Raw genomic sequence first — 72,089 nt, 5'->3', positions numbered from 1 at the left:
ATTGAAATATATTTCATTCGTGAACACCAGCTATTATATTTTCACTCGTGGCTACGCCACTCGTGAAAATATTGCATCTGGTGTTCACTCAGTGAAATTATATTTCAATCTTACATGCAAAACAAACAAATATCCTCTATTTAATTAAATTATTTATGATAAAGGTACATTATTCCTAAGAGACAAGTTATTGTTTTTTTCTTTAGAATGTGATAATATGAGTTTAATAACGTTTAAATAATGGTTTGATGGCAGTGCTAGGGGGCGTGGACGGTAGTTTGCACGTGACAGTACCGTCCATGAACAGGCTCAATCAAACCGAGCCTGCAACATTTTCAATTTTGCCGCGTTGGGCTCTCTTTAGGGATTCTTATTTCACTCTATTATTGCGACCAGCATGGATCTAGACCAGGCTGCGTATCCGCGAAGTCTGATCAGAATCCATGCTGTTTGCTCTCAATTTCTGTACTTGTTATAGGGTTTGTAAGCGAACAGCATGGATCCTGATCAGACTGCGCAGACTGGTCGCAAACCCAGTATATTGGTTTTGTCATGGCGCGGCTCAATTATTATTTTGTCATAAAAGTAGCTAAATGTATACACAGTAGTTCATGTGTTTTGACTACAATACAAAATACTAAACCACTGTAACTGGAGTGATTGCTAAGGAGCAAACAAAAAGACGTTTTAGAACATTTTAACATCATTTTCTTAAATTTTTTTTTAAAATAAATCAATGAACTTAGATATAGGGGGAAAAAAGCTTTCAAAACCAGCTTAGACAGTATTTGTAGTATACGTAAATTCTTAAGCTGTAAACAAACAAACAAACAATAACTTACCATGACCAGAAACAATATACAGTTTTAATTGTCTTTTCTAATTATATTGGTTAGTCTGTACACAAATAGTTGTGTTTTTGTTGTTGTTTTTGTTTTGTTTTTCTGTTGTTGTTTTTTTTTTTTTTCTAAACACAAGAACCAAAAACCCATCTTTTAATTCAACTTTTCTTTACAATTTTTCATTCTGTATAAAGCTTTACTTCACTTCATTTGGACTAAATATACTGTAGAATTCTTATTTTGATTTTATATTTATCAAATATCGAGCACTCTATAGGGGGTTGGAAAAAAGGCAATTTTTTTTTACAAATATATTTTTGGGCACGGAATACTCCCTTTTTTTCTCTGTTTTATATACACTTTTTGGTACATCATGAGTTTCGTTTTGGGGCCCCGAGAAATCGTGTGATATGAAGCAACATGAAAAAAATTGTAGAAACACTCGAAAATATCAGCAAACAAGGTATTATTTTTTTTGTGTCTCTCCCCCGGTACTTATATTTTCTTTAAGACTGGTGTACGTAGCCCTTACAAAAAAATTCACGTCTTTTTCTTTTAGCTAAATATAGAATGGAAGTAAACTTATTGTTCATTATTCAATTACTGCAACTGGAATGTGTCACAATTAAAACCACATCCTATCAAGATATAATGTTGATCGGTATAAATAACTTAAGCGAGTAAGACTAATTTGACAGAACGTAATATGTCAGAAAAAATATTTATCTCTGAAAAAGTGTTACGACTGTTAAATGTTAAAAATAGAATATACTTTTATGTATAATACACATAATGTAGGACTACTGACGAATAATTCTTTTCAAATACAATTAAGAAATGCCTCAACAGATATATATTAAATTAAAGCTAGATATTATTTTCAAATTACTTTATAGTGTGTGAAGAAACTATAAACTAAATTAGCAGAGTCATTACATTATCAGGATTTGAAGGCAAATTGATTCAAACGTTTTTTTTAAATCTACTTCTTTACTGACACAGACAAAGAAACAACAAATTCAAATATAATATGCGTTTGTATCCGGTATTCTTGACAAGATAATAAAGTGATTCTTGTGTAAGCATTAATAATATAGTATGTTGTTTTTTTCTCCAGATGTTCAAACACTTATTTCTATGACTGATTTAAAAGGGCTGATTGTTTGCAAATATGTTACTTTATAATGACTTAAATATGTCTTTTCAATCGTTATTCAAATTATCACTTAACTTAAAAAAATGATTTTATTGTATTTTGAATGCGATTATGAAACATTAGTCTTTTAAAATATGAACTTGTCTTGTAAAACATTATAAGCTCATATCTTTCAAATACCTCGAACGTATCTAAAGTCCTTTCATATGTAATTCAAATGAGCGTTCACCATAAGTGCTATCAACTTGAGAAAATACGATCCGGCCAAAGCTTGAAATAGCCTATTACAAACAGAAACACACAAGTCTAATAGGTTATCACTTAGGCAATTTACCACAAAAATGATTGATGGCATTTTGGAGGCGGACGTTTTTTGTGAAAGAAAAGGGGTTTTTTTTTTAGAAATTCAACTATAAAATTTTGTTTATGGGTTTGGAAACTGACGGGGCCTAAAAAACAAACTGTTCCATATACGTCATGACGATCAAACATAGTTATATTTCAATCAAAGTGATCATGACAGGGGATGATTGATTGACTGACGTTTATAAACATATTAAACAATAATGGTTGATTTTAATAGTTGGAAAAAATTTTTCTAGTGTTGCCGTCAAAGTGATTTCTTATTCAATATTAACAATCAACAAGAAGCAATATATTCATAAAATATTTGATATGAAAAATTCAAGAGCAAACCGAAAATACAATTCATTTTACCCATTGATAAACAACATAAAATTTATGAATTAGAACAAGCTTGAAAATCGTAAATGTCATTTTCATAGCACATTATTCTTTTATTAACATCATATTTGTCTGAAACAACGATATAAGTTACAAATTTATAATTTATAGCTTTTTTATAATTTTAGTAGTAGAACATTTTTGTATTCGTTTAATTTGATTATACAAATATCATTTCACAAAGTATGTTATTTGAATATTGAAACATGTAAAATGCATTAAGATATAACGCATTCTGATCTTTTCAGTAAATGTGCTATTTCAATAACAAATAATTTTAAAGTACATGAAAACTTTACAAAACGATTTCTGAAAAGCGAAGCATAAAATTTATATACTTAAGGACCTTGTCATTTTAAGCTGTTTCAAAAATAATAATATCAAATATCACAAGGTATCATTTTTTATTATTCTCAATATTTTATACTTATGAGGATATGGATGTGATATCAACATTTGTAATTATTTTGCATTACATATATTAATATAAGTTCATGTTTATATTTTATCAAATATTTTTATTTCCAAGAAAATAATGACCCATTCAAATAACTGGGCGTCAATATCAAAGTGGAGGCAAATATTCAAAATATAATTTAAACACAATGGTACAGCTTATGTGATCTAATTTCCGTTGGATTTGACAGAAATGTAAAATAAATTTCCGCTACATATTGACAAGGATTGCAATTTAAATGCAAATACTTACAAGCTAATTTAGCAATCACGTTTTTGATATTAATTCCAAAGTTTAAAACTTTGACAGATAATTATATTATCACCATACAATTGATTGATAAGACGTATGAATTGACATTTATAACAGGATGGCATGCAGATATAACATACAAGTATGTGTTCCTTGATCCTTGACATTAATGCCGCATACTCTAATAGAAATATTCAATACCTAAACACCTTAGAGACACTGTCTCGTATATCCAGAAAAATAAACGTATCTACAATCAATATATTTTTATTATGGTATCGGATAATCATCTTAAAATATGTCTCTTTAGCCTAGTTTCTTATGATTATACCGATTGTAATGCATTTTAGATATATACGTAATTTAATAAATCAGACATTCAAAGAGCGATTTCTCTTTTAAGAACCTTGGTTCAAAACATAACGTCCAAAGGAGCATAAACATCATAAATATTCCTTCCATCTCATTCAATTGTTGTTGCAAGATAAAATTAACTTTCAAATGTTTCTTTAACGGGACGAATGTATACTTGTTAGAAGGTATAATTTACTACGTGTCGCCATATAAAATGCGTCAAGTTAAATTCTAATGAAACGCTAGTTAGCTTTCAGTAAAAATATGGTTCATTGATCGATCATATATTGTTTATCTGTTTAATATGATATAAGCAATACTAAAAACCTTCATAAATTCAACTTGTTAAGGTGTTTTTGTGTAGTCTATCTACATTGAACTATAATGATAACAAGGGTCTCTGGTGTTGTTTGATTCAAAACATGCTCAGTGTATGCTACATAGAATGCAGTGCTGTTGTCAAACATTTACATTGTGAAAGCTTTGATGGTTGGTTGGGAATTGTTATAATTACCAAGATGTATCAATATATGTCAAACATTGTATGTCCAAGAACTTAGAAATAGGAGCAACCTTCTTTGTTGCAAACAAGAATTGCTCATGAATGCTCGTCTGTCACTTCTAAAGTAAAAACTGTTACCTTTTAGTAATAACTGTGAAATACAATGTCAGCTACATCTTTCGTTATAAAGAATGACAATAATGCAATAATAATTTGTTGTGAAATTATAATCGGAAGTAATATGTGCACTGTCAAGTTTTCAAGATACTTGTCAAGCATGTGCAGTGAGGGAATGAAAGATAATCCATGATTTGATTTCCTGCGGCAAATCACTAAATCATCAAAATGGCTTGATACTGACTCGATCAAATTTTAAAAAACACAAGTGTACAAATACAGTATAACATTTGTGTAATATGCTGACAAGCATGTCACAAACCAGTATAACTTGACTTTGTAGTATTATTTAAAATATTTAATCATTTTTCTTTCGACATTTTTAGAATTATTGTCTAATAATTATTATACTACTACAATGTTCACTAAATTTGTTCAATACTGCTTTGAGTTAGCTCACAGAAATACTTAAAAATGTAGTGTCTTGGTTCCTTTTGTCTTTGCATCTGCACTGATGAAGCCACACTACCACATGTAAATTAATATAAGTATCTGCTGTACCTTTTGTTATTTGGATTGGCAAAATGTGTTAGCTTGGTTAAAGAATGTTCACCACAAATATTTGCTGAGTAAGCTGATTTGATAACAAGATTCTGCCTCACATCACATTCACAAAAAGGTTATAGTTGCATATATATGATTCATATATATCATATATATCATAAACAAGATGTATATGTTTTGATTTTAGCTTCAGTTCTCTGGTGAGCTACAGTTCTTCCTGAAGATATCCATCCTCGGTAACCCAGGCTATTTACCTACGGAATGTGTACCGTGGGTTCCGTCGATGATGATATCCGAATCACATTAAATGCCCAGATTTATTTCCGTTTATCTATTGGGGCCCGTTATTAAATTTTCTAAAATTAAACCTGCAAAAAGTATATATTCTAATTCCGTTTTCGAACATTTATTATTGTATTTATCTCAATTTCAATTAATCATTTATAAAGTAGTTCAAGCAGTAGACACTTGCTACAAAATAGCCCTGTTAAAAGACTGCTACCTATCAATATTTGTGAGTTTATTTTAATATCTAACTTCAGCTAAAACAGGATATGAAATTGGTATAAGAGAAAACAAAAAGTTTACAATAAAGCAAATAATTAATACCTTTACTCGACAGTTTCTATTTTTATTTATAACGCTTGTCTTGGCAAGCAATAGTTTGTTGGTTATTTTTTCTAAATTGGATACGCAATGTTGCTCATAACGATTATAAATGACATACAATAACATTCTTGACGAATTTATACGACATTGTTTATCAAGTCCGTTTCTTGATTATCTCTAAGATAAACAAATACCTGGAAGTACAAAACATTGTATAATACCTGTCATATCTTATAAGTTGACATTGTTGGTATGACATTTACAAGTGCTTTATGTATGACATTCAGAAGTAAGTGGTTTTAAACAGTAATACAATTTTCAAACTGATTAGGACGAAACGTGACATTAAATGAATGTTTTTCGTAAAAAATAGTATTTTACAGTCCACTTATACTAGGAAATACCATGAGTTGTATTGACTGATAAAACTAGAACGACATGTTAAACAATTTATACGAAAGGGATGAATATTTTAATTACACTTTTATTTTATATAAAACATAATATTATAAATGTATTTTACACCTATAATTAACCAATTTCTACAGAGTTGTAACTAATGCTTAGATAATAGTTCATTGTGATTAAACACAGGTGTGTCTACAAAGTAACACATTTTCTGCTCGTCGAGTTGTGATTTATTATTAATATACAAGATAATATCTTTTATTTTATCTAATATCATCGTATTTGCATACCTGCGCAACTACAACATTGAGTTTTGAATAAAAAACCGCCTTTGATACTTTCTATTTTGAATTACTAGTATTTTGTCAATCATTATTTCCATATTACAACATGTTTTGGCATATAAAACGTCATACATTTTACACTTATACATATCAAAAAGTTAATGCACGTACTCACACTGTGACAAATCTTTGTTCAAATTGCACATATAAATCTAGCTAAAATTAAGAGATTTGTACATAAACTTGTATTTTGATATAACAGTTTCGTACCAAATATAATTATTTCAATTTACTATGATCAATTACTTAGAACTATAATAATCAATTAACACTTTTTTAAAATAAACAGACTTTTAATACTAAAAGAAATGCTATTGTTTTTTTTTTTAATTTGTTGAAAACGCAAAACATAAAAACAACCAGTTTATATTCAAATCTCGATTTTAAATACTTATTTTAGAACATTTGAAAATAATCTTAAGTTTGTTGAGAATCTTAAATAATGATAAAGCAAAGTCATAAAACATTATCAAGAAATTGTAAGCAAAACCGATTTCCAACGTTTGAAGAAATGGTTTTATCTTGTGAAAGTTATTGCGTGTAGCTAAATTAAATAATATTCAAATTGTAAAGCAATATATTAAAATACAGTTATCCTGATAACCAAACAAGTGGTTAACAAGCAAAAATTCTATTGTAACGATTATAAAATTGATGTATTGATGAACTTTTACAGTAAAAGTTATTATTGTGTGTTTGTTTTTTATAAGATTAGTGCATAATGCACTTTTTGAATAAAATAAAAAAGGTTCTATAACAATATTGACTACAATGGTCTATTTTGTGTACTAGCAATATCTTTATCACAATTTATATTTGCGCATTAAAAATGACTCTAAGATATTAAAATTTCTCAAAACATTGTGTCGAGAAAGATTTTCAAAACTCTGTACTTTTTCCTAATCAGTTTACATATTTAAATATACACATGACAAATACAAATACAAATTAATAGAGAACTTTCCAGATAAAAACAAGTTTACAAAATTGGCCTTATTATGCAAAGAGCGAGTTAACTTTAATACATATAATTACAGAAATTTAAAAATGATAATGTAACAACACAGTAAATTTAATAATTTTACGAAAAATGACACACTTATTTTACGTACAAAACTAGGTATAAAAGGATCAACGTTCACAATGGCATAGTCGTATATATTGCTATACTAAAATACATCATTTGTAATATCTTAAGCAGAAAATTGGATTATTGACAAAATTGTGTATTCAATTTGGAACTTGTACATACTAAATTAGGGTATTGGAAACATGTTCTGAACCTTAATAACTACCAGTGATACAATACAAAAAACGTGTCTGTGGCCAACTTTCTCGTTAAATAATCCAATGATCTATCAGTTTACTTTAATTACATGATTCTTTTCTAATTAAAGTCTGATAATTTTTTCATCATTGAATTTTACATTATTACTGAACAGGCGTAAATGTAAAGAAAAAACAGCAAACTAGTCAGCTTAGAATAATCTAAAATATAAAAAGTCGAAATGTGTAGTTTTGCAATACGTTTCAAAAAATATAATTTGCAAGAAAGGGTTTATTAAACAATTGTAAGATGGTTTTGAACACTGAAGCAATTAAAACTTTTTCTTTCTTTTTAGCACATTAGTATTTAATATAACTTCTGCTTCGAAACAGAAATCATAAGTAGAAACCACTTCAGAACAGTTAATTTACTAACGTTTGTTTACTTTAAAGCATATCGCGCACATGTATTTTTAATGTATCCAATAGGTAGCAGAAGGATTTGCAGATGTGAACTGAATAAAGTTTAAATGCTATCAACTTCTGAAAACCCTGACCTGGCAAAGTGTTGAGGGCTATTTAGAACATGAACATTCTACAACACTTTAGATAATGACTTAAGCCATTAGGGAACAGAAGAACAAACAAAAAAGATTTATAAGTTTTAAATCGTTATTTCTTATTGATATACGTCTGTAAATTTCGACATTATAAGCCCATGGAACGGTTTCGTACATTTCACTGATAAATAGAAATGTACTTATATGTACAATAGAGTACACGTTATATTATAACTGTGATAGTGATTATGTGAGTGACAAATGCAATCGACGTTATAGCAAAGTCAATGCATTATCATTATAAATCATCTGTCGGTAAAACTGATAGGAAAAAGATGAAAAAAAATTCATAATTGGCAAAGCAGTGTAATTATTTTAACCACATTCGTTTACTTTCGTAACTTTTTGACACTATTTGATATTGAAATTATTAACATAATTTTATCTTCAGATCTTTTTGTCCAAAATTTAACACTTAACCAGTTAAATTTCATAAATTGTTTTGTCCAGATTCATTTTTTTGGATCATGGGTAGTTAATGTAAGTCAGCCAACAATATACAAGTAGAGCCTGGTTAGGGTAAACAAAAGTTCAAACTAGTCCACCACTTCCTGTTGCAAAGACTACAGTTCCTGCAAGGTCTTGTTCTTACCGTGGCATTTTTTGCAAGACGTATAAAAGATGGGTAAATAAATTAAAGTACATTCTTAGGACTATCATACTTTTCACAAAATCTAAATGCACATAAATGTCTTAAAATCACTTGTTTATGTTGGTTATACATAAATATTTTTAAATCTGTAACCAGACGGCAGAAATCAATTAAGACAATGCACATTTAGTTCCAAAAAATAGTTTGTAATATATGTTACCTTAGATTGAAAAAAGTATTTCATTATAAATTTCATCGTGGTGTATCGATAATAGGGCGTCATCATATATCGTTTATTTTTTACATTTCTTCCTAAATAATTCGCTAACTGTTTTTATAACCAGTTACATCAACCAAGAAAAACCTAAATAATTAGTAGATGTTTAGACCTGACTTCTGTATATTGAAGTCCAAACATGTATGAGTACTCTAACAAACAGAAAACGTATGACTGTAATGGATATATTAGTCCGTTTGTAGGGAACTAAACTCTAACTTCAGGTTGAGGAATGACGTTCTTTAATGGTCAGACTATATTTCGTCACTTACACTTTCAGCTATTGAACAGGAATCAACAATTTTGTCATATATATTTTATACGTGTATAAGTAACAAACATATCAGCACGAAACTTGGTATTGTTTTATCATTAATAAAATGTTCACGTTTCTCTGAAATTTCGACAGCTAACTCTCGGGTGTATGATTAATAAAATTATAATTTCGGCCTAAAAAATACCGGGACATCAGTTTACCTTTAAACAGCATCCTAATTTGCTCGCTGATAAATTCAAATACAGGCATTAATTAGTTAATCATCAGAAATATTTAGTTTTTTTTTCCATTTGTTCCGTAATTTTCTTAATCATTTTAACGATCTAAATATTTCCTTTGATAAATTATCTGCTAATTATATTTATATTTTTGTAAGTAAATGAGGCTTTCCCAATGGTTTGTAAGTTTAAGCTTTTATTTTCAATTTATTTTTTATTTAATTATTAACCTGTCCGTGCTCTGTCTTTGCCTTGTCCTGTTTTTGTTTGGGGTCCGCCTGGGCTCCTTGCCATTGGTTCTTGTTGCTGGGTCATATGGGGGTTGCGTTCATTGAACGCCGCCTTTCCTTGTTGATCTTGTTTATCATATTTCAATATTTTATAAAATTGCAGAATTGTGTAACATGTTAAAATAATTCATTAAATCGACTCAAGTACCATCTATGATAACTTTATAATTTACAACTATGAAGTCTTTACATCATGTAAGTCTTTAAAATTAACTTACTTAGCGCAACCTTATCATGTGTGAAAGTCATGGAATTATTAATTATTAATAGGATAATAACATGTATATAATTAAAGTTCCCTTTTTATGATTCTTTGTCATCTGCTAAGGCACAACTACGGTGGTACAAACGTGACATGTGTGTGTTTTATTTATCTCGTACGAAAAAGATACTATGTAGTGGCCACGAGTTACTAAGTCGTGCCCACGAGATAGCTAAGTCGTAGCCACGAAATACTATGTCGAGGCAACGAGTTACTAAGTCGTGGCCACGAGTTACTAAGTCGTAACCACGAGATAGCTAAGTCGTGGTCACGAATTACTATGTCGTGGCCATGAGTTACTAAGTCGTGGCCATGATGTTGCTAAGTCGTGGCCACGAGATAGATAACCAATCAGATAACACCATTTATAGAATTTCCCTAATTAACTAGACATGTGCTATAGTACAAGGATGACACTACTTCACTAGCCTGTAAAAGTGCCATTTATACAACTATTGACTGGTCAATAATTTTACATTTAGCGTCACTGTGACCCTGATTTTTGACCCAATGACCTCGATGTCATCTACTGATCAGGTGCAATGATCTTTCTGGGTTATATAAACCGTGGCTTATCCCTTCTAAATTATTCATCAGACAAGGATTTTACCTTATATGATATCTACTTCCATGGGCAATGTCCTTTCCAAATAAAATAAAACAGGACTTATTCTTTCTCATGTTACCGTACAAACAAGGTGAACAGGCCGTAGTACGTACAAACTGACAAATTTGATCACGAAATTGTCCCAACAAAGAGCTCTAGTCAAAATTAATGTCTGATGGGCCTTGGAATGTGACTTTCTAGTATAATCATAAAGACAAGTTCAAAGCGAATATCTTCAGTATTTTCAAAGATTAATGTTGCATGTAAACGTAAGTTGTTAAGTTTAAAATAGTAATATATATAGTGTATTCTGATTGGTTAGTTATCTCGTGGCCACGACCTAGCTAACCCGTGGCTACGACATAATATCTCGTGGTCACGACTTACCTACCTTACTTGCCACGAGATAAATACAAATACACACATTTCACATTTGTGCCACCGTGCAGAACAGAAATTCTCTAAAGAGCTGCAACATTTTTTTAAAATTTATTCCATTAAAATTAAGGTACATACTTTTTTATTTGACAAAAATGAACAAGACATGTGTTATTTTTCTACAGGATACCTTAATTAAGATATAATATATCTATTATGCAAGCATTAATCGTAAACCTATGGTTAACTATTCTTTTTTATGTGTTATGTTGAAATCCTTTCGTTTTGTTGCTGAGGTTTTCCAGATTTCAAACGAACAATGCTTTGAAGTAACTAGATACATTAATTTTATGGTAATTTTTAAGCATGAAGATCTCTTAAGCTAATGAAAAGGAATTTGCACTAACAATGCATAATGGTATCAAAAATTTCTTTACACATAATAATCATCTTCAGCTCATTTACATGTTATACATTCCATCAAAGGTTCATTGATACCATAGCTCAGTCATATACCCCATAAAAAGGTGTTTCTGAGTGGTTTAACAAAAAAAATTTTTGAGAGCAGACATTAACTAAATCTAGCTAATTGTTTAGCAAATTTATATAAATCCCCTTACATGCAGAAAATAATTTATCTAATAGATTTTGGTTTTTCGTACTTTGTGCATATGTTTGTTTGTTGGTTGTTGTTGTTTTATGACACAATTGAAATTAAAACAAAATATACAACAAGTAATAAACAGCTAAGGTAACTGCATTAAACTCATACAATTTAAGTCGCCAATAGATGAGCATCGTTTCACTTTAATATTTAAGAAATTAATTTTTAAGTTTCTTACAGTATTATTAATTATGTAGTGCTTATGATTCCAAACTTAATTCAATCTGCAAATCTGAAAATAAATTTAACAAATTATTACTCATTATCAATTCTGACATGTGTGTGTATTAACAATAAAGTAGAAGAAGTTATAAAAAAAATATCAGGTTTACCAAAACAGATTTTAATTTGTTACTTCATAAGTTTTAGAAATTTTTAGTTTAGTCTGTCAGTTTTTAGGAATCCTGCCTGTTCAAAGTGAAATTTTAATTAGGAGCAATGAGATATTTTAATGTTTCCCTTTTGTTGTTATATCAGATGATCTATTGTAATTGTATTCCTAAAATAATTGCAGTTTTTAGGTGTGTTGATGCTTGTAAAAGTGTCTTATTGTGACAAAGAAAGCTCAGTTTCTAAATTATGACATGATAACCTAGAGTTTCAATTATAAAGACATAAAACAATTAACTTGTCATTCATTAAACGATAATACGATTTCTCGTATATATGAATATAATAATAATAATTGTTTCTGTGTGTTTTTGTGTTTCAATGTATATAATATTATTAGATGTTCACAAAAAATGTATTATTTTTTCTCCGCTCATGAACAGATATTTTGTCAATGTTTGGTTTCTTTTATTGATGCTATACGTTTCTATTTTCAAATAATGAACAAAATAAGTTTAATGACTTAAAGCAGGGGCATATACGTTCATTTGCTCTTTTTAGCATATCGACTATGTGACATAAAGACAACAGTTGTTGAGTTACTTTAAGAATTTCAAGGACGATAATTATGTAAACATTAAATGTGTACTTTTTTTTAAATGATCCTACCCACCGAAAAGAATTCAATTGATAACTATTTAAATACAGTAGCACTTATATAAGCGTCTTTATGCATAGTAAAACAACTATTTGAAATAATATTATGATCAAAACAATACACAGCAAACAAAGGCTTAGAATATTATTTATTATTAGGTTTTGCAATAATAATATATGATTATACTCGTAAGCTCCGATGAATAAAACTTGAACCTAGTTATCAAGAAATATTTTGAATACGATATATAATACATGTACATTATATACAAATACAAATTATCAATTAGCAATAGTAAACAACAGGGTAGAAATAAAGAAAAACAACAAATGAAAGTATTCAACAAGAGAAAACCTTTTAACAAAATATGCACACCCGGATTCGGATTTAATGTAACTGTCTAGTGTCTTATTTGGTAACAACTAAAACAAATCATTCACTATATTGACAATTAAGTACGTTTGTTAGCACAAATCTTTAATGCTCAAACCCATCAAATGGTACACCATAAACACTAACTGCTTCACCTTCAAAAACACAAAACATCTATATTTGAAGAATTGAGTTAGTCAAACAGTGAAAATGCCTAAACGGTAAGGTCTTCGTATCTTATTCTCGTACTTGATTTCCCACTTGTAAGTGTAAAATAAGACTTGTTCTGTGGGTTTAAGCATTTTCGTTGGTCAAATAATGATAAAAATACCTTTTTCTCCAACGTTTATTGCAAAAACATGTAGTGTATTCATGTTCTGTTACACAAAAGTGCATACCGCTGACATTTATTAATGCTGAAAAAAGGTTAAAAATATATTGTATCTCCATTATATCTCTATTATATTTCCACTTATTCATTTTTCGATTATTGATTAACAACAAACTTTACAAACAACAATGCAAAATAGAAATAAAACACAAATATAGTAGAATATGCATAATTCCTTAAAATATCATCTGAAACAATTTAAGGCAAATCTATAAAGCTGTGAAAAAGTAACCAACAATCAAACTCCGCAGCAAATGAAAATGGAAAAAGCTAAAACCTGTATAAATCAGTTGAAATACAAAGTAATACAACAATTACAACCACGATCTTACTATTATCCTTTTTTGGGGGGAGGAGGGGTGAAGAAACGGCGCATTCAACATTTGGTCAATATTTGTTAAGAAGGAGGTGTAATTATTTAAAATATATGTAACAGTGGAAGTAACAAATAGTATAAGGATCCCTAAAAAAAGCCCAACGCGGCAAAATTGAAAATGTTGCAGGCTCGGTTTGATTGAGCCTGTTCATGGACGGTATTGTCAAGTGCAAACTACCGTCCACGCCCCCTAGCACCGGCTTAAGCAGAATTCAACATTTAACATGAACTGGTAAAATTTAGAATTTTGAAACATCCGCAGATGTGTTCATATGGCGGTTATCATGGAATCTTCAATTTGACACGTTAGTGCCATTCCATGAAAAGCGGCATATGGTCCCCAAGTAAAAAAGCCCATACATAGCCCATAAATATTATATTATTTGAACCTCGACCGAGATCAAAAACAAAATGAGTGAATGGTATATTTTGTGCCCGATTTATGTAACCTATTGTTTATTACTATTGATTAATCATTACAAGCATTTTTGTCATTTTGTCTGCTATATTGATCAAAATACTGTAATCGCTGTCACTCATTGAGATGAATTCGAAATAGCCTTTTTCATAACAAAAGATACTAATTACCCATAAAAACTCTCTATGAAACAGAATTTATTAGATGTATCGAAATAGGAAAAAACGAATGTCCCTCACTTTAAAGGTAACATTTATACGAACGTATTGTTAACTCTCAAGAAAAATGATAATAATTCTTGTTTATTTGTCTTAAGCTTGGCTATACTGGACTGGATGGCAAAGTTATTGTACAATAATTATGAATATACGGACGTTATGATCAAAACATTCTTTAAAGGAAAGAAAAAATAATATTACGAGATAAGCTTTGATTGTCAAATGTTCATATCTTTAAAATATTCTATGTAACATTGGCAAAATATGTTAGAAATGTATAAGAAATTAAAAGTGCATGTTACTGAATAAACTGATATTGACTTAACAAAAGGTATATCAAATAAGATTTATGTTAGCATATTAGGTGTTTTTTTTCAGTTTTGTTGATATCTTGTTCTGTGAAGTCGACCTGACGTAACCCTTCGTACAGACTCATTTATAAAGCATTTTTGAATGAAAACAAGATGTATAAAACATCTTAAATATATTTTCAAATTCTTTGTGCTAATGTTTTCATCATATATTCTGCGCAGAAAGTGTTTGTTAAATGCTATAACCATTTAACTGAAATCAGTATATATTGGTAGCAAGTCATTTTCCTTGAATTTTACAATGACGATAATCAGTTCCAAGCTGCTGTTTTATGCTAGCTCATTGAACTTTGAGTACAAACATATGTTTACTATCATCTATTTTAGAGACTACCGCAAAGGTTATTTACTTTTATAACTGCATTCTCATTGCTTATCTTTCCGGTGGTTAGCACAAAAAAAACTATTTTTGTCAGTATTGTTGTTGGAATAATAACGTTTGTTTATTTAAAAATTATAATCTATGAAATGTTTGTTTTGTTTCGGAAATCTGCCTAACAAAACAAGCAATATTCACAATTAATAACCAACATGAAGAAAGAAAATATATAGGAACGACTGACACACTGGAAATGAACAATGCCTAAAATAACAGATGTGTATATAGACGTGTGGTTAGAGAAGGAGAAAAGCAAAATACGAGTATATCAGTTGGAGCTACTGGAAAAGCATAAATTTGTTTCAAATGCCTGTCAAGAAAATATTAACATTACTTTTTTTTAAAAAATAAATCGTTTGTATAATGAAAAGCCCTGCTTCAATTAGTGTGAGTTTTAATCTTAATCTCTTGTAATTAATGTTTGAAATTAACTTCCTGTCTATTATAAACAGTTATGTATTTAAAATACAGTAATAAAAGATATGAAAAAAACATGAAAATTACATAATCATCATTGACGATGAATGCCTAATGTTTTTGTTCTAAAAAGTTAAAACATACATTTTCGAGTTAACACTGGCCTTGTAGTATATTTCATTTTTCAAGAAACATTTTCAAGTGAATAACAACAATTTTCAGACGCCTAATAACGATTTCTTTCACTTATAGAAATCGTCTATTTGATGAAAATGAATGGATATTTTTGGCATAGATTGTATTTGTTGTGCGGTTACATCTGTACAATTCTAACATTCTCCGCGTAGATTCTAATTAATCTATTTACTTGCTAACATGCATATCGTGTATTTTTGTCTAATGCTGGGATGAATTATCCGACGAGTAGCTTGGCAGATAACTTGTTTGATAAACTGTATGCATCATTACAAAATGCACTTTTTACTCATGTTTCCCTTTTTACATTCAATAAAAGAATGGTGATCTTTCTTTTAATTAGCAGGTTCTTGTTTATCGGGATAAGGATGCTACTCAATTAGCAAGCAGTTGAGGGTTATTTGTTCTATCCTGGTGCGCGTTTATGTCTGAAAAATTACGTACCAAAATCAAAGGAAGGTATACAAAAATATAAATCTGAATTGTTTAAGTGCCAATATAACGTGATTGAATACATTGACGTTATTACGCTTTAAATTTGTGTTTACTTTTTGTGACATCTAGAGTATCGTTGTAGGAAGTACGAGTAAGTTGACCTAAGGCAGTTTACTTTTTAACTGGTTTTTTCTAACGCATTATCTGACTGCATTTCTTCAATTTTGGTTCTTCTAACATACTTTCTTGTTCACAACAGACATAAATATGCTTGTCATGTTTGGAGACTTGAACTGAACAAAAATAATGTAAATCGTATTTCCTATTTATTATTGATAAGATTTTAATGTATTTACTTTTGAGTTGATCGGCTCCGAAATTTAATACATGTTAATTGTATGAGCTTGGATTATTTGCAGCCAAGTCTTATATGATTTTGAAAAAGAAGCCTGCATAACCGCAGAATGACACGATCTAGTTTGCGAGTTGACAATGATGTGGTTAAGGTCGTTGACTTCAAACCACTTCCCCCTTACCGCTGTGGGTTCGTTCCCGACAGGGACTTTGGATTCTTTCATGTGAGGCAGCTATCCAGCTAGCTTACGGAACGTCGGCGGTTCTACTCAGGTGCCCGTTCGTGCCTAAAATAATGCACTGAAGGGCACCTGAGGTCTTCCTCCACCAGTAAAGCTGGAACGTCGCGATATGACCTATACTGTGACGTAAAACCAAAAAACAAAACAAAGACAACAATGTACATTTACATACATCAGCATAAGATATTTCAGATGTCTTGCTTTGTTGCATTACATATGTTATTTACATTTTCTTGTCACACTATAAAACGATTACTACAAGTAATAAAATTATCATGTCATAACTCTTCCTCTTTAGTTTCAACAACTGCGCATATCTAAACAGACATTCGTCTAGTGTATGCAATGCACACAGCTGACCGACCATTTGTTCGATGCAATTTTACGCGAGCTTAAAACTTCACTTGTTTTCTTTTCGTGTCAATAAATTTATCTACATTAAAAAGGAGCAAATAAATACTTAATGTGGAAGGCAATGAATGGTCCAAAGTTTAACTTGTTTGGTTGTCTGATTTAAAAATCTTACTATTTTATACATGGAATATTCATGATCATGAACATGTTTCACACGCCCTTAGCACCAACGTATAGCGGTATTCAATCCTGAAAACTAAAAATATCGGAATCAATAATTCCGAAGGAGAAGGATAATATCACCTAAACTGAGATGAAGGGCGGGCAACTTTTTCACAAATACTTAATGTAGATACATAATCTTATATTGTTTATTGTTTTTATATTGTTTTTAGCCTATTACTCAAACTATAGAAACGTTCCATTGAGAAACGTTCCCTTTTATATTTATCAATTCCAAAAGAATGGTATGCTACAGCATGGAAATGGCCTGTTCGTGACCATATACCGTTTACCCTGGGGCTAGGAGGCTTAAAGGTTGTTTCATTATCCCTCATACAGACTCAAATAGACCTCGTCTGCATTTTTTTCTTTCTTCCTTCCGTGTGATCAACCATTTTAGCAGATTTTTGACGATGTTACAGAGACTGTTTGCATCTTGACAAATGCTTTTTTCTTTTGTCTCGTCGAATTCGTCGTCATAAAAATATATTTAAAAAAACATGTTGATTTTGTAATTTTCTGTATTAACAATTGTATTTAAATGAACAAGAAGTGTAGCTTTTAAACTGTTTTCAACTTGATGAATTAAATGTTTAATAAATATAAATCATGCGTAAATAAAAACAAAACGAAGTATGCATTACTTACGTAGTTTTTCATTTCCGTGTTGTGGAAATATGATAAATAATTATCACCGTGCCAAATCATCATTGGCAACATCGTTGTGTAACGTGTAAAATGATGTTCATATAATTATTTAAAACATGGTACCTCTACTGAGGAAAAGTTAATAGGTAACATAAAATGAAAACATCTATATGTTTGCGATTCAATGTTAATGAACTAATTTATGTTTGAACTTTTATTGATATAAGAACGCCAACATCTTTATCAGTCTGTATATTAGTTGCTAACTTCTCGGCTACCCTTTAAAAGTATGAGATTACAGAAGAATGAAAAATATTGGTGAAAAGGCAGCGGTGGAAAAGGACTAAACTGCAATTATGAATTCTAACCTGTAATCACATTATTTAACATTGATTAGCAAATGTTTGACATCTGACTTCTACAAAGCTTGAATGTTTTACACAGATTTCACTTTTTATAAAATGTGCTCTAACTGTACTTCCGTTTTGTTTATTCAACAAAAATCAATTTACCTTGTAACTGTTGTCAACATATCCATCAACAATCTGATATATGCAAAAGGCAATCTGTGCTTAAGGTTATAAAAAACCATTCAATTATACAGCATGTGGTTAGAGTTTAAGACTTATAAGCAAATGTTTTCGACTATGAATGATTTTGCTATGAGACTTGATACTGAACAAATATATTTGCTTATTCAGTATAATATTAAGTGAGGTGCTAGGGGACGTGAGGGATGTTGCACTTATTCATTATCCCTCATGTACAGACTCCATCAAACCGAATCTTCAGTTTTCATGTAATTTTGTTGTGATTAATGCTTCCGAGGAATCACTTTGTTTCCAGATTTTGATACTTCACAACAGCAGGTATCAAGTGCTGTGTGGCAGCTGTAAAAAGTTGCCCCATACTTCACTTCAGTGAGTACCGCTCAAGTCGATGCTAGGGGGCGTGAGGGATGTTGCACTTATTCATTATCCCTCATGAACAGACATAATCAAACCGAATCTGAAATGTTCATGTTATTTTGTTTTGATAAATGCTTCCGAGGGATTACTTTGTTTGCTAACTTCACCTCGATTTAAGTAATGTTATATCTATAAAGTAATATCTCTTTTTAGGAATATGTAAAGTTTAACCTGTCACTATTAAATTTAAAAGGTTTTGGCTGGTTTTCAGTGAAGAAGTTATTAAACGTAATGTTTATCTTTATTACATTAATTAAAAGAAAACTTTGCCCGATATTAAAAACATAAATAGTTCTGCATGAATTCAAACAGATTATAACGTAGTATGCTCAATAAACACAGGGACGGAAGGATACTGTTTGCGTCCAAAAATTAATTCAAACACACACCTTTTTTCTAATGATGCATACCAAAAATAAATGATACATTTTATTCTTCCGATAATGTTAACCACATGTTAAATCCAGTACAGGGTAGGCGAATAAGGCAAATACTTTTCATTTCTAAATTATATCAGTTTAGGGTAGGAAATAGGTTTGGTTTTTAAAGAAGAACAAAGTTATCTTGATAATTTGTATTATTCTGTATTATTCTGTTTATGCGACAATCTCATAACACTAAATTTCCAAGTTTTGGTACTTTGCTAAATAAACAACTTAACCCCTAATATGTACATTGTATGTTTGAGTATATTCGTACGCATAAAGAGAGAAATTTCGGTTTTGTATTATTTCGGTTATATCTTTGTGATACATGTTTACGAATGATTCAAATTAGTTTCAAAAATTAACACACACTCAATACTTTTTATCCTCCGCTGCCATCCCTCCGTCCGAATTTCGTTTCCGCGCAAGTTTACCTGGGGACCATACGCCGCTCTTCATGGAATGACACTACTGTGTCACATTGAAGGTTCCATGATAACCGCCGTATGAACACATCTGCGGATGTTTCTAAATTCAAAATTTCACCATTTTCGTGTTTAAATGTTGAATTCTGCTTAAGCCGGTGCTAGGGGGCGTGGACGGTAACTTGTACTTTCCATTACCGTCCATGAACAGGCTCAATCAAACCGAGCCTGCAACATTTTACAATTATGTCGTGTTGGGCTTTCTTTAGGGATTCTGTTTTTCAATATTTATCTGCATGTACTGGCTGGAGTTTAAAGAAACTTTATTGGAACCTTCAATACCAAGACGAAATGAGCATATCGTTGCCATGTTCCGGTCCGACCCTTCAGCACAGAGTTATGGCCCTTGGTTATGCATATAGGGCAAAAATCGTTTCCACACTACTTCTCTGCACCTACTGGCGGGAATTCAACAAAATTTATGGGAACCCTCAATACCAAGAGGAGAAGCGCATATCGTCGCCTTGTTCCGGTCCGACTCTTTAAACCAGAGATATGTCCCTTGTTTTGTTATGCAGCATGTATAAAGAGAAATAATCGTTTTCGCGCTACTGCTCTGTAACTACTGGCAGGTGTTCGATTAAACTTTATTGGAACCATCAATACCAAGATACGATGCGCATATTGTTGCCTTATTCCGGTTCGACTTTTCGTCACAGAGTTATGGCTCTTGATTAGTTATGCGGTATGCATTTGGACGCTACTTCTCTGCAATTACTTGCAGGAATTGAATTCAACGACACTGTATTGGAACCACCAATACCAAAATGAGATAGGCATATCGTTGAATTCCGGTAAAATAGAGAACCCTTCAACACAGAGTTATGGCCCTTGAATAGTTATGCAGTATACATATAGAACGATAATCGTTTCCGCGCTACTTCTCTGCAACTACTGGCTTGAATTCATTGAAACTTTATTGAAATCATAAATACCAAGAGGTAATACGCGTATCGTTCCCTTGTTCCGGTCCGACCCTTCAACACAGAGTTATGACCTTTGATTAGTTATGCAGTATGCATATGGAGCAATAATCCCGCTATTTCTCTGCAACTACTGGCAGGAATTTAATGCAACTTTATGGGAACCATCAGTACTTAGAGAAGGTGCTAATTTTGTTGCTTTGCTTAAGTCAGGCCCTTCATCCCTAAATTAGTTAATGCCGTAAGCATAATATATAGAGCAGGAATCGTTTCCACTGGAAGGAATTCAATGAAACTTTATGGGAACCATGAATGCCAAGAAGAGATGGGCATATTGTTGCCTTGTTTCGGTCAGACCCTTCAACACATAGTTATGGCCCTTGATTAGTTACACAGTATGCATATAGAGCAAAATCGTCTCAGTGATATTTCTCTGCTACTATTGGCAGACATTCAACGTTACTTTATTGGAACCTTCAATACCTAGACGGGATGCGCATATCATAACCTTGGTCGCGTCAGACACTTCAAGACAGAATTGATTAGTTATGCAATATGCCTATAGAGCATTTATCGTTTCCGCTCTATTTCTCTGCAACTACTGGCTGGATTTCAACGAAACTTTATGCAAACCATCAATAGTAAGAGGAGATGTGCATATCATTGCCTTGTTACTGTCAGACCCGTTAACACAGAGTTATGGCACTTGATTAGTTATGTAGTATGCATATAGGGCAATATTGCTATTTCTTTGCAAGTGCTTGATCGATTTTAACAAAACTGTTTGGGAAAAATCAATACAAAAAAGCAATTTGAATATCATTGACATGTCCAGATATTAATATTTAAGACGTAGTTAAGGCCTCTGTTATTGTCCATGTACAAAGAATATTACTGTTTATGTTCTGATAAATTTATAGATAAAGCCTTATGTCTTCAGTTGATGTGTTAGTAATAACCAGTTCTCGGCGGGGGTATAAATTCAACAAATTTGCTTGTTTGTCCTGTTTCGTCATTGCCATGTTTTAGTTTATGGTGGATACTCGATTAATCTGTATGAATAAGAGATAAAGGGTTCGATTAATCAATATTTGATAAGTTATTTAATTCAGATTATTTTTTTATAATTATGAAATAACTTCATTTGATAATAATTATATGTTGTATTCCTCACGTATGCTTTGATAAGGTACTTGTATACAGTTATCACCAAGCATCTGAACGACGGCTGATTTTATATCTCTATTTAATCTGTAGTCCGTGAAATATACCTACATGTTTCATCATTTTTGGATTAAATATGGAATTAATTACGACGTTCTTTTTGTTAAAACGAATATTTAAACAATATCCAATAAAAATTTGACCAATTGAAGTAGAGTTTTAAATTAATGAAATTTCATTCAGCTGTATACAAAACAGTTGGGTAAAACTACCACAGTGCACAAATCAAATTATGAATTATATAATAATTTTCGATTTAATGAAGCTAATAAATTGAAACATTAATTCACCTGTTTTATAGTAATCAAGACTACACACAACTGGACAAAAACAAGAGAACTGGTCAATATGAGTTTGAATCAGACACAACCGAGAGACGCAACAGTAAGAAGTAAGTTTTTTATTCTTTAATCATTAAAACTATTTTATTATACTCTTTATCTCTTGAAATTAGCAGCCAGATTGAAAATATCACAGGAATATTCATGTTGTGTACAAACAAAATTAATTATCTTATAATTAGAACAACCGCATGTTTCAACATGTGTAAAAAATATTTTCCTAATTAATGTTCATTTTTGAATTCTTGCTTCCATCATGCCCATAACCTTTAGAAACCAAAAATTGTTCATTATTCTTGACTGCTTATTAGTTTTCAAAGTGCACATTGTACTTATAAGGGTCTAAAATCATCCGGTATTTTTACTTATTCGTCTTCTCTTATAAGATATTAACTTGGAAAAATATATTCGTTTCAACGAATGCAGGTCACATTTTAATACTTATTTACTAGGCGATGTTATAGTTTTGAAATACAACTTTTAATGTAAAAATCATTTTAAATAAACTCAATGTAACAAGGCAGTACTCTCACAACTATGAACTTTTAAATTGTTTTAATGTACCTGCTTCAAACAGTCGAGTATTTTTCCATTAATTCCAAGTGTTTACTAAATACATTGTAATAACCTTGAATATAATGCATCAAAGTGTATCGTTTTATCCCCTTATAGAACAGGAGTTTGACAAACGCTGAGCATATGTTGTAAGATTCTTCAGAATTAGTTTCTCATTGATGATTAATAACTTGAGAAACATATTTTCAAGTGCAATAGTGTTTTGTTGCAAATCTATGAGTGCATTGGCTTTTAATTCATTATTTGCGTCTTGACTTTAAATCAATTCTTTGTTTCAGAAACATTTCTTTGTATCTGAAAAAAGTAACGAGTTATTAAGCGATAATTTGTCTATTAATAAATAATCTTATTTTTAAATATACTTTGAATGTTTTGTCTATTCAGTTCCTGCTTGAAATAATCCACAAAGGTGCATCTGAATGCTTCCTCTATGAATAATGTGGAAAGTCGCTGGTGACGTTAACAGAAACGGATTGACTTACAACGCCAACAACAGGAACACAGAATTAAGAATAAATATTTTCTTTTAATTAAAGAATTTCAATGTTTCATATATCCCAATAACTGAGAACGACTATTATGCTTTATAAGATGAAGAAGGTTATAAATTCTTGAAGAGTGCATTAAATTTTAACGCAGATATGTTGCTAACTCATTGATTTTAATCACAGCAAGTGCATGACTCACATGAATTGATTTGATGTCAGAAAAGGCAATTTATGTTCGGTGAAACGCCTTGCGAAATGACAAATAAATTGATTGTATAAATAATGCTTTGATGCCCCCTGTATTTCTCTTCAAATAACGCCCGTATTATTATGTGAGTATAAAAGAAACAGTTTTTGTTTCTCAGTCTTCCTATAATTATGATTTTTCTAGTATTTTAGGACACATGTATATAAATAATTATACAAATGTATTTAATTAAATATGTCTTGGAATCCGTAAATCATGCCTAAATGTTATTCCTTTATACATGTACAACAAGTTCTTATTTCTAAGGAAAGAGCCTTCCTGATTCTTATAGTAAAAAAAACTCAGAGTATACAACAATGAATTTATTTTATATCACAAGGAACATATCAAAATTACATATCATGAGGTATCATATGTTCTCATCACGGAAGCATTTCTGGAAAACGATGAATTAAAACAGTCCTCAAAATTATTGGCCTCATAGCTTCTTTGACTTTGATAGTTTAATCTCTGTGCAGGTCTCTTTGTGTTAAAGTTCAATTTGTATTTCTCTGCCGGGTACTTAAGTTTTACGGCTCCGTGTCTTGCTGTTCCCGCTCTTGTTCGAATAGGAATACACCGGAATATAAGTTGTTTTAAATCCGCCTGAAAGATAACAATAGACCATGACTGCAGACAAGTTAGTTTAAGCAAAATGTATTCAGTTTAAAAATTGTTTAGCATTTTTTAGAATACAGTAATTGTATATACAAAAACGATGTACATTTTCATTTTCTTGTTAAATTTTATCAATCAATCAATCAATTAATTGTAATACATCCCAAGACTAAACATTGTTTTTATTTACATATTTATAAGATTACACATGGTAAACATAAGTTAATAAAAACAACAACTTACTCTAAAACTGTCGTTGAGTGTTCCATAAACGATTGGATTGACAAAGCTGTTAGACATTGCTATCCAGTGACATATAAAGTAGGTAAGGCTAAGAGAGTCGTGGTCCAGTTTTTCTGTAAAGTTTAGCACCAGAAAGAATGTATGAAGTGGAAGCCAGCAGAGAACGAATAACACAACAATTGTGATCAACATCTTTACGATCTGAAATTATAAAATCATACTTGTAATCACAAGATAGCAAGTAGCAAAGAAAATCTCAACTTCAAATGAACCTCAAAATGTTTCCGTTAAACAAAGTTATTATCAATTCTAAAATTCGGTCATAAGGTCATTAAAGCTCACATTGTATACTATTCTAATTGACTCTCGTTATATATTTTGAGTGCAGTTTCACCGAACGAATTTGTATCATACATGTATATAAGAACATTATTTTTGTTTTGTTTGATATTTGTCTATTTATAATTACTTATAGCTTTTCTCTTCATTTGTTATAGCAAACAGTAGTATGTATTCATATTGAGTCAAAGTTATATTTTTTTGGTGTAGTGCATATATATTTAAGCAAGCTTAATGCTACAAAGAAAAACAAAGTAAGAGATATTCAATTTATCATTTTGTTAAAACCCAACATAAATTAAATCTTTATTGAATTTATTTGAAAAATTTACGTGAATATTAGTTGCTGTACTGATATAGGTTCTCACTTCAAACTGTTTTATTCTGATATTGGAATCAAAAATTAATTTATAGTCTCCTTGGAGAATAGTCAAAATGAGAAATGCCAAGCTTAAAATATAGTTATTGGCTGCATCATATTAAGTTAAAAATTATCTAGTTTATAATTCCTGAATAGAAGTCATTTTCGTAACACATTATATAACTTTTGTTCTTGACATGATTGACATATATAAATTTCAGGGATAAATTGGATAGATATTCAAAGCATTTTATAATTTACTTAAGAAACAAGTTATCAAATTGCAACTAATGCTAATTAGATATAAAAAGTCATGTCAATAATTGATAGTTTTTCGTGTTTTTTTTTTATTTTTTACTATTTAATTTGATACATCTGTTTATCTTGAGGTCTTTACCATTTTATATAGTATTTTAACGATTTTTGACAAAACTTATAAATGCATTGACAGGATGATTAAATTTGAGTTGCTGCCAAGTGCGATAATGAGATAGAATAAAATCAACAAATGAATACGATTATAAAAAAAATTAAAAGAAATTCCTGATACCAAACAGTGAGAACAAGTGATAAAAGATTAAATCAACAAAAATGATAATAGGAGAGTTAAAATGAGCATTAAAATCGCATAAAATGCATTAAAAATGGGCAGAATTTACGTGTTTTATATATTTGCGCAAAATGTTCAAGTAAACATCTGTAGAATCGACAAATTGGTATAATACAGGAAGCCTGTGGTTGCAAATAGGGATAACAAAACCATTTCTTTTACTTGAATTTTGTTAATTAATATTTAAAAGCAAAAACGTGTGTTTATGATTTCAAGTAAGGCCATGACCTTGAGCAAATTATGCTAGTGATAACTTTCATTATAGCTGAAGTATGTGCAAATTAAGGATCCTGTAACACATTTTTTCATGGTTTTATTTCATAAATATGGTGCTCAAATTAAGATTTGTCAATATTGTAAGTTCAAATAAGCATTATTTATAAAGATATTACCCAATTTAGCATTTCATGTAAATAAAGGGAGGTAATAAGAAATTTATTTTCTATAAATTCTAAGTCAAATTTTCCAATAAGATATGAATGCATATAAATTATTGATTAAATAAAATGTGCACAAATATTTGCAGTACACATTTTACATATTCTTCGATGTTTGAAAATTGTTATATTTGCATTATTATATACATATATAATTTTTTGCAAGTGTGGTATACACACAGTAACAATATCAATCACATAACATACTGGATCTTTAAAAATCAATGGTATCGTTCTTTTCCACAGCTACATTTTACTAAAATCTCTACCTTCTTTAGCCAAAACTCTTCTCTGACCTCACTGTTACACGACATTATATATCATTATTGAACTGTTATTTAGCAATAGAACTAAGTGTTTTAACAGAATGACATCAGTCCCTTAAGAATACTTAAGAGCATGTAGTAATATTAACGCAATAATAGAAAGACAACAAAGAATCTTTTAGTACCAAATGTCACGATGAGGCATTCTATCAGTATTTTTATCCATGAAGACAATTTCTTATATAAAAAAGCAAGTCATACTAAGACACAAAGTCCAAAAATGATTTAATATACAAATTCGAAAATTGCCCTATCTTAATACAAACTTAAAACGATAAAATTCTTTTTTACACATGATAACATTTAACCGGATATCACAGATCTATCAATGCATGCGAAATGGGTATAATTTGTCTAACGGTCAAAATGATGTAGAGATAAAGTGTGAAATGTCTGACGTCTCCATCTTTTAAGACTAATGTAACCTATAGGTAATTTTAGCTTAATTGACTGTTAAAAATATAAAACAGGACATAGAACAAAATTCTACATTTTGCTATACCCTTACCAAAGGAACTTTGGAACAGGACCGCCTATTCCGGCGCATAAATCCTAATCCGTACCGGCTTTACATATTGTTTGTCAGACCTTTGAATATCTTTTCATATTATGCGAGTGGGTGGTCTTTAATTAAATAATATAATTTAATATAATCTGCTAATTAAAAAATCAGTCAAATTTACGGCATATTGAAAAAAGAAAAGGAGTGACATCCGCCATTTACCACAACTTTCGGCGTAAGTTATCCCCCTTGATATGCTTGATTTTTGTTTTAATTTTTCTAGTACTCATTTTATGTCACTCAATGCATGGAAAACTTTCACATTTCCTTGTAATAAATACCAGATGAGTGCCTAAAATATTTATCTATGGATCATGTTTTAATATTATTTTTTTCAGTTACGCAATATCAGTTGGACCATGTTACTGTTATAGTCTAAAGTGTCTGTTTTCTCCATGTGAACAAATCAAAACACGAATACGCCCGTTATATGGCCGCCTATACACGTCATCACGTGTAAACAATAAACCGTGAATGTTATATCCAGACGATACCTGATTGTTAACAACGATAACGGGAACAAAATTCTTTAAAAAATAGTAATCAATTGTAGCCAAAGGTGCAAAACTCATGCCGAACGTTGTGGCAAATGGCGGAGGTCACTCCTTGTCTTTTTTTATAATACCTTAAAGTTTGACCAGTTTTAAAAGTAACAGATTGGGTTCAATTGATAATATATTTTTGAGGCCATATACTCGGATAATACTGTGATATTTAGATGTAGCTGAAACGTTTTTAAAAACCGTTACACGATCGAAAATATGCGCCGCAATCTGCGGTCCCGTTCTCGAGTTCCTATGACCCTTACTTGTCCTTTGGATCTGAGGTAAACATTTATTCTTTATGGAATATAAGATTCAATTGTACCTTAGTTAATTTGTCTTTTGCTCACGTAACTATCTTTGTTCATTAGTATTTTAGACCCGTGTTTCAAAAGAACTCACCGTTAAATTATATTACAAAAATAACCATTCGTTTCCCGTATGTAAAACAATACAATAATTTCTTAAAAGCATTGGTAATACTGAAGGTTTTTACAACTGTTACAATTTTATCCTGCCATACAATTATTATTTAATTAGCGGGTGATTGCCGAAATATCGAATTGAGTCAAAGGTATATTTTCGTACAGGATTCCTCATTAAAAGTGTTAGATGAATTAACAGAGTTTCGTATATCAAAGACAAAAAATTGGATCAGTATCAAAACTAACTGTGTATCAAATTTAAAACTTGTTCATGATAAACTAAGCATTAGCAAATGTACTTGTTAATGTATTTACTGTGCTTCACATATTGGATTTTGTTCAGTGATGCAACCGAAAAAAACAAACAGTATGTTTCAACTTGTTAAACATTTTTGTCTATGAATGTTTTTCATCAATATATTGGTTTTAAGCTTAATGTTTGCCGAAGTTATGTATTTGATATTCTAACGAAATGATGTTTACCTTGCGTTTGGCATGTTATCAACCGAAGACAATTGTTTGTACTTTTGCTCAACATAATTGATTTCTTTTAACTTAGATAAATATGTTCTTTATTTTACTGGTATCAAACGATAATTTTATACCGGCAATCAAGTAATTGTGTCGAACGAAACATTCTTTGTATTTATTGCTGAACATTGCAAGCTTTCAATATTAATAATAGTAAAAAATAAGTTCAATTTAAATGCAGAAGACATCATATAAATGTTAATTATTGTATTGACACTATCTTAGGCAATAACTATATACAAGATTGATAAGTTTTGGATAATATTTTTTTTGCAATCATTTATTTGGTTCATTTTGTATTTGCAAATCATGAAAGGGTTAGAACACTTAACATTTAACCATGTGAATGATCGAATACGGTGGTAGAATTAACTGATAAAATAAGGAGGCCTTTAAAATATGTAAAAAATGCAAATAATAATACATGATAATTAAAAAATGACAATATATATGTTAGCAGTTTTAAGTAAATATGATTGATAAATCATTTGAAATAAATGGAAAAACATAATAATTTACAATGTATATATAAATATATATAATATATTATAATACATTTCAGGCATTTTTTTCAGATTCTCATAAGAATGTTATTTTATTATCAATATGTTTCTAATTTTATTTAAAATTCTGCCGTTAAGGAATCGTTGATTTTGAACTCATCGGTCAGGTTGCTCATGTTAGGTATAAAAGCCTATGATTTTTGCCAGCAAAACAAGAACAGATACGAATTACCTTTATTTGATACATATATATTAGTAAGTACAGTAAGTAAGTAAATTTTATTATAGTGACATTGTGCTAATAGCACAATATAATAAACATACATGTAACAAATTACAACACTCGGCCACGTTGGGCCTATAAGTCACTTTAAACTATATACAAATATATATATAAATATGTACCCTACTTGACAATACATTGCACTTAAAGTACATTGGTCTTCTATTGGAACATATTTCATATGTATTTAACATATTGATGCAAGCAATAAAAAATAATCACTTGTATGATATTTAGATATTTTTGAAAGTAATATGATGAGAAATAATATTTTGATCTAGTATAATTTATCATTTGCTATAAAACATAAATATGAAATATCGGATTATGTATCTCAAACTAACCAACACCATTCATATACAGACATTTCTTGGTTTGTTATCATGTAAGCTACTCAATACTTTCAACATCAACAGTTTGTGGTATTACATACCTTCCATTATGGACAAGTTCACTTGAATCTGATTGTCTAATTCCTCATGCGTTAAATTAATGTAAGTATCATAAAATGCATTAGTGTTACAAGTACGAAGTACGTATGACACCTGTCATTTTGATTTTATATTTGCATTTCATTATACATTCACAGTATGTTCTTATTAACCTTGGCGTTTGAAAACATCATTTTTTTCATTTTCAGCAGATGTCTCAAGAAATGGATAACAGTTTTGTTTCTATTTTAGACCAGTTATTATATATCAAGTGCATTGTTGGAATTTTAGTTAATTCAAATTATACGCGTGACTTAAAAAGAACATGGTAATTTGTCAGTAATAGAAACGAGAATGGTATTTTACCAGTTTTCATAGACATTTAATAAAAGAAGTCGCACCAGATTATTTCACCATTTAACAATAATACATACCGTTGTTTACCTTTGATAATTATCAAGTTACTAGATTTCTTCCAATTTTAAGCATCATTAATTCAAATGAATCGAAATTTTATTACGCTTCTTTTATTTTACATGTTATAATAAGTATTTAATATCCTAATTGCTCATGAATTATGGTAAACTAATCTGCAGATCATTTGAAAAGGTTTGAAATTAAAAAAAAGATCATTTTTACTAAATTGACCGTATGTCCTGTATTATCGTGCTTGTAAACAGTAAGTATCAACTAGAAATTCTGGAGAAATGTGCAAAATTTGTAGGAAATGTGCAAAATTTGTAGGAAATAATCAAATATATGCAAACTTGACTTATGTTGATTTAGAAGATGTTAATTACATGAATTTGCAAATGCTTTCCAAAACTATCATAAATGAGAAATAAAATTTGTAAACAAATCAGCATTCCTTGTAAAAGTGGTTTCTTTATCTTTCTAGAGCACGTTACTTTGGCCTAAAGTCGATTGCTGTCTTTTTGATATCAATGAACAAAATGTAATTTCGAATCAATAGAATACAGAAATTAATGAATTAATTAATAAAGGTAATCGCGCACATCATTTCATTAAGCCATTCATAAACTAAACTTCATTCCGAGGGATCACTCATTTTCTAGTATTTGTATGTTTTCGATTGTTTAAGACAATATTACTATTTTTAGTACAAAATATATAAAGCCTGTATGTAAGAGAAAACTTTCATATCAATTTTTCTTTACAAAGTTGATTTGAAAGTATGGCAGTGGATTTGAACTTTATAACTAAATAAGAAGAAACATACTTTTTCCTAATTTCTCAGGAGAATTTGTGATGTGCGTTACTATCAGATTAATATGAACGATGTGTATATAAACCTAACAATATAATGCAAGCAGTCAGAACTTAAATGCATGTGTTTTATCTATATTTTTATTTTACATTTACTGACGATGAATGATGAAAACAGTTAATTACATTTCTTTTTTACCAATCTTTAGAACCGAAAAAAGAAAAAAAGCTTATTATCTACAAATACATGTACAATATTCTTTTAATTGCCGTCGAGTCTGTTTTGTTGAGGTAATTTTTGTCAGTACAAATATTCTTATATTTGAACTATGAGACTGTTACAAAAGATTTAGACCTTCTACCAGACGGTCTTTTGTACAGTTGTCTTAAATAGAATTAAAATGCTTTAATTAATATTTCTGCAGTTGCTGTCTAAAGTTTAAACTTAGATTTTACAATTGTTTCCTGTTACTCTACATTCCCTTCTTATGTGTACAAATAATGATAAAATCACGTCATTAACAAACACATAAAATGAGCACTCACTTCTTCCAATCTGACACATGTATTGATTATAGCACAAGTATGTTTTTTTAACCTTTATTGGCCACTGATTATACATGTTAGTTCAGAGCTATGAGTTTTAATGGGTTTTACATTTCTACTTAAGAGGTTTTTTGAAAAATCAGTTTTTGTTTGTTGTCTTTGTTTTCTTTAAAGTTTTGTCTTTTCATTGATGTTCTTCCATAATACATATGTTAGTATGTATTCAAGACTAAACATCGTATTTCAAAACATTCTTTAATATTGATAAATTTCAGTTATCTGTAAGTTTCAAAGTTTTAAATAGAGTTGATACTGCACTTAAGATTCAAATGAAACTTCAAAATTTCACCATTTCCATACTAAAATGTAAAATTCAGCCTTAGTCTGTGCTAGAGGACACATGAACGGTAGCTTGCACATTCCAGTACTGTAAATGAAAAGGATTAATCAAACCAAGCCTATAATATTTTTAATTTTGCTGTTTACTGCGTTCTTAAGGTATTTTATTTGTCTCTATTTCAAAACGAAATATCGGCATATATAAGATAAATAACCACAAACTAACTAACGTGACTTTTTGCAAATTCAATCTAATTGTTGTCATATTAGACAGGAATCTGACAGAAATCTGACAGATCTGATGTCTGCTTATTTATAATCAATACACTATCAGTAAAAATACTGTTACAGTATCTAACAGAAGGTTTTGGGATCAGATTATATAGTTTTTTTTACCTTCAAATGATTTTACCCCACATAGACTTCTATTTTTGTGAATTGATCAATAGTACTCGTGATGCAATATCTCGTTTTGTTTTACTTAAAGGTTCATTGAATCTAAAACTGCTATAATTTTTATTTTTGCAAAATATGTTGTTGCAAAAAAAAGTTAAATGTTTACAAAGGGTTACTTATTAGCCATATAGCTGAACAAATGTTTGCTTAATTTGCATTTTTAGAAAATAAAGTAATATGTTCTTTTGTACTGGAGTCAAAATACCACTTTGTTTACATTTTTATATCTTTATAACGAACTATTTTACGTTCAGCGCTATTTTCTTCATGTGATAAAAAGAAGCATTTAAAAATCTAAAGTGTTATAATCAATTATTACAACATCGTTTAACATGACTGTGTCAATTCTATTTAAATAAAAATGTATTTATTTCTGAGGCTTAATGCGCCTTTGAAATATCATAGTAGAATAGATAATTATTTACAAAACTGAAACTTCCACACAAACATTGAACATTTTGTTTTGATGAAAAAATGTACTATTTTATGAATTAGAATTTAATGAGATAATGGCAATTCATATGATTGCCTCGGTAAAATCAAAGTTCTAATGAGATAATAATGATTTGATTTCCATCATTAGTTATACCTCAATGGTAACAGGAGATATAGAGATCAATCTTATTTGTAGGTACATGTACATGTAAATATTTTGTTATTTGCCACACCTGTATCTTTTGGATAGGCACATAACTCGACAAGTTTTCCGGTGATGCATCTTTATCAGTCTAAAAGATCTACCGCAAGCCGTAAAAGTTTTCCCTGCTTATATTTTGAGGATCACATTAATATCTTAATATGTATTTACAACAAGAAGTGTAAAGTCAAAAAGACTTGTCAATTGTTTAAATTGCAATGTGCTTTTTCTGTACGTTAGACGTTTCCTTTTAAAGAACAAATTCATTTCCAATTACCGTTCAGCCATCTGCTGTCAATTTGCCTTAGGCGATTTACCATGTTATAATCTTTGACGGAAACAGATCATAAATGTAAATTCTAACAGGATATATAATTTTAAAGACTTGAAATATACCATAATACTGTTTCGTGTTTAATTTCAAGCAGTATTCATATTTACACTGAACAATAATGTTTTTTTAACATATGCCTATTTAGTAAGTTATGTTTAAAAACATTTCTGTTTAAATGTACTTACTTTTCTTGAATAGAATGTCACTCATTTCCAAAATAATTTTTATATTACAAAAATGATCAATATAAGAGTGCTCGAATATGTCACAGTATGATACTTTTACCAGAGTATGTCCTGGTTTTACAAGCATTACATAATACGTTCTAACTGTAAACTATTTATAAAACTATGTATAATTTCTAGATTGCGTTCGGTATGCTGACAATAATGCATATAAATGACACAAGATAAATTTCGCAGCGGGAAGATGCCTTATTGCGGAGGTAAATTGGCTATTTTTTAACATAAGGAAATACCTGAAAGTGTGAGGCATTGTATAATGGCATCTACTTAGGAATGGATAATGAAATCTACTATTATTAATACGTTTTGTTCATTTTCAAGATTCGAAAAAATGAACGTACAAATCATAAATGATGATGCGGTTAACGGGACACAGATTTCGGTAGGGGCAATAAATCACATTGAAGCATTTAATCGGTTCAAATGGGGGAAACAGCATTTTTATTATTCCTCTAATCGTAACAACACTTTCTCATTATAGTAGCATCAAACATAATGTTTTGCTTTAAATGTAATTACGTTGTTTTTTTTTGAAACACGGCCTTTTAATATCAATTACAAATATTCCTTCATTGACAAAACTCGATTAAGAAATTCAAATCAAGTTAATGTGTCCATAAAAAAGTAATAAATTTTTATGGTGCGCATTTTATAATAAATCATGAAGAAGCCTCTGGGACAGCAATGTTAAACATAACAAATATGTTTTTTAAACGCTTTTGTGACATAGTTTCTGCAATGCATTTGTTTTATCATATGACATTACTTTCCAATTGTTAGATTCTGCCTCATGCATTATCTCAACCGGGGCAAACATAACAAAGCTAAATATTTCTATTTTGTTAAATAGCAGTACTGTATTTAACAGCATAATAATCTTGTTGAATCTTAGACGAAACATGAAAATGTTTCGTCTAAGATTATTCTATTATTTTATGAACAATAGTGTTAAACGCATTAAACGAACAATAAATTGTTAGCGAAAACTATACATATTGTCAAAGTTGTTTTTTTGTTGTTGTTTCTTTTTTTGTAAACTAAAGTTAAATCGTCTCTCAGTTATCCTTTATATCACAATGTTTAATATCTATAAGTACTGAAAAGTCAGTTAAATTATTGACGCTTTACTCTTCATTTTCATAATCGATTCAAAATTTAAAACGCATTTTAATCAAATATATACCTCTTTTATACCTCTTTTATATGTCATGTATGTTATATTCATCGTTATTTCACCTTTGACATATAACATTGAGTGTACTATATCATTTTCATTACATAAGTTATGATAAAATAAAGGTACTTTATTGCCTTAGAGACAAGTTATTGTATTTTTCTTTACAATGTGATAACATGAGTTTAATAACGTTTAATTAATGGTTTAATACAACATTATTAAATTAAAAACAAAGCTTGTGTTGAAACATCTAAAGTCATAACGGATGTTTTGCGAATACATTTCATACAATTCGTCATATTTCTGTATAAAGTATTTTACTTCAGCTTCACTTGACTATCTATATCTGTAGAATCTCATTTTGCTTAATTTATATATTTATCAACATATCGAGCAGCGCTATATGGAGGTGGACAAAAGGCAATTTTCTTAACAAATATATAGGAAGCTACGGAGTACTGCTCTTTTTCTCTGATTTTTATACACTTGATTGGTACTATCATGACGTTGTCTGATGTTTAGCTCAGAGAAATTGTGTTGATATGTCAGCAACATAGATAAATATTCGTGGAAACACTTGTTAAGTATAATTTAAAAAATCGTGTATGTGATTTTCTTTGTATCTCTGCCCGGTATCTACATATCTTCTGTTAAGACTGTGTGTAAGTAGACCTAACAAATAAATTCACGTTCTTGTTCGTTTAGCTGAATAAAGAATGCAACTCCAATGTGTCACAATTAGAACCATATTAAGATATTCGGTTTGTCGGTATAAATAACTTCAGCGAGTAAGACTTATTTGATAGAACGTAATATATGGGGAAAATATTTATCTCTGACAAAAGTGCTACGACTGTAAAACATTAAAAAATAGAAAATACAATTGTGTGTGTCATTTAATGCACAAACTGTAGAACTACTAACGAATAATTCTTTTAAAATACAATCAAAAATGCCTCAATAGAAATATATTAAATTTAAGCTGAAGATTATTTTCAAATTACCTTATTGTGTGTGAAGAAACTATAAACTAAATTAGCGGAGTCATTACATTATCAGGATTTGAAGGCCAAATTGATTCAAACGTTTGTCTTGAATCTACATCCTTACTGACACAGACAAAAACACAACAAATTCTAACATAATATGCGTTTGTATCCGATATTCTTGACAAGATTGTAAAGTGATTCTTGTGTAAGCATTAATTTTAAATTATGTTGTTTTTTACTCCAGATGTTCAAAAATCTATATCTATGACTGATTTAAAAGAGCTGTTTGTTTGCAAATACTTTACTTTATAATAACTTAAATGTGTCTTTTCAATTGTTATTCAAATTATCACTTAACTAAAAAAATAATTTTATTGTATTTTGAATGCGATTATGAAACATTAGTCTTATAAAATATGAACTTGTCTTGTAAAACATTATAAGCTCATATCTTTCAAATACCTCGAACGTATCTAAAGGCTTTCATATGTAATTCAAATGAGCGTTCACCATGAGTGCAATCAACTTGAGAAAATACGATCCGGCCAAAGCTTGAAATAGCCTATTTACAAACAGACACACACAATAGTCTAATAGGTTATCACTTAGATAATTACCACAAAAAATGATTGATGGCATTTGGAGGGAATCGTTATTTTTGGTGAAAGAAAAGTGTTTGTCTATTTAGAATATTCAGACCATGAAATGTTTTGTTTGGTTTGGGAAACTGGCCTAACAAAACAACCTGTTTCCAATATGATTGATGACATAGTTATATTGATCATATGATTGACAGGGACGATTGACTGACTGACGTTTATCAAACATGATTAACAATAAAGGTTGATTTTACAGGTAGTGTAAAAATATTTGTAGCGTTGCCGGAAAAGATGCTGTTCATTATTCATATTAACAATCAAATGTAGCCCATATATTTCATCAAATTATATCTCTATGAAGCAAATCAAGGGCTAAACAGAGAATACAATTCCTTTAACCCATTGATAAACAACATAAAATTTATGAATTAGAACAAGCTTGAAACTCGTCACTTTCATAGAGCATTATTCTTTTATTAACATCGTGTGTGTCTGAAACAACGACATGAGTTACACATTTATAGTTTTTTTATACTGTTAGAAGTAAAACACAATTGTATCCGTTTAATTTTTTTATACAAATATCATTTCACAAAGAATGGTAATCGAATATTGAAACATGTAAAACGCATTTAAGATATAACGCATTCTGGTATTTTCAGTAAATGTGTTATTTCAATAACAAATAATTTAAAAGTTCATTAAACTTTAAACAATGATTTCTGAAAAGCTGAAAAGCGAAGCATAAAATTTATATACTATAGGACCTTGTCATTATAAGCTGTTTCAAAAAAAGTGTCAAAATATCACAAGGTATCATTTTATCTTTTATTCTCAATATTTAATGAATATGATGATATGGATGTAATACCAACATTTATAATTATTTTTCATTACATATATTAATCTAAATTCATGTATATATTTTATCAAATATTTTTATTTCAAACAAAATAATGACCCATTCAAATAACTGGGTGTCAATATCAAAGTGTAGGCAAATATTCAAAATATAATTTAAACACTCTGGTACAGCTTATGTGGTCTACATATAAGATGGATATTTTCTATCTAATTTCTGTCGGATTTGACAGAAATCTCTACATATTGACAAGGATTGCAATTTAAATGCAAATACTTACAAGCTAACTTAGCTATCACTTTTTTGACATTAATTCAAAAGTTTAAAACTTTGACAGATAATTATATTATCACCATAAAATTGATTGATAAGACATAATAATTTACATTTATAACAGGATGGCATGCAGAACATAACATACAAGTATGTGATCCTTGATCCTTGACATTAATGGCGCACACTCTAATAGAAATATTCAATTACCTAAACTCCTTAGAGACACTGTCTAGTATATCCGAAAAATCAATTCTGTATATCGGAAAATCAGCTTAAAATATGTTTCTTTAGCCTAGATTCTTATGATCATACCGATTGTAATGCATTTTAGATACATTTTTAATTTAATAAATCAGACATTCAAAGAGCGCTCTCTTTTAAGAGCCTTGGCTCAATACAGAATGTCCAAAGTAAATATTCCTTCCATCTCATTCAATTGTTGATGCAAGATAAAATGAACTTTCAAATGTTTCTTTAACGGGAAGAATATATACTTGTTAGAAGGTAAAATTTACTACGTGTCGCCATATAGAAAACATCAAGTTGAATTCTAATGAAACGCTAGTGAGCTTCCATTAAAAATATGGTTGATTGATCGATCATATATTGTTTTTCTGCTTAATACATTAGCAATACTAGTAACCTGCATAAATTTAACATATTAAGGTGTTTTTTGTGTAGTCTACCTACATTGAACTATAATGATAACAAAGATCTCTGGTGTATGTTGCTCAGTGTATGTTGCATAGAAAGCAGTGTTGTTGTCAAAAATTTACAGTGTGAAAGCTTTGATGGTTGAAAATTGTAATTATAACCTTGAAGTATCAATAGATGTCAGGCATTGTATGTCTAGGAACTTAGAAATAGGAGTTACAAACAAGAATTGCTCATCTGTCACTTCTAAAGTAAGAACTGTTACCTTCTAATAACTACTATGAAGTACGTTGTCAGTTACACCTTTCGTTATAAAGAATGACAATAATGCAATAATAATTTGTTGTGAAAATATCATCGGAAGTAATATTTGCAATGTCAAGTTTTTGAAGATTCTTGTCAAGCATGTACAGTGAGGGAATGGAAGATAATCCATTATTTGAAAGCCTGAGGCAAAGCAATAAATCATCAAAACTGCTTGATACTGACTCGATCACATTTTTTTTAAAAAAAAGGTACAAATACAGTATAACAGTTGTGTAACATGATGATACGGATGGTCATAAACAATAATAACTTGACTTTATAGTATTACTTAGAATATTCTATCCTTTTTTCTTTCGACATTTTTAGATTTATTGTCTAATAATACTATATATAGTTCACTAAATTTGTTAGTTAGCTCACAGAAATAAAGCGTGAGATAATAACATATATTTCCTGATTTTGTTATAAGTTATGAGGCATCCTTTAGTCGGTTTATTTTAGTTTTTCTATTTGATTTTTTTAAATCGTCAATCTGACATTATATAGAAGCAAACGCATTTTATATCACAGGGAAAAGAAAGGACAAATATATTGTTTTTAATGTAAAAATCATCTTTAAGAGTCAATTATTGATACAATTCATCATGAAAGACAAAAAGAAATACAATTGATTGTTACACTATTGTGTCTTATTTTCTTTTGTCTATACATCTGCACTTTTGCAGCCACACTACCACATGTAAATTGATATTAATATGAGCTGCACCTTTGGTTATTTGGATTGGAAAAATGTGTTAGAATGGTGACAGAATGTTCACCACAAGAATTTGCTGAGTCAGGTGATTTGATAACAAGATTCTGCCTCACAACACATTCACAGAGAGGTTATACTTGCATATATATGATTCATATATATCTTAAACATGATATATATATTTTGATTATAGCTTCAGTTCTCTGAAAAGCTACTGTAACAGTTCTTTCTGAAGATATCCATCCTTGGTAACCCAGGCTATTAACCTACGGAATGTGTACCGTGGGTTCCGTCTATGATGATATCCGAATAACATTAAATGCCCAGATTTTTTTGTTTTTTTGTTTTTATTTTTGTATTTATTTATATTTTTTCTAAACTCTAAACAAAGCATGCTTTTCTCTCTTTTGTTAGTGATTAAATCATCTAAATTTAAACCTGCAAAAAGTACATATTCTAAATCCATTTTCGTACATTGATTATTGAATTAATCTCAATCGCCATTAACCCTTTCCCTCATGAGCATATTGTGAAAAATGACCGTTTTCATTGAAAAGCCTACTGTTACAAGTTCAAACTGCTATGAAACTATGAAAAATCCTTCAATACTAATCAAACTCGGCACAAATGTTGACTGGACCATTGCCTTTGTAACGACATGCTCAGTCTTAAATTTCCTGTTAACATGGCAACGAGGGGACATCTCAGAATTGCCAAAAATCACTATTTTGCCTTGATTTTTTCCATCAAAATTTATTTATAGTGCTGCAATTTCTCAAGGGATTGAGATAGAGTCAAAGGCTTTTAAACGTTGGTTCCACGTTACCGTAGGATCGACTTGGGTCATATTTAGCCTATCACAAGTCCAAAATTTTCTTGGCGTCCCCTTCAAACCCCCAAAATAGAAGGGGCACACCCCCTACCCTTCTGGCAACCCCCTGATGTATCTTTTGGATAGGGGGCCGCGCCGAAAAAGTGCTCACTTTTTTAGCAACATTTCTCAAACGAAAATATGTGTTTGGGGCCCAAATAGGACATTTTTTCACTATTTGAGGCCTAAAGGAGGGCGGGGGGTCGAAAGTGCGGTGTTTCGCGTATATATGAGGTAAAGGGTTAATCATTTATAAAGTAGTGCAAGCAGTAGACCCTTGACAGAATATCCCTGTTAAAGGACTGCTTCCTATCAATATTTGTGAGTTTATTTTCATATCTAGTATATATGAAATTGGTATCAGAGAAAACATAAGGTTTTCAATAGAGAAAATAATTAATACTTTTACTGGACAGTTTCTATTTTCATTTATAACGCTTGTCATGAAAATCTTTTGGCAAGCAATAGTTTCTTGGTTATTTTTTCTAAATTGGATACGCAATGTTGCTCAATACGATTATAAATGACAAACAATAACATTCTTGACGAATTTATACGACATTGTTTATGAAGATCGTTTCTTGGTTATCTCTAAGATAAACAAATACCTGAAAGTACAAAGCATTGTAAAATACCTGCCATATCTTATAAGTTGACATTGTTAGTATGACATTCAAAAGTGCTTAAAGTATGGCATTTAGAAGTTAGTGTTTTTAAACAGTAATAAAATGTTTAAACTGATCAGGACGAAACGTGACATGTAATGAATGTTTTCCGTAAAAAATATCAATTTTACAGTCCATCCATACAAGGAAATACCATGAGTTGCAGGGATTTTTTTGGCTTATTTTATAGCCGTTGTTGGGTCATATTCCCAATTGAAAATAGTATATAATTTTCCCAATCCTACTGAAAATATTCCCAATTGAAAGTTACAAAATAAAAATATTGAATAAAGAGTTCTTTGAAAATATGGGCTTTTTCACTGTAATAGTGCTTAAATGTTTGAAGATGACATCCTAGACAGTGATTGTTAGCATTCATTTAATCACTGCAAAATTTCAGTCATGCATTTTTTCCCAATCTTTAACAAAACATCGCTGAAATTCCCAATTCCATGGGTATGGGCCCAAAATCCTGGGGAAAAAACCCTGAGTTGTATTGATTGATAAAACTATAACGACATTTTAAACAATTCATACCAAAGGGATGAATATTTTAAAACATTGTTAGTTAACAGTACTGAATACTGATTTAAGTTTATCATGTGTTAAAAAACACTCGAAATTCTTAAATAAGGCAAAAGATTAGTGCATTTTCACCGATAAAAATAAGCTGGACCGAACATTGCAAAACACTCGACAAGACATGACAAAAGAGTTATGTTATATTTATAAAATGCAATTATTTATTTTGTCTTAATAAAGTTGACAGCTACATTGTTATCATAGAGAGAGGCTCAACATTTTCAATTTTGATGTGTTGGACTTTCTTTAGGGATTCTGTTTTTCCCTATTTTAACATATAACTTATCGAAAGCATTTGTATCACTTGCAAAAAGGCGCATAAATAACACTAAAATAAACTTCAAACTGCTGATGACTTCTCACGGTCAATGTGTTATTTATTTTCCTTGTATAATATATCAGTACATGTTATTGTTAACATATTGTTTACTTTTAAATAGTTTCACAAATAACACAAACATTGCTCTTAAAAAGACAGGTAATTTACGATGAAAAGTTTCATTCAGAGATTGTTTCTTATTGAACATGTAAGTTTTTAGTAATGCTTTAAACCAATGCAGTATGATCTGTACCTCAATGGATGAAAGAACTAATATCATGGTAAGAAAAACTGATTGTTTATCTAGTTAATAATCACCATGATACATTTTTAACATTTTTCATTTTACTCACTCTTACATTTTTGTATTATAATAAACTTTTTACGTCACTCTTTAACATTATAAATAAAGGCAATAGGTAATTTCATTATAAATGTATTATACAATCATAATAAAGCAATTTTCTGCAGAGTTGTAACTTATGCTTAGAAAATATTTCATTGTGATTAAAACAACTGTGTGTCTTTAACGTAACACATTTCCTGCTCGTTGAGTTGTGATTTATACTTAATACAAAAGATAATAGCTATCATTTTATCTAATATTTTCACATTTGCACACCTGTACGACTGCAACATTGAATTTTGAATAATAAAGCGCCTTTGATACTTTATATTTTGAAATATTTTTGAAATAATTATTTCTATATTACAACATGATATTGGCAGTTACAGCGCCATACATTTTACTCTTGGACATATCAAGAAGTTAATGCACGTAACGCACATTGTGACAAATCTTTGCGTTCATTGAACGCCGCCTTTCCTTGTTGATATTATTTATCATATTTTTTGTTCAAATTGCACATGTGAATCTAGATGAAAATGCTATTGTTTTCTTTAATTGGTTGAAAGTGCAAAACATAAAAACAACCAGTTTATATTCAAATATTGAGTTTAAATATTTTTTAAGACAATTTGAAAATTATCATAATGTCGAGAATCTTAATTAATGATCAAGCAAAGTCATAAAACTTTATCAAGAAATCGCAAACAAAATCGATTTCCAACGTTTGAGGAAATGGTTTTATCTTGTGCAAGTTATTGCATGTAGCTAGTAATATTCACATTGTAAAGTAATATCTTAAAATACGGCTTATACGGAAATTAAGTCACTGATAACCATACAAGTTGTAAAAGAAGCAAAAGTTCAATTCTATTGTAACAGTTATAAAATTGATGATTTAATGAACTTTTGCATCAAAGTTAGTATAAGATTGGTGCATAATTGACTTAATAAATCAAATAACAAAATGCTCTATAACAGTATTAACAACAATGATCTATTTTATTTTGTTTACTAGCAATATGTTTATCACAATTTATATATGACTCTTAGATAGGCGAGTTTCCAAAACATCGTGGCGAGAAAGATTTTCAAAACTCTGTACTTCTTCGTGATCAAATTAAATACTTACATTTACAAATAAATATTGACAGATTCCAGATAAAACAAGTTTACAAAATGAGCTTTATTATGACAAGAGAGTTTAAAACATATAATTACAGAAATTGAAAAATATGATAAAATAACAACACAGACGGTTTCAAAAATTTAAGGAAAAAAAATTAAAGGAAAAAATACGATCTCAGTGTAAAAAGACTAACGTTCGCAACGGCATAGTCGTTGATATTTTGTTTACTAAAATACATCATTTCTAATATCTTAAGCAGAAAATTGGATTATTGACAACATTGTGTATTCAATTTGGAACTTGTACATAATAAATTAGGTATTGGCAAACATTTTCTCAACCTTAATAACTACCAGTGATACAATAGAAATAACGTGTTTGTAGTTAACTTTCTCATTATATAATCAAATGATCATTCAGTTTGCTTAAATTACATGATTCTTTTCTAATTAAAATCTAATCATGTTTTCATTAATGAATTTCAAGTTTTTATTGATCAGGCATAAATGTGAAGAAAAAAACAGCAAATTAGTCAGCCTTAGTCAGCCTAGAATAATCTAAAATATAAAATGTCAAAGTCGAAATCTGTAGTTTTGAATACGTTACAAAAGCTAGATTTGAAACAAAAATCTGATAGCTCTTATAAAACAATTGTAAGATGGTTTTGAACACCGTAGCATGTACAACTTATTTTTCTTTTTAGCACACGAGTGATGGAGACATAAATTCTGCTTCGAAATACAAATTTGGTTTTTCGTCAGTAGAAGTCAACACCACTTCAGAACACTTATTTCACTAACATTTGTTTACTTTAAAGCGTATCACACACATGTATTTTTAATGTATCCAACAGGTATCAGAAGAGCTTGCAGATGTGAATTGAATAAAGCTTAAGTACTATCAACTTCTGAAAACTCTGACCTGGTAAAGTGTTGAGGGCTATTTAGAACATGAACATTCTTCAACACTTTAGATAATGACTTAAGTCATTAAGGAACTGGCAAAATAGATTTAGAAGTTTTTTTTTTCGTTATTTCTTATTGATATACGTCTGTTAATTTCGACATGACAAGCCCATGGAAAATGTTTGCACGGTTTTGAAAATTTCACTGATAAATAGAAATGATCTTACATGTACAATAGAGTACATGTTATATTAAAGATCCTGTAACACAATTTGTTATAGTTTTAAGTTATAAATATGATGCTCAAATTAAGATTTATCAATGTATTGTAGGTTCCATAAAGCTTTATCTATAAAGATATATCCGGATTTAACATTTCATGTAAATAAAGGGAGGTTATAAAAAATATTTTCTATAAAGTTTATGTCAATTTTTACAATAAGAAATGAATGCATATATTTAATGATTACATATAATATGCACAAATATTTGCAGTACATATTTTACATATTCTTCGATGTTTGAAAATTGTTTTATTTGCATAATTATGTACATATATATAATTTCACTTAGTGTGGTTTACCACTTTGATCACAACATAAAGGATCTTTAAAAATGTGATAGTGATTTTCTGAGTGACAGATGCAATCGACGTTTTAGCAAGGTCAATGTATTATAGTTATATATCATCTGATAAGAAGAAGAGGAGAGAAGAAATTCATACTTGCCAAGAAAGTGTAATTTTTAACCACTATTTGTTTAATTTTGTAACTTTTTGACATAATTTGATATTGAATATAGCATAATTTAATCTTCAGGTATTGTTTCCTAAATTTAACCCTTAAATCTGTTAAATTTCATAAACTGTTCTGTCCAGCTTGCAATATCTGGATTATGAATGTATCATGTTAGTCAATCAAATATATAGAACCTGATCAGAGTAAATGAAAGTTTTAAATAAGTCCAGTAAATACTAAACACTTTTGATTACCGCAAGGTAAGGGTTGAAAAAATATACCATTAACACATTTGTGAGAGCACTCCAAGTCTCATCATTACTTAAGCAACGTTATCGTATTTTTTGCAAGTTAAAATTTACCGTGGCATTTGTAGACAGACCCATAAATCAGCGTAATTAAGTTTAATCAACATTTACCTACCAATAATACTTTATTGAGCCGGAAGTTTAAAAAATCTTAAACAGTTATATCGTAATTGTTGTTGTACAGTTTAACAAATATCATATTGGAATTGGTTTATTTCATGTTTTTATCAAGAAATGCAATGTCATGCAATGATATAAATGGAATGCCATGATTCTTTTGAAATACCGTCAGTTAAAGCAATACTAGTAACTGTTAGATTTATATACTACCTAATCACGTAAAAGTCGGTGTGTCCACTAATTCAAAGATAATCAGGGATTTTGTCATCACATGTATGCTTATCGATTTCAGAAAAATCGTAATACTTCCCGACTGCCATATTTAATCAAATGCTTTGAACATGGATGCTAATGCGGTGTGTATATATTTATGAAGACGTTTTGTCGCAGCTGAAGTATTTTGTCAAAGGTTACAAAAGATTTCATTAGTGACTTCCAAGTGCGTTGTATTTCTTTTCTTTATTTATTCTTGTATACTTTCTGTAAGAGTCTAACGATATATAGCTTTTGTCGTGTCTTGAATAAGGATCAATCAATCATCTTCAATCAAGTAAAATAATCCTACAACTGATACGGAAGATCATGTCATAGCAAATAAAGAGACATGTCAAAATGTTCTCCGATTTAAACGGTACAAATAACAACAAACTATATTGTCGTTTGTGTCTGTAAACAAAGTTATTACGAAATATGTACCTGAAATAGTACTTTAAAGAACTATTTTTATATTTACTGATGACAATAATGTAAGTAAAGTTTCAATACCGTTGCATATTTTCGTTAATTTGAAGCCAACATGTAAAATCGTCTAGAACATATGTACTAGCGGCAGCTTCGAATAAAAGAGAGTTTTAAGCACGGAAAGTATGCCTGAAACTAACGTCGAATCCGTACTATAAAGATTTATATTCTTAAAGTTCGTGATGAAAAAAAAAGAAAACTAAAAAAACAAAGAAAGTTTATATTGTATTTTCGGTATTGCACAATCTTTTAATATTATTCTGCTAGAGCTCATTCATCAAATCGTGCAAAAAAAAATATGCTCTTTTTCAACGTTTTTATCAGCAATGCCTTCGATAACAAAAACAAATTCAAGCACGTAGGTGTGGTTTTCTTTGCATAATCTTTACTACATACAAAGTGAGGTGAAATGTTTAGATAACTTATAACTTAATTATGTAAAACACGGGTATCTTATTAAGCTTATAGATTCTGATCATGCTTTTAGGGCAATCATGATGTTTTCTTAATCTTGACTTTCGTAAAACGGATCATGTGCTAGCATTTTTGACAATCTTTTCAGCAGTTCTGGTAGCATGATCACGTGTGTGTAAACATCGTGATAGATAACGCTTTAATCTTAAATTGCATTATGGCATTGCATAATAGTTTATTTTTCTGATCTTTAAAATAAACATGGCAGATTGAATTGAGAGTTTTGTACAATAAGGGATTCTCATTTGTTATTATGCTATCTAAAGACGAAATGAAAGATTACATTTGACTATTTGAAGTCGGATTTCAATATCCTTATGTGTGTCATTTTATATATAGATTTAGAGAGAATGTTGTATAAAGAAGTTAGGTAAACCTCGTGAGATATTTAATTGCAAAACAATTGCATAAAAACACTTATGCATATACTTGCAATTCGGCTTTTGAAAAGGAAAATCCTTATATCATAGTTCAAAACTAACGTCAACATAACAAAACTTTAACAATGCTTATACAAATTAAACAATTATCCAAGTTACAGGTGCAGTACTTATGTACAAACGGAAGATATATTACACTTGTTATGACATTATGATCCATAAAAGTCCTTGAAACAGATGAGTCCATATAATATAGTTTAATAAAGGATTGATATATTTCAAACCAAGACAAAGTGGAAGCGTTAACTAAATTTAAATCATGGATATGTGATACTAACAAAGTTAATAAAATGCTTTTGAATAACTATATAGTTTTTTTTCTTTCTGGAAATTATCTCACTATTGTTTATGTACAAATGATGTAAACATTCAATCATATATGAAAAAATGTTATTTTTCTTTAATAAAAATGAAACAATTTGTATGTCTAGCAACGATACAGAGTTGAGATACAACGAATTAAAATGTGCGTGTATAGTTTTAATTGACATGTAGTCTGTCAAACTACGCGTTAACTGATATCCAAAATGGTCATGTAAATTATGTATATAGAAAAACGATTACTAGTATTAAAATTGAAAGTTCATTGAATGAGCGGAATGTCCTAAAAATAAAATATATATATTTTGTTTAAGAGGCATTTTCATTATTTGCGAGATATAGTTACAACATAGATGGACAAGATCACGTCATTAAAGAAAAGTCTGTTGCATTCAAAAGAGAATTTCTTTCGTTCAATCTGATAAATTTATCGATTCAAATAGACATGAGTTGAGGTCATTTCCGTGATCTGAACACATTAGTCGTTAACCAATATTTGTTCAGAGATACTTTTTGTTATTGTTCTCGAATTTGACAGGACATTTTGTATGTGTCGTATTGTTGCTATCCTTTCGCTGTTGTTTTATTTGCGTGTATTGGGTGTTTAATTTGATTAATGACTCAAATTATAAAGGTTTGTATATTTATAACATTTTATTAATAAATATATGTTCCTTTTCTTTTCCGTTTCTATTGATATGTTTATGCTCTTGTACAAATGTAATTGCAAAATGCAATAAAGTAATAAAACACAATGCAATAGAGCGAAAATGCAACAATGCAACATTGCACATTCTATGAGATATATAGCCTGTATAGCCTAACTATGTCGTCCTGATGCTTTTTTGACTCGGGAAAGCAAACATGTGAAGACACAAAGATACGACAAATTTTGACAAGGATGTTTTGCATTTTTTGCATTTTGAGGAGAAGTAAAAAAAACACTCAGATATTGCGTAAGTCAGGTACTACAAGTTTCTAAATGAAATAACGCAAAACATATCTTCAGCATAGTTAATCTTGATATACTAACGAATCAAAAGAAAATATTTGTATAATCATCCTTAAAGATAAATGACGCGTCTAGTTAAACTAGAAAGATCTTGGGTTCGAGTCCTTTTGGGGTCATGATCGTGTTTCCTCAGATGACACTAGTATTGTTTAAATCCAGGAAGCGGACAGCAGTTGTTTAAAACTTCAACCTTTCATAACAATCAAGTTAAAAAATCTAAACCAGCTGAACCACTCGTGCAATGTATTGAAATATTGTTTTTCACTTACTTGCGTTCATGAAATTTATAAACAACACCTTGCTTTATTTAAATGATATGAAAAATACATCTGGAAGATGTTTGTTACATGTTACTTTTCAAACAGACATAAACTACTTATCAATCCCGAGACGAAAATATCAAACTTATGCAGTTATTTAATTGAAGAAATAAACATTATATTACGGATTGTTATGTTTGCACGTTAGATAAGTATTTTTACAATCTAATAGCTGTCAGATTTGACAGTAATCTGACGGATCTACTTTCTGCTGATTAACACGCAATGCGGTATCTGCACGAGTACTGTAAAAATATCTGATTTCAATTTCAATTTATTTACAAAATGCACAAGTCCCACAATAGCGGGAAACATCAGCAGTATACATACATAAACATATACAAATACATAATGGAAAACGGCTATATTACATTAAATTTTTTAGGATAATAGTAATATATAGTTACAATTTGGTGAGAAAAAATATATATTATAGTAAAATATTTAGTATGACTAATGGATCAAATAGAATGTTTACACCTTTCATAATAACCTGAACAAAACGAAACGAAAGCCTATCGAAAAAAACAAACACGAAAGATATCCAGGTTATAAATAGGTTCTAACAATTTAACATTCATTTCAGTATCAATTGTTTGTAATGAAACAGAAAGTTTCATATTTGAATCTTAGATTTGCTTGAGAGAAAAATAAAATGTGCGAAACGTACTTATAGCATAAAGATTGTAATTTAATACTTAATGTAAAAGTGTGAAATTATATATATTATACATATAGCCGAGATGACATAGTATTTCAAATATCTTAAGATATTATACTTTTCAAATTTCAACAAAGGTGATTGATTACATGTTGCATAATTTCAACCTTTTTATGAAAGAGAGAGAGAGACTTATATTAAGTACGTATAACAAAGAAACAAAAGAAAAGTGTTCGTATCAATTATATCATTCTTATTACTTATGTCTTTACCTACAAGTTGCAAGATCAGATTTACCGATACATAATTATGTACTATTTGTGAAATTGTGATAATGCATTCGATGTAAAATGGGCGTTTTTAAAGACGTCATAAAAGTATTTTTGAATAAATCAAGTCATATGTAATTTACCTTTTACATGTTTGAACTTTCCTTAGGAAAATGAATTCAAGATACATTCAACAAAATGCATTTATAACTACATTTAAAAAATGGCATATACTTCACACGAGTATATAATGTTGAGTATAAAATTGTTATACATTTATAATTTTATCAATGCAATGTCATACAACAATACAATAAAGTATTTGAATCAAAGTTAACCACATAAAGATATAATCATATGGCACTTAAAGCTTATGATAACTAACGATCATAAAAGAGAAGTATGTGTATAAATATATTAATTTTATCATTGGCATCAATAGGACATACTCTATCATATATATTTAGGTACTTAAAGAATCTGACTGGCGTATCTAGGAAATTCAAAATTGGCACAGAACACTAAATTTACCGGCTATTCATTATATAGAGGATATTGAATGAGTGTAGTTTAATACTAAATTTATTGAACGAGTTGAATAAAATCATATTATGCGAGCCTCTGGCGAGTATAATATTGTTTTATTCAACGAGTTCAATAAATTTAGTATTGAATCTACACGAATATAATATTCTATTTATCACATATATAAAATAAGAACAGTTAAGTGTTAAAATGAGTAATTTTTCAATGACGCTTCTATAGTGTAACGCTAACATTAGCGCGATTTAACGCTATGTTTCTATATAGCGCAAATGACGTCACGTCAAAGTGTTATTACACTAGTGTAATATCGTTTTTATTACATGGCTTTATTACACTCCTGCGCCGCGGTTTATGTGATAAAATATTCTAATATAACAATATCGAACGTAACAAACAAATTCTTGAACAAAATAATTTGAATAAAATTACTACAAGTTACTAATAATTAGTATGGATTTTTTATGTGCTATACAGTAACCATTAATGTAATCAGACTCGGAATGATGCATTTTCCACTTTTATATTAATTTTGCTTCAGGTATTAAAAAAATGTGGTCGGTTTTTATATTTTTCAAGCAACAAAATGCTTATTTTCACAACATGTTAGAAGTTACAACTTCTTATTACCTCGAACGAATACTATAATGCAGCCATAATTAGAAAAAGCTTGTTTTGAAAACAGATAATATTATACAAGTTTTAACCCACCATGTTGAAGGTTCGACAGAATAGCTGGATCAAAATCGCCTATGGAAATGCTTATGGATAACTGAAATGTCAATAACTGGAATCCCTTTTAGTTGTTCAAAGCTCTGCCAAGGCTGTTGTTTATCAAATGTCAAAAACAACATCACATATGTAGGTGGAGTTAGAAAAATGTAGTCTTGGCTGTCAAGAATGTCTTAAGTTTGCCAAATATTGTATACTTACAATCTTAGTCATGGGAACTAACATTGTAACATAGTTTTATTTATAAAATATGATAGATTTATGTCACAAAGACACAATGGGGTAGTAAACGTTGATTTGTTATGCAATCTAAGTTTGTTGCTAACAGAGTACATTATCTACAGGACTATTATATTCTAAGATCTCTATAATGGGGACACACAAGAAGAAATTGGTATTCATTTTCAATTGTTCTTATGTTACATGATTTACATATTCGGTCTTCACGTTGGGTATTATCATATCTTCCTGTTTCAATAAAAAGATTTTGTGAAGAGGTTCTTAACCTAGTAAGTGCTACATGCTATATCTGATAAAATATCTTGCGGTTTAAATAAAGAAGAAACTATGCATTTATATCAAATTTGTAATAACTGTAACAAATGACGTTTTATTCATTGTCGTCATAAGATAAAACAGTTACAAAAAGAACTGATATTTTCCGGAACAAATCCCTTAATTTAAAAAAGTTAATAAACGAACCTTTGCAGTGTTTTGACGTATATGTATGCAAATGTTATATATATGCAATGACAAAAGCTTGTATAAGATGCCATTCTTTAATGTGTAGCGGAGTGTTTTCAAAAATGTTTAATTTTTATCGTATTTGTGCTGGTTGAATATGTTGAATACACTTTATGTATTAAATTACAGCCTTTAATTTAAAATTATCATATACCAAATGTCAATATTACACCTAAATCATTTTTGTTTTGCCTTTGAAGTCAGCAGTCAAATGCCTTGACTTTCTATATCCGAGACAACAAGTAAATAGGACATTCATTAGTAAAACTTATAGCCAATGTTACATTGCATATTTCTTTCGAACATTGAGGCGATGAATAAGAATTTCATTTTAACTGTGTTACAGAACAGTTTTACGGTCACAGAATTATAGCAGGTGCAAATTGAATAATAAATGGTATAATTTGTGCTAAATGAAATCTCTTTGTGATAAGTGCAACAATTTGTCTTATCCATCTGATATTGTACAGTTTCTTTCTAATAAACATATATGAAATGCTTTTTTATATCACTACTCTGAAAATCTTCATGATTAAATATCATAAAAAATTGAAGCAAAATAACAAAAAGAAAAATATTTTTCTCAAAAAAGTAACTTTCAAAACAATCGGATTTTGATATTTACATTTAACATGCACATAATGCCTTATTCAAGAACAGAAATAACATATTATTGTAACATGGTGGTGTAAAAAACAAAGAATTAATCACTCAAGTACATCACTTACTTATCATTACAAGTAACACAGGACATAACAATCACTTAATGCAAACACATTAGCAAACAAAGGTATTTGAGTATTGTTTCCAAATTGGATACGGTATGTTGCTAATAATGCAAATAAGTGACATACAATAACATTCCCAACGAGATTATGCGAGATTATCTAGGCAGATTGTTACTAGATTACTGTGTAAGATAAACAGATAGCTGAAATTGCCAGGCATTGCCTAATTTTTGGCCAGGTATAACAAGCTGACACGGTTTATATGACATACAATGCGATGTGATCGTTTTATAATGTATGCTTTATTACTTGGATACAATATCTGAGTGGATTTCTCCAAAACACTATGTCAAGAGATAGTGTAATGGTCGCGTGACATAGGCGTAATTGGGTCGAATATGAGTTGAAAGAAACAACAAGTTTTGTTATTCTATCATTTTCTGGCTAGGAGACATGAACTATTTCATTTTCTAACATAATGACATCAATGAATTTGTTAATTTATCCATATTTAATTAATGTCCTCAATAACAAATTCTTTTTTAATATTTTAGGAAGTTGGCAGGCTTAAAACAATTAATAAATAAAAAACGAATATAATATTTGATGTTGAAAATACAATTAAATTTGTGTCCAAATAAAGTAAGTTCAAATTAAGGAAATATATAACATATTGTACATACTGGCATACTCTAAAAGAAATATATTAGTCCCCGTCGTAGACATTTTTAAAACAAATGCATGTTTCCCATGCTATTCTGACATAATCTATTGTAATGCATTACTTTAATCATATTAAATTACTTTATGATGGCACAGATTGTGTATAGCGCATTTTCAATAGCGTAAAATAAAACCGAACGCAAATAGCAAAACATGTTGTGAAAATATGACTTAAAGTACTTTTCCAATACACATTAATAATATAATATTTCAAACATCAATTTCAGATAGTTAAAATTGAAATGTCTGCGACAAACTTCCATAATTTTATAGAATTATGTGAAATAGACTGATATTTAATGGAAACAAGCATAGAATTATTTCCATTCATTCGGAAAGTTAAGTGAGAAACACAGTTAAGTGGAGGTCTCCATTTCATGTCCAACCCTATGATTTCAAAATTTGTATCGATAAAACTATCATTTGAAAATTTTATGTTTATTACTATAAACTTCATGTATGATTTCCTTAAAAGTGTATAGTAACTCGTTTTTGTGTAATGCAATTTAAAACAAACTTATCCGAAAACGTTCATTGAAGATTATACAAGATAACTTTTTATATATATTATATATTACTGTTATATTGTGCAATACGGTATCTTAGTAGAAAAATAAGGCAAAAACAGATACATTTGTATAACTCCTACATTTATGTTCAAGGACAAAACACATAAATATTCGGATGACTTTATGAAATATGAGAAAACATTTGCAATCAAATATTATGGCGTTTGGGTCGATTGCCCGAAATAAAGTTTCAAACACGACCGTTGACAAAAAAGTGAATTTCATTTAAAAATTTAGCATAATATGATTACAAAAATACGGACATGCGCATAAGATAAATTTTCATGATAAAAAATATATAGTTTTCATCTTTCACTATATTTTTGACACTTGGACCATCGAAATTAAAACAGTATCGACAACTATAAGATAAAAAAAAACACGTACAATATAAAATAATTAGAATATACTGAATCTATTGAGTTTCTACCGGTATGAACATAATTTATGTATTCATAGGATGCTCACTTTACATGTGTATTCAAAACAAAGGAATAACACTGAGGTCCAAAAGCCTAAAAACTTTAAAAGTTTACTTTCTTACAAAGATCAGCTGGGGCATTTAAAACAATGAGATATGCAAAGGATATACTTAGAAATATATTGAAATTCGTATTTTTGTGTTGTAGTCTAATATGAAAGAAAACCGTTGCAACGCTTTTTCAATTTTGGGTCATTTTTACCAATTAAAATATTCTATATAAACGATGAGAACAAATGATCTGAAATATTGTACAGAAATTATAAGTCGTTAGCTAAACTAAATAGATCATTAATCTTAAAAATATTTCAAGTTCAGTCATGTAAACAAACTCGGTGAAGTCTCTTTAAACTTTATCATTAACAAAGAGTTTGAAGAAGTTAAAGGCATTTGCAATTTCAAATTGAGCGTGTTTGAATAAAAAGTGATTATAGTTATTATAGTTGACTAACGTATCCACTGATGTATTTCCAATTTGCAATATGGTCAGATACAACTGTCTTTTCAATAATCGGTGAAATGTATAATACTTCTACCCGAAATGAATTTCTTTTTATTTAACGTAAATGTTGAAATAATTACAAAACATCATTGTACAAGTATTGTAATTCTAGTGAGTTAAGTTACTTTATTGATTGTGTGAAGACGTATTCACCACAGACACTTGTTTAGAAGCGAATATAAGGCATTTATAATGACATTAATCCAATATATACTATAAATAACACAAGATAACCAACTACGAAATGTAAACAAACAAAACCGAAGCACATTTATCAAGTAGCTACAGAAACACAAATGCACTTGCAGAATAATTCTTGCATCATTTCATACCCGTAATATATGCCCTTTCCAATGATATATGTATCTACTAATAACTCCACTTTATTACAAAGAAAATTACATTTGTTTCCATCAATAGTCAGTTTTTTTCGACCTGTCATCTTGCGAAGCTGCTATAAACGAATGGTTCCCAAAGTCATATACGGTAACGATACGCCGGTGTTTAGCCGGGCGCAAAAACTATCGACACGTACGATGGATTTTTAATGTTCAAATATTTTTGGCGCCTGATTTTAAACGGTTTTTCAGTATCTTTCAGTATCTACTATGGCCTTAATTTATGTAGTGTGCACTTAATTGACTTGAAACAGGGCTTCTAAATTCACTGACTACTTGCAATTTTTTTTACAGAATAAGTTACGTAGTATCTCTGCAATCCTTTAGTTTAGGTATAACTTAATATCAAAGTTTAATCATTCAAGATTAAACTCTTTTATTTTACATGAATGACACATGTCTTAATCTATCGATCAGTTGTACTGCGTATCAATACGCATGCTCAGTCTGAGAGCTATATTTAGAACACTATATATAAGGAGCTGCGCGAGCCCGCTGCTTCCTTTTCGTTCTGGAACTCTATGAGAAAGGTAGCTGCTGATCATATTTTAAAATTTTTGTTAAAATCTTAATCTAGGTTTTTAATTTCCCGCCCTCCGCAACCCTTTTTTCTGCTGTGCTTGTTTTACATTTCAGGAGTCAGCTATCACAACGCTTCGTCATGATTGGGACACATGTTTTATGCTGGGCGACGGAGTACCTAAATAACAGTCAATTGCTAATCGAATAGACATTAGTCAATTGCTTGATGCAACCGTTGTCGGTGCTCTTGCAACACTATGATATGATTCAAAGGACATCAAAAATGTTTGTGTAATTATCGGACATACATAACACGTGTAACCGTTGTCGGTGCATTTTAATTGTGTTAATTTTGCAAAATTTCATATTTGACTACTCCTCTCAGCTGAAATTTAACATAACGTTTTTTCTATTTGCGACCGTTGTCGGAGCAAATATGATGTGTATTTAAAGTTCCTAAATTGATTTTATACCCAGTCATGATGGAAATTATTCGCCAAAAGAAATAAAAAAGTTATTACAAAAAATTGTTGTATTTTCTTCTTGTATAAGACTGATTTGCGATGTACAATGGCCTCTCGGGTTCGAACCAGCAACCTTCGTTCAGAACACTCTTTATTATGCATTCATTGGAAAATAAACACATTTTTTCTATGATTATAAATGGTGACGATTTTTTTACATTGATAACAATTTAAATATGTAATTGCACTCGAATCGAATAGAATATGAAGGCAACACTGATCAGTCCAGCATATTCACAAAGCTTTTTCACCTGACTGAAGCATGTTCATTGTCGCAAATTACAACGAAAGCTATTTGTAAAACATGTTTAATTAGTAAACTGCATAATTTGCACATATGAATAAAAAGTTCTACCTTTCCAGTTCGATTCTTTCTTTAGCCTGTGTCCAGATGTTATGGTGCGAACTGTCTCTCCAACAAGAGGATCCCCCATAAGCGTGATACAACACGTATTTTGATAAGTGAATTTGAAATTAGACATAATCCAGATTCCCTTTACATTTTCAGCATTATCATGACTTGTGTGATTTAAATTGTCTATCAATCAATTCTGTTTCAAAGTATTTTATCTTAATATTTTTTTTGCCTCAATATATGATTAATAAATCAAATTTATCAAACTTGCAAATTTCTACATATTTTCCTTTGAGAATTATTATTTATATACAGTTGTGATAAATTTTATATTAGGAAAATTTTATACAGAATAAGGTCTAAATAGCTTTGAGGATTAGTCCTTTACAATAAATTAAACGATTGACTTAATTCTGAATCTTTTAGATACTATTTATTTATTCTTGTTCCTTAACCCGAAGTTTGTTCATGTTAATATAGTTTATGGTTACAGAATAAATTTACATGAAACAATAGGTGTTTATTTATCATTTTGACATTTTGCACACCTCCCCCCCCCCCCCCCCATTAGTGCAAGGTCGTTGAAACATTGACCATTGATCAAACCCCAGTTGCAATCGTTCTGCTCATCGTAGTTTAGCCCTTCGATTTGTTCCGTACTGAGCTAGACTTGTTACTCATTAAAATTATTGTGACCCTCACCTGACCTATGTACAGCTGAATAAGGATAGTGTACAAGTAAAAAGTAGTCTGCTGAATATAATCCTTATAAGTTAGAAGTTGTTGGCCGAAAACAATTTTAAAAAATCCAATGTCGCAAAAGCTTCACCAATTATTTTATGAATCATAAAGACACGGGGGACATCTATTGATTATAAAATTTACTACATAGTCAAGTGAACCTGGAAAAGACCAACTTGTAATTATCACACTTAATGTTATTAATGAAAATATGTGACTACGCGGAATACTGGAAAAATCATGACATAAGTAATAGATATACCATTGCTGCGTTGACGATTTCTGGGTTTGCGTAAATTATACTATAATCACGAAACCTTTCTTATGCCTTAACCTCACGAGACGAAGTCGAGTGAGGTTGCATAAGAAAGGTCACGTGATTATGGTATAATTTACGCAAACCCAGAAATCGTCAACGCACCAATGGTGTATCTGTTTTAACCTATAGCTCCGCCCAGAAACACTTACTCCTTCGATCTTCAAAACTGAAAATTATACCATAGTCTGGGTATGGTATAATTTACGGTTATTGGAAATTATACTTGGAAGACTTTTACATAAGAAGCGCTGAAGAGCTATAGGTTAACAAAAAGAAGTACATTCAGTAATGAGGAATAGGTAACCATTCTTATTGGTCATATTGCTTTTTCCTATCATATGCATACAAATATAAAGCAGTGATAAAAAAAAAATGAACAATAACAAAAGTCGGAAATGAACTGTCCGATAGGCAGACTTCACAAGCGGTACGGCCAGTCCACACGCGCTTTGCTCAATCCACCATCAAACAAAATGGACGATAGGGGTCAAACCATCAGATAATAGTTACTAATTGTGGTTTGTCCTGAAATTTGTTCCGTCAACCATCAAACAAAGGAACGATAAGCGCCAAACCATAAAATAATAGTTATTAAAATCATTTTCGTCCTGTAAAAAAGTAATTTAATTTTCTGTTTTACAAATTTGATAAGTTTAGCTAATAAATAGAGGATATTTGTTTAGTTCAGTGTAAGATCGGAATATATTTCACCGAGTGAGCACCAAAAGGTATATTTCACGGGTGGCGAAGCCACGAGTGAAATATGAACTTTTTATCACAGTTTTTTATCACTGATATATTTCTATAAACCACCGAAAAGCATGTAATAAAATATCAGATGCAACGGGCACTTGATAATTAATGAAATATTTAATATTAAAGAATTATCCATAAAAAATTATGAAAAATAAAGGATCAATGTGACCGTAAAGCGCACTCTTTTTTACTTCAGTATCACAAACATCTAACAAACTTTTTTTTCAAGATACATTTGCATAAACCGAATTCTAAATTCCACTTCAACATTTCGGCATGTACCTTTCTCAGTGATTTATAGAAATACAACAAAAATATATGATTTGTGTGTTATTAGAAACGAAATAATTTGACATCCAATCGATTTGTTATGGAATGTTTGTTTCATACATAGTAATAATCAAGGCAATTAATTATACATTTAGTCCTAAAAATGAAGTCTATAACAAGTGAATGGAAAGCGTGAGAACAACTTTTGTCGAAAATTTACATTATCTTAATTTAGAATGACGATAGACACCGAACATCCCAAGAAAACATAAGGTAACAAGCTCTATATGCTTAAATGAGCGAGAGAAAAAAGTTGAGCCAAAAATATGCTATATGCATATGTATTTCCAATCAGTAATTACCACACCAAATGCCTGGAAAGACTGTTTACTATTTGATACAGCCATTTTTGACAAGTGATATCACTAGGGTGCACGCCATCAACAAATAAATCGCTAATCAAAAAAGAATTATGTTTCTTATGTGATTTTCCTCTGTATCTAATACAATCAAGTACAAATTTTGGCGACTTGAAGCCATACTCATGATTGACATCACGTACATAATTATTCATTACATCAATCTGCTCATTTACTTCATTATCAATGGGTTTCTTACAGTCAGGGTCACCCCTTTCCCGATTCTAGTTTGATGGAAAAATTCCTATTCCACCTACTTGACATTTAGCGGGAAAAGTTCGCGCAAATTCTTTTCCAAGTCGGAGCCCGTGAAAATTTCTAATACTTTATTATTTTTTTTACAAAGCGTTTCATTAAACAATATAGTTTATATTTTACATACATGTTTTGCATTGTATAGTCAATATCAAAGAAACTTTGGGGAAAAAATGCGGATATTCATTTTTACATTTGAAAATAAAAAACCGGTTGAAACCCATAGTACGTGACATTTGCACCCGGCTTATAGATTTCGCAACGGTTCCGTTTACAAGCTTTGGAACCATTCACTTTCAGCAGCTTCGCAAGATGACAGGTCGGAAAAAACTGACTATTGATGGAAACAAATGTAATTTTCTTTGTTATAAAGTGGAGTTATTAGTAGATACATATATCATTGGAAAGGGCATATATTACGGGTATGAAATGATGCAAGAATTATTCTGCAAGTGCATTTGTGTTTCTGTAGCTACTTGATAAATGTGCTTCGGTTTTGTTTGTTTACATTTCGTAGTTGGTCATCTTGTGTTATTTATAGTATATAGTGGAGTAATGTCATTATAAATGCCTTATATTCGCTTCTAAACAAGTGTCTGTGGTATTCACCTCTCTTTACAACATTCCATTTCCTTTACAAAAATATATGATTATGTACAGAATAATGCTTTTATCTCCGATTTATACACAAATGACTGGTACTATCGTCATGTTTTCTCAGACTTGGCTCATCTAAATTGTGTTGATTTGTAAACAGCATTGACAAACAGAGGTTAGACACACTTCCGATATATATAGATAACGAGTTTAGATTGTATCTCCTGTGTGTTTCTACCAGTATGAACATATATATTTATATCCCAAGAAAGTTTGTTCATGTCTCTATTATAACAGTGTATTTCTGCATTTTCTGCCTAGAGAAACAAAAATGATGTGCTTTTATAATGTATCAGTCGACGAGATTTGTAACCGAAAGTACAATATTTATACGTGTGTTTGTTTGCTTGTTTTTGTTGATCATTTAGTGATATAAGTGTGTGAAATATCAGACATGCATTGTATGTGATTGTTTTATATGACTATTTGATATAAATCATATAAATTGCTTCCTATGTGTCAATATACTAGAAAAGGGCATAGCGAGTTGATGCTATTTAATTGAAATAAAATAGATATAACAAAAGCATTATTAAATTTTATACAACTGTAAATATATGACTTGCAATGTATCTTTTAATATGGTGAAAATGACTATGTTTTAATGTAATTAAATATATCTCAAGAGCATTTTATGAAACGTGTTTATAACATGCAATTTATTACGCAGAATGAAATGTTCAACATTTCCAATCTTTCGGTATGTTGATTTACCCCTGAATGTACGATATTTATTGGAAATTTATACATACGATCTCACAATAAAAGAGCTTTTGTATAACACTAAGATTAAAGACAGTTTAATATAACAGTTGAGCACTCTAATGATATTTTGATGGAAACTACTAATTGGACAAAAAAAGTATGCAATAATATTCACCGATAATTAATGTATTAACACTGCCATAATATTTTGTATTATATTTGTAAAGCTATTTTGTTTTTAATTCACTCTTTTATGTGACTTCAAACAAGAATAATCTATCAATTCATTATAAATAGATTTTCCAGAATAAACTAATTTTCTGCAGGGTTGTAATTAATGCGTAGACAATTCTTCTTTGCGTATAAAACACCTGTATGTCTATACAGCAATGAAGTCCTGGATTATAGAACGATTACGGCAGGATTTGAGATATATTTTATACACGACTGCTTTTCCTTAAGCTCCTAATTCTCGTGGTGTTTCGATTCATTGCATTTGGCCACCTGTATGGCTGCATAGTTGTTGCTTTTGTCGAGCATTGTATTTCATAACGCCACATATAAATCAGGGACACTAACGTTCAAAGTTCAAATTATTCCCAAATGTGAAAAGGCGTTTCGTTCAAATCAAGAAAAAGATAGTTACTTTTCAAAATGTTTCAAAATCTATAAGAATAAACATACACCTATACAAACTCGTATAATGTTAGTTTGTATGATCTATTGCCATTTTATCTTTATTAACCGGTTCCAGGGAGTTCGCCAGGTAAGGTCAGTGGAAGCATAATGTCTTTATAACCCGGCTTTTTCAGGGCGTAGCATACATTTTCTGTGGCTATTTAGTTAGCATAAATATCTCTCATGAACTTAAATTTAGACTGTTATTACAAATTACTTTTTACAGACAAGTTGGAAGAAATTTGTGGAAACTACTTTTGAATTGACACAGACTGGAGGGAAACGTTTGAGGTGGATACTTGCCTGTTTGTTACAGAACTGGCGCTACAGTTTTTTCCCACAATAATAAACAGCTAAACAGACTGTAAGAAATGGACATTGTAAGAAGAAATACACATCTAAGACGAAATATTTGAAATACATATTAAAAGAGAATATACACACCTAATACGAAATATACGAGATACAATTAAAATTATTCATATAAGTTAAAATACAAATAATGCAAATAAATATACATTATAAGACAGAAAACAGATCAAATGAAGGAATACACATTGTTATTCAAAATACACTGTAAGACGATAAACATATGAAAAGACAAAATACACAGTATAATAATAAAATACACATTATTAGACAATATGCTAAATGTAAGACAAAATACACGATTCCATTATAAGACAAAATACACGAAAAATACATTATAGAACGAAATACACAATGTAAGACAAAATATGTATTATAATAGAAAACACGCATTATAAGACAATATACAAATTGTAAGACGAAATGTATATTATAGGACAAAATACACGGAAAATACATTAAAGTACGAAATACACAATATGAGATGAAATACACACTATAGGACGAAGGACACGTTATAAAAATGACGATTATACCCAGTATCATAGTGATATTAACATTTTCCTTTCTTTAAATTATATATTTGCAAAAAAAACTAAGATAAGTATATTTTCTGTAAAACATTTGAAAATTGATAGAAGATAGACAGCAAATGACGGATTTTTTCAATACTTGAATTGAAAATTAAATTTACCTAACCGAAGGTAGAATTCCGCTTCCTTTCCTCAAAGGAATATCAAGAACGACTACTTTGAATGAAAAAGTTACTAGAAACAGGTCCATTTCAATTTTGATATCTTTTCATAAATTTTTATAACAGATTTAAAAACTTCAAAATGCAATGCATTTGAAGAAATAAAATATACATCACATTTGTACAGTATTTCATAACGTTTTGAAATCAGCAATTTGTTTATATACTAACTTAATTCTCTTTTTATTCTTTACACTGAGGTAAATAAGAAGTGATTTGGCCAGTACTTACACCATAGCGACTAATATTTTACGTGTTTGTCAATGTTAAACAATATATGCATTCAGTCAAAAATATATGCATCATGTACTCTCAACGAATGAAATACATTCAAGTTAGTTATTTTTTCATGATTATAACGTGAAGAATCTCTGTTTTAGTAATTATTACACTACTAAATGGCTTGTTGCTAACTGATACGTCTTACGTGTATTTAATTATGTACTTAACAACTGCTTTTTACATTAAAACATCGAAGATGATCAACAACAATATAGAAAGATTCGTATTAGACTGAAATAAACATCAAAGGTTTCCGCCCAAGCATATTCTCCGAAATTTGCAGTATTTGAAACTTATGTTCAGCGGTTGCAAATGTTACGTTTTTACTTTCTTCCCTTAGTTACTTTGAATGCATTACATTAGCGAGCAAATAATGTGAATTATAGATATAAATTTCATTTTTATACTTGATATAGTAATTTCTTTTTAAGACAGAGAAATTTCGTACAAATTAAGATTTTGTCAAAAACATGTTTGATATACTTAGACAAAGTCAAACTTTGTTTGTAGGTGCAGGTAGTTGTGTCTGTAAGTCAATGCATTATTCACTACATTTTTTAAAAAGCAAATTATTTATCAATATAAATTGTATCATAATTTGGTAGTTTAATGCTATTTGATGTATTTTTTTATTTATCTGTTATTGATTTTTAACTTATTTTGTGTCTTGGTGTTTTTTATATTGGTATTTATTTGATATTTTTTTCTTTCGTTTTGTTTAATTTAAAGCTGCAAGAATCCAGAATAGCGAAATAATTTCGATAAAATCAAACTTGGGGGAAAATGAACCAAGATTTAAAAAAAAAATACATTCAAGTTATAATTCATGTTTTAACTGTTTTTTGCAGTATCCCGTTATTTTGACTGTGTGACTAACGCAGTAAGGGCTATATTTTGCATATTTTGACCTTTTGTCTTTTTTTGTATTTGTTCATGAAATAAGCATGAATCTGAAAGCATCGTGCTTTAAAGTCGTCTTATTCTACAAAATATATTTAAATTAATTTAAAACTTGAAATACATGCTTACCTTGACCTTCGAATTAAGTTGCACTTTGTCTCTACTAGCATCAGCATTTCCTGGTAAGTTTCGTTTCCAGAGGATATACCCAACAATACTGTATGTGACTGTAAGAATAATAACCGGTACTAAATATGTCAAAATTAAAACCAAAATTGTATAGAATATTGCTAAATCTTCACTTGGCCAATTTTCCTTGCATTCCGTATAACCGGTATTCGGGTCGAATTGCGTGTCACCAACCTTCAGCTGGACACCTGCAAATGCAACTGCAATAATCCAAATGAATAAAATTATTAAACGATAACGTAAAGATCTATTCCTCGTTGCATTTAACGGAAATGCGATTGCACATAGCCGGTCTATACCGATGGCCATGTTTGTAATAACACTTCCGGTTACTGAGACGGTTTGCAAAAACATCACAATTGGACACATGGGTCTTGAGAAAACCCAATTAGAATTAAGTAATTGATATGTAAACGTGAACGGTATACAGAAAATTGCCATAATTAAATCAGCTACTGCTAAATTAATTAGGAAAGGTCTTAAATCCGTTTTTGATCTTTTTCCTTTGGTAAATATCACAATTGCGATTGAATTCCCAACGATGGCTAGGAACGTTGTGACACTGTATAACACAACAAGAACGTAATCCTGCCCTGTTAACGGAATATCCATAAAATCCTCAAATGTGTGATTTCTGCTTGAATTAACATTATTTTCCAAAACACTTTTATTAATCCAATCATTTAATTCCAAACTCGAATTTTCTTGTACAACTTCGGTCATTTTGTCATTGCGACGGCTAAACTCCGTGTTATCCGATAATACTGTATAAATCTGGCTGCGTTCTAGCAGCGAGAGTTCTATCTGCCAGTCTTTTTGCGCGGGAAACTTCACTGGCGCAGAAATATTTCGGTGCTTGCCCAAGCGAATCATAATTGGCTGCGGAGTGCTTTGGTATTCTTCCAAAAGAGATATACGTAAGCAAGGAATCGGAACCTGCAATATAGTCAAGATAAATCTTTGATAAGGCGTTATGACTATAAATCATGACAGCCGACTGCTATCTTGTTATGCTGTCAATATATTTCTGATTAATATAGACACTAATACCAGTTAAGATGAAGGAAGAAAAATCCGGTAAATATTTGCAAGTACAAATGTACTATTTCCAGTTAACTGAAACAGAACAATGGTATTGGTAGGCTCGTATAGTAACAACCGCTGTGTAACGTATGATGGCAGATCTAGTTAGGTATGGCGCTAGGTTTTTCAGTTATTTGATTTCCATGATGTCATTGTGACAGATGTTGACAGACATGTGTTACACAACAGAGTGGTTCGTAATGATGCTATGAATTGTTGAACGTTTGTGGTAGTTTTTTTATCTCAATACATGATGCTTATATTTACTTTTTTATTTTGTAAACAAATTCAAGAAATAACATTATAAACTATCTGATAAACATAATAATGCAAAAGTTGAAATACATTGTTAGCAATACAACAACAACAACAACAATAATAATAACAACAACAACAACAACAATTTATTCAGTAATGAGTCTACAGAACAATGTAATTATATGATATGTCATTCATTAATTTTTTTCATTATTTATTTTCTTTCTTTATTTTGTTTTAAGGTTGTTTTTTTATATATAAAAACACACATTTTTTTCATGATTAAGCTTGACTGTAAGAGTTTTATATTTGCTCTTTAAGTCTTTAATTATTTCACTAACTTGTCATCGTTTTGCGTTCTACACAAATTTATGGCGCATGTCTTTTTTCATTAAATTTCATCGCGTCAAATATGAGTGGCATGTGAACATTGTAATAATATGTCTATATTTAGATATCTGACCAGAGAAATTAAGATAAAGACAAGGTACTCATTATACAGCGAGATGCTATCAGTCTTATTGGTAATTGTTAAACATCAGCAAGCAAAGGTCATTTTCTTTGGAAAGTAGGTCGGTCTGTCTTCTTAGAACGTTTGTCGTTCTGTATTGTTTGGAACGTAGGTCGTTCTGTATTATATGGAACGTAAGTCGTTCTGTGTAGGTCGTTCTGTACTGTTTGGAAAATATATCGTTCTATATTGTTTGGAAAGTATGTCGTTCTGTATTGTTGGGAAAGTGTGTCGTTCTGTATTGTTATGTATTATTTTGAACGAAGATCGTTCTATATTGTTTGGAAAGTATGTCGTTCTGTATTGTTTGGAAAGTGTGTCGTTCTGTATTGTTATGTACTATTTGGAACAAGGATCGTTCTGTATAGTTTCAAAAATAGGTCGTTCTGATTTGTTTGAAACTTAGGTCGTATTGTTCTGTATTGTTTGAAATGAGGGTCGTTCTGTATTGTTTGGAAAATAGGTCGTTCTGTATTATTTGGAACGTAGGTCGTTCTGTATTGTTTGGAATTAGGGTGTTCTGTTCTGTTCTAAAACTACGATGGTCTGGTAAAAATGTAAACAACTGTAATCTGTGCCATCATAAAAGCCTATTGGAAAACACTCAGCATGAACAAATAACAGTTACCGTGCAGAAATATTTTTTAAGGCTCAACCTATATCAGCACACAAAATAACAAAATATTGTGAACATATTTGAAAGTTATTGGTAAAGTTTGTTACATTTTGATTAATGATTACTTTATTACTTTCATCAAAATTTTCGTTTACTAATAAAGACTGTTTTTTGTTGTTGTTTTTATTATTATTATTATCATCATCATCATCATCATCATCATCATCATCATCATCATCATCATCATCATTATTATTATTATTATTATTATTATTATTATTATTATTATTATTATTATTATTATTATATAAAACTTAATGGCTTCGGGTTTTAAATTCCATTCTGTCAATGCTAAATGTCGTGAAATCCAAATTAGTCTATCAATGATTCTAATCATACCCTGTCATGACGAATCATTTATAAATAAAGGGGAAGTCGTTGTTTGATCTCAAATTTGATCTCAAAATTATTGTGTTAAACATATTTACATAAACAGATTAAATCGTTTCACAAATTGTGTTGATATACTTTTTACGTTTTTCCGTCATTAATGCGCATTCATTGTTTTCTATTTTATCATTTAAACTGTCTTTTCTTTGGACACTTTTATTTAAATAACCATTTTCGTTTTATATAAGTAACGATTAAAGAATAGTCGTATTTTAGATAAACAAATCAAACTCAGAAACTAAATTTTTCATAGGAAAAACACTGTTAATAACAAATTAACCTTTCCAGTTTTAGTTGATATGTTATTCGATTACTTGATTTCGGTTCAAATCTTACTGAAATTTGCAATTACATTATTCGTTAAAAAAACTCAAACTTACACTATCGTATACTGGACATGTTTCGCATGTGTACATTCAGTAGAAAAGTTTGAAAATAAAGTTTACGTTTCGTTGGTGGAAATGTTTGAAAAAAAGTTTAAGTTTTTGATAAAGGCCTTTCGAATTAGTTGTATGTGCACACTTTCATGATCTCATTTTGCCTTTAATGAAAGATATTATGCTATTGATTATCAAAAAATCGATTAAAATCAAATAGATTAAGAATATTTCTTTGTTGGCGACATACTAAAGATTCGCGTCGGTCAACCCGAGCAAAAACTGTTATCTACATTTTAATGTATAAAATGACAAATACTTGTATAGATTTATATAAAATCTTTATTTCATTATTGCTATTTTTAAAAATTAGTTTCTTTCTTTCATAGATCCATAACTAATTATGCACGGAACAAAAAGAAACAAGAAAATAAACACGAACAAAGAATTCTGATTTATTTGCCTGTCATATAAATGTTTTTGTATTTTATTTTGACAAGAAGTATTTTTGGCTGTAGACGACAATATTTGGCTAAAAGCGCTCGAAACGTTTAACATATGCATTATATATTGAGTCATGAAATTGCATACGTTTTTAGTCGACTAGACATTTATTACACGTATAATTATTCTAACACTGCGATATTTCACGCGAACCCATGCACGGATAGAGATTAGTAAATGAAGATCATTATGGTTGCTAGTGTTGATTTATTGTTTATTCTCTTCCTTGTTTACTATGCATTTGTTTTCGTTTTAAGAATGTTAAATATAAACACACATGTCAAGATGAATTACAAGGTATATCCGACTTTGGAATATGTAAGCGACTTATTCTAATTTCATATTTTGTAACTTTTTCATGTAAAATCAGGAAATGCATCATATTTTACATTACAAAACGTTACTCTAAGTGTTTATGCAAATTATCGTTTTAATATGCCATTAGGAAGAGTGCTTTATTACTGTATTTTGAAAGTTTCTATAGTTAATTGATGCATTATACTAAGTTAAAAGTATGTCTTGTAATCATTTTGCTTCCTTTAAATGTGAAAGATGGATAAAGACTGCAGTAAAATTGATCCAATTTAAAGTGCTCCTAATTGATAGGGTTGTTTAATGTTCTACAATAAATAAATGAAATTGTTCTTGCTATAAACAAGATACATTTAATTTCCTTCCATATGTTTATTCCGCCCAAGCACTGGAATGTTTTTTACTTAATCATATTTCTTCATGTATTTTTTGTACACAAATCATAAAAAATGTCAAGATTGTAATTGGTGCATTCATAACAAATGTTTTTGGTCGGAATGAGTTGATTCAATTCTCTTTATTTACTCAATCTAACTCGGATGCAAATACGGGTCCGCAGAAATTATATGTTGGATCTTTTTTATTATTTCATGGCAAAGAGATAATAAAAAGAAATAAAACTGCACACTTGACTTGTGACCAAGTGAGAAAATTAGCAAAAAGTCAACTCCTATTGCGTGGCCATTAGATAAATAATCAAGAACGTGGCCACGAGTTAGTTCTGATCATATCTCGAGGCCTCATATCACATAGGATATTGATTATGTGACTTTTGATGTTATTGTAATTGTTGTTTTCAGGTTTTCGTGGTCACTAGTTGCCCTTTTTATTGATTTATTTTTTGTTACACTCTAAACACGCCTGTTTTCAATAAAATAGCAACCGAACCTTTGCCGGAGAAAGGAAAAACATGTAACTTAAATAAATTCCTCAAAATGAAACAATATACTTTCGTATATCCATATATTTTTCGCAGTGATAGTAACCGTTCTATGTTTCATGTTTTATATGAAAACCTATAAATAAAGATAAGCATTTCATCAGCGCCAAGTTGTCATTTTATCTTACATTTTCAATAAATCAGATCGTCCATCTTTTATCAATACTGCAGTATTAGCCTCGGGCGAATGACCAGTTCTAACAAATAACTTTTTGCACGTCGTCTGCTTCGTAAATGCAGACACCGGGCGATGATGAAAGTCTTAATCACAAAAGTTCTCAGCATAACTAATGCTATTACCTTCTTACAACTCTGCCCTAATCTAACACAGACATTATTGAAACTGGCAAAATGGCTCCAATCCGGGTTGTAAGCCAATTGTTCACTAACATTTTTATAATATATAGATGCTACAGCGTTATGACGCGGTCAATTATTTTTGTAATAACTACTTGGCAGCTATGGCAGACAATTTCAGACAATTTTATGTATCTGTAATGAATATCTCTGAGAGAAAATCGCTTGGATTCTCTCTAAAATCGAAAGGAAGATACAATCTCACTGATAGATCTGTCTTTGTTGATATTATGTTTACCATGGTGACTGAATTTTGCTATCTTTTATTTCCGCTGCGAAATAACATTTAGAACACTTTAAGACTCGAGGGGAAATCAAGTTAAATAAGATAAACAATGAGTGTGATCACTAGATAAATTAACCTTATCTTTCTACATTATGTACCGAAGTAAGAAAATGTAGACACAAAGTCATTGTTTCAGTTAAACTATTTCAAGCGAAAATATTTTAGGATTAGTTTTGGGTAAGCGTCTGTAAGTTCTATTCAGTTTAAGACGAATGGACCTCAGGGATATATTTCTTTTTTTTTTTGGGGGGGGGGGGGTCGGATTATGTTTAATTTTTTTCTGTTTTTGTTTTGGTTTTGTGGATATTTATATAGAGTCTCTAATTTTGGTTATTATTATTTTTGGGTACTTTGCGACTGATGCAGTATGGACCAATGTCAGCCGACACATCAGTGTCACTTGATCATGGTCTGCACTGTTTATTCTTCAGTCATAGTAACTGTGAAAAAAAATCTAATAATTATGAATTGTTTTGTCCAGAATGAAACATGGACATGCCCATCACCATATTCCACATGGCAATAGGTTTGGCGAATTTATTACAATAAATTTAAATAAATTGTAAAATATTACAGCATATTGGCATTTAACTTTTATTGCAAAAGTAAAGGACCGTATCAGTTTTTAGTATTGTGTTTAATTAATAGGTTTTATTGGATGTACGTTTGAATGATGAAAATGATGATACATTTAACAAGTTATATATTTAAATAATACTAAGACAATGCAAGACAGGAAAGACAGAAAGCTGACAAGCAAAAAGCATTACTAAATTTTAGATATTTTCGCTATTTTCAAACATAACATTTTAATACATAATTATATTAATCATATATCACCCCAATTTTACTTGATCTAATTTTTTTAATGGATTAATAAACAATCAGTTTTCATAAATAGAGTATAATAATATATATACTTATCGTATATCATCTATTTTTTCCAATTTTATTTGTTTTCAAATTTTATCAATTGATAAATAAACAATCATTTTACATCACCAAAGCATCTTGAATAGTTGATATTTATTAAAATACATATATTTATTGTAAATCATCTAATTTTCCCAATTTTAGTTTATCTTATTTTACTCATTGATTAATAAACAATCAATTTTTTATGAATATAATTATTATATTAATACATATATTAATCTTAAAGCATCTATTTTCCCAAATTTGTTTTATATAATTTTATTAATTGATTAATAAACAATAATTCTAAATAATCAAATCATCTTTTCATAAATAAATGATATTTATACATATATAAATCGTATATCATCTATTTTCCCAATTCTATTTTATTTTCATCGTTTATACTGAGAGTCGAAGAACGCACATTGATCCTCATAAACGAATATATCATAATTATCTTGTTATCATGCAGTGATTATTATTAATGCTATATTCCAGTGCTGTCCAGAATTTATCCTGTTGGTCTATTAGATTAGGAATAATTATTCTAATCTGCAGAAAACATCTGTAATATTGGTAAATGATGTACAGCAGCTTATCGGGACAGCTTGACCAGATTACCGATACTTTATGTTGATGGTCACGTGACCGGTGATATAATGCAAATATTTGTCAATGTTTCTTATTCCAGAAAGTAATTGAACACTCGATAAATATTGTTAGATTTATCATCACCTGACAACAATCATCTCCGAACAGAATTAACGTCAGCAAAAACAGTTACAATTAAATTGAAGAAGTTGAAATAAAATTAGAAGAATAAAATACAGTAATATGTGATTGTTGTTGTTGCTTTTTATAGGGGGATAATGTTGTTTTGTTGTTTTTTTATGTTGTTGTTGTCTTTTTTTGCAGGGGGGGGGGGGGGGGGTTACGTCGCACTTATACAGAAAGTGCCATATGGCGACCTTCCAACTTTAATGGTAGAGGAATTATTATCATTATTGAAGGCAAGCACGGGCACCTTGTATTGATTGATTATCAAGTACTGTATCTAATCAGAGGGTTATAATCATGTGCTTGTAGCGTTTTGATACCAAGCAGGGTTATTCTAAAATTGGAATATAGTAAGTATGAAATTACAAATATCATTCCAACCCAAGCAAAAAATTTTTTAAAGTCATATACAAAGAAATTGATAAAAATTCAATTCATAAAACAACAACCATTAATTTATTTTTAACGATGCCAGGTCCTTACAAAGACAGTGCCTGTGTTTCGTGGTTTTATAGAAAGAATAATATTGTAAGATAAATGTTATCTAATTATTCCAGAAAATTCAAGAGATAAAATTAAAATAAAAACTGCAATAACATATGTTGAGAGAGGCACAATTCTGAAATCATTTAATCATTTTTTCTTGGTGCGTGCATCTGCAGTTATGAAAACAGTTATTTAAAGAAAATATAGATATAGCCGTTTTAACCGTTTTTTTATTTCATTTATTTATTTATTTTATTTTTATTATTTGTTGTTGTATGATTACATGTTAAAGGATCGTAAATAATTAAAACAATTGATCGATAAATTTTGAGAGCTATTGGCTCTGAGGAAAATGTAAGCTAAGAAAAACTTGAAAACTTGTGGAATAAAGCAAGTAGGCCACATGACGCTTTATTCTATTTCCGAATCATATGAGGTATAATGATACA

At 29.9% G+C, this 72,089-nt stretch overlaps 1 protein-coding gene across 1 annotated transcript; it reads right to left on the bottom strand.

Moving 5' to 3' along the window:
- Positions 1-24,165: 24,165 nt before the first annotated feature.
- LOC132734870 (substance-K receptor-like) lies at positions 24,166-64,729 on the bottom strand. Its single transcript, XM_060721730.1, has 3 exons — positions 63,706-64,729; positions 24,719-24,919; positions 24,166-24,463 (listed from the first exon to the last, which is right to left on the bottom strand). Exons 1-3 carry the CDS (start codon positions 64,636-64,638, stop codon positions 24,218-24,220), a joined length of 1,380 nt encoding a protein of 459 aa, XP_060577713.1. The 5' UTR covers positions 64,639-64,729; the 3' UTR covers positions 24,166-24,217.
- Positions 64,730-72,089: the final 7,360 nt, after the last annotated feature.

Source organism: Ruditapes philippinarum, unplaced genomic scaffold, assembly GCF_026571515.1.
Source record: "Ruditapes philippinarum isolate M1 unplaced genomic scaffold, ASM2657151v2 ctg78_1_1_1_1, whole genome shotgun sequence".
Taxonomy (NCBI): Eukaryota; Metazoa; Mollusca; class Bivalvia; order Venerida; family Veneridae; genus Ruditapes; species Ruditapes philippinarum.
The sequence above is the reverse complement of the archived record's forward strand: the minus strand, read 5'-3'. Positions and strand labels throughout refer to the sequence as shown.

Coding starts and splice junctions, on each gene's coding strand:
- LOC132734870 (XM_060721730.1), bottom strand. CDS start 64,638: ATGATTCGCTTGGGCAAGCACCGAAATATTTCTGCGCCAGTGAAGTTT. Junction 24,920..63,705: donor AACTTAATTCGAAGGTCAAG/GTAAGCATGTAT, acceptor TTATAATTTCAG/ATCGTAAAGATGTTGATCAC. Junction 24,464..24,718: donor CACTCAACGACAGTTTTAGA/GTAAGTTGTTGT, acceptor GTTATCTTTCAG/GCGGATTTAAAACAACTTAT.